The sequence below is a fragment of the Lactuca virosa genome, chromosome 3 (assembly GCF_052849685.1).
Source record: "Lactuca virosa cultivar CGN04683 chromosome 3, Lactuca_virosa_CGN04683_v6, whole genome shotgun sequence".
Classification (NCBI taxonomy): Eukaryota; Viridiplantae; Streptophyta; class Magnoliopsida; order Asterales; family Asteraceae; genus Lactuca; species Lactuca virosa.
Window position 1 is genome coordinate 73,701,338 of NC_136428.1, and position 72,089 is coordinate 73,773,426.

Consider the following 72,089-nt stretch of genomic DNA (forward strand, 5'->3'; position numbering starts at 1 on the left):
CCGTGTTCGTTGGCGATAGAGACTCGCAACGGACACTCTAGCACTCCTACTGGCAACCCGAACTCCCTACTGAATGACTGAGAAACAAACAACCGACTCGCCCCCGAGTCAAATAATACCAAAACAGGTAAGGAGTTCACTAAAAATATACCTAATCATAGGTACAAACATATAAGCATAAAAAAGATATAAGTAGTAAGATAAGGGATAGAAACATACCAGCAACCACATCCGGTGCTGCCATGGCCTCCTCTGCCGTAAGCGAGAAGGCGCGTCCCTGATCCCTTGGGGGCGCTGCTCTGCCCTGACTCCCGTCAGTAATCCTCAGTGTAGCCGGCGCTGGAGCCTGCGCCGGCTTGGCGGCTAGTAGGGGGCACTGGGCCTTCAGATGGCCCACCTGCTCACAATGGTAACAAAGTCTGACTCTGGGAGCAGGAGTCTGTTGCCTGCAATCCCTGGCAAGATGGACCTGCTTCCATATTTGTGGCACCCGCTCCCCGATTGGCAAACCCCTGAATGAGCCTTCCCGCACTTCTCACAAGTGCGGCCCGTCTGACCTCCAGACCTAGTATCAGCGGTCTTGGACCGCTTCTGTGCCGGTTGTGCCTGTTTCGGGGCCTGTCTCTACTCCCACAGTTGTAACTCAATCTCCATCTCACGCCGCCTAGCGGCCTCCTGTAACTCCAACAGTGTATCACATCGTTGGGTAGCAACAAACTGTCGGATATCAGTCTTGAGCATGCTCAGATAATGTGTCATCTGAGCCTACTCAGAAGCAAACTCCAGGCAAAACATCGTCATCTCAGTGAACATGCGGGTGATCTTCGTCACCGACTCTGTACCCTGCCTCAGATCCAAAAACTCCTGTAATAGCTGCTCGCGCTCGACCCGTGGAATATAGTGAGCACGGAACATCCCCCTGAACTGCTCCCAAGTAACTGCAGCTCTCTGATCATCCGTATACAACCCAATCATCAACCTCCACCAGTCCTTTGCCCCGGACCTCAGCAAGTTCAGGGCACATCTGACCTTTTGGTCAGTAGGACATGAGCACGTGAAGAAACATCCCTCCACGTCAGAAAGCCACCTCATGTCTATGATCGGATCCTGAGTCCCATCGAAAGTCGGGGGCTTCGTGTTATCGAAGTCCCGGTACTGAAAACCCCGACTGGCTCCTCCCCCTTCCGATGTTACAGCTCTCTGTAGCTGCTGCGACAGCCGTCTCAGCTAGGGATGCATATTTGTCATCGAAATACTCAATCAGGGCGGTCTTAATAGACCCAAACATCTCCGGAATCTGACCCCGGACAAGAATTAAAATTTGTTGGTATAACAACCCGATATTTCAAGTCAATGTAAATGATCTAAAGTCAAGTATTGTAACCTATTTTTGAAATAATAAAAATAGCGTCAAAAATGAAATGTTCAAGAATCTCAAATTGGGATGTATAAAATGATAGATATCGTGACAAGGTCTTCATAAATATAAAGAACACTAAAATCCGAGTTATAATGAAGAAGTTATAACCAATCAAAGATCCGTGACAAAACCGGTAAAACACTGTTAAGCGTAAAAAGCGAAATTTCAATAAAATACTTTTTAGCCTTGGGTATCTAAATGAAAGTCGTAGAATACGTTAAACCATAAACATACATAAAAAGAACGTCCAAATCTGACTTCGTATGAGGAAGTTATGATTTTTCTAAATTTCGGAATAGCAGTAGACAACTAAAAACTCAAAATCAAGATCGAGTGATTTTTAGCCGACGCAACCTAAATGAGAATCGAAGGTCTCGTCAATAGTAATACAACGTTAAAAAGACAGACGAAAACGGACGTCGGATGAAGTTATGAAATTTTAACGAACTTTTCATGTCCCGACCTACTAAAAATATAATATTAAAAATAAAATCAAAACCAGCCGACGGAGTCTAAATGAAAGTTGTAGAGCATAATCTCACCTACGTGTGGATATAAAGAGCGTCTAAAACGGAACTCGTATGCGAAAGATATGAATTTATGAAGTTCAGGGCGCAAACTTCAACATCTGTCAGAATTCACATCGTGAGAAGATGTTCACGACGTGAACTAGTGATTGACACTTTCCAGAGCCGGGCTGTCAGACGTCGAGTCTACGAACTGATCATGACTAAATTCACGACGTGAACAATTCCATGTTCACGACGTGAAACTCAAATATGCACCCTATAAATAGAAACCGAGGGCTCCGGTTCTAGTTGCTCAATTCTATCCTCTCTCCTATATTTACTCTGTTTTAAGCCCCTCGAGACTACCCCAACGCCCCGATGACGTATCCAAGTTCCAAAGAAAGCCTGATGCCCCGAAATTCTCGAAAAGCTAACCTCTTTCCAGTCGAAGTGTTGCCCGCGTAAAGCCTAGCTTTTCATCAGATCATCACTCTTACCAGGTGAGTTCATACCCCTACAACCACACTTTAAATGTTTTTTTTAAATACCTTTTAAATGCTTTTAGGGGGAATACAAGTAAACATACAGATAAATCATGTTAAAATATCAATCTTTTGCTATAATTTTCTTGTTGTTATTATAACTATTATATGAAAATATTAGCATGCAAAACATCTCATGATACCATTTTACCCTCTCGGGATAAAATAATGGTTATATATAAAAATATGATTTATTTTCATGCCTTTATAAACATCGTAAAAAGGGTAACCATTTCAGATATAACGATATTCATTTCGAAAATACGTAATCTCGTTAGGAATTTGTGAGTCACTCGTCTTCCTAGTACCTATTAAGGTATACAAGAAAGCCATGTTTTATAACCAGAGTCTTCGTCCGGAAAACGTGATAAGTGTGTATAGATCTATACGGGACTGATGATCCCGGGACTGATGATCCCGCACCCTGGTTGTTAGCTACAGCCCGACCGGCAGGTTATGGGTGACAAATGTCATAACATTTCGACGCCTGAAGAACGTCGCTACAGGCAAACCCATCTTAGTACGGTTATGAAAACTCACATGATAAACGACTTCTTACGGTGTTATGTCTAACGTAAACAGTAATAATACAATTATTTTTACGTGAACATACAAAGCTTCAGATAGTTTTATTTACTAATAAAACTATATTTTATCAGATTAAGTATGGCATATTTACTTACAATTTACGGTCTTGGAGCATTAAGACTACTTCTCAATTTTAGGAAAATATAGGATTTTCCGGGTTCAATACAACAACAAATCATAACCCATTTTGTAGAAAATATCGGATTTTCTGGAAACAAACGTGAACTTACGAATGGCATGCATTTATTCAAATAACTACTTATGAACTCACCAACTTAATTGTTGACACTTTTTCTTTAAAATAACTAGTATTCTCAGGGAATTGCTAAATCAGGTTATCAGCTACTTTTGAAGATTGTCGCTCAGGTGTTAAGAAAATCTTTTGGACATCATATTGTAATTGACTTTTGAAACATGTAATACTTACAATCATGTAAACTTTTCAATTATGTATATGATGGTTGTGTGTACTTTCTTTACTATTCAATTGTTATGATACTATACATGACGTCCTCCGCCCCCGAATGTTTCCGCCGTTCAAGTTTGGGGGTGTGACAGATTGGTATCAAAGCATTGTTTATAGTGAACTAAGTATATCAAACCATTTTTGATATACAACTATAAATACAAGTGGGCAAGAACACTCTGAGTAAGAGTTATACTTTTTTAAATATATATATATATATATATATATATATATATATATATATATATATAATTTTTATAAAGGTATACATGTATATATTATATAACAGTATCAATGTCGTGTACTGTAGACCTTTAGAAGGTCCAATTTTCCCAACATCGCGATGTATCCAATATATATATATATATATATATATATATATATATATATATATATATATATATATATATTAATGTATTTGCTTTGCATTATACTTCGTTACATATCACTCGAAATTCATAAGTTTATCTTTTATATAAGCTCTTATTATGAATTGAATGCAAATCACATTCTAAAGTCGAATCTTAATACATGAAAAATCCAAAATGGTTAACTTACTAACACTCGACTTCCAGTCATCAAGGACTTATTGACTTTCATTGTTAATTCTTTGGCAGAAAGATGCCTCCTCGTAGATCTGCTAGACGCGTCAACAATGCAACACCGACACCACCACCACCACCTCCACAATATGACCCCGTTATGGTACAAGCTGCTATAACTGCAGCAGTTGCAGCTGCTTTGATACAGATAAACTCTAATGGCGCAGGTGGAGCAGGAAGTAGTACTAACCACTTAACCCATGGCACTGGTCATGGTCATTCCAGAGAATGCGCATACAAGGATTTTACAAATTCGAAACCAAAAACTTTTAATGGAATCGGAGGAGCCATTGCACTTATGCAGTGGTTCGAGAAGACCGAAACGGTCTTCGAAATCTATGTATGTCCGGAAGCAACTAAAGTCAAGTTCGCTGCTTGTACTTTCTCTGATCGAGCCCTCACTTGGTGGAAGGGCCATGTGAAAGCCTTATCTATCCCGGTTGCTAATGCCATGAGCTGGGAGGATCTAAAAATCTTAATGATGGCGAAGTATTGCCCAAGGGGCGAAATTCAGAAGTTAGAGCAAGAGTTGTGGAATCTAAAGATGACTGGATCTGATCTTGCCACATACACGGCCAGGTTCAGTGATTTAGTTGCCTTGTGTCCAGGGATGGTGAGTCCGGAACAGAAGAAGGTAGAGAGGTATATATGGGGACTGTCGCCCCAGATCCAAGGGCATGTCCTAGCATCTAACCCGATCACGTTTGACAGCGCAAAGCGCTTGGCTCAACGACTGATTGACCATGGGGTTCGCCAGGGCACAATCGCAATTACTTCCGATCCACCAAAAGAGATTAAGAACCGAAGGAAACCCTAGAACAAAAGAAAGGGGCAAACAACACAGGAAAACCCAAAAAGACAACAAATAGTGGCAGCTCACACTGTCACTGTCCCTACCACCCCAGTACCAATAAAGTCGTACTCCGGAAACCTGCCGAAGTGCAATAGATGCAACTATCATCATCACGGACCCTGCCGTGAAATGCTATGCACGCGGTGCAATAAAAAGGGACACACTGTCTGTTTTTGCAAGGAACCCACCCAACCGGCCGCTCCAGTCACAAATGTCGGAGTGGGCCGTACTTGTTATGAATGCGGAGGAGCAGGGCACTTCAGAAGGGACTGCCCGAAAGCAAACAATAGGAATGCTGGTGGAGTAGGCAGAGTATTCGCAATGGGACAAGAGGAAGCCATTGCAGATCCTACGGTGGTTACGGGTACGTTTCTCCTCGATAACTCTTATGCATGCATTCTATTTGATAGTGGAGCGGAGAAAAGTTTCGTGAGTCACAAGTTTAAAAATCTACATAAACAAACACCCCAATCATTAAACGAAACATTCATAGTAGAAATGGCTAACGGAAAAACATAAGGCGCTAAAGAAATATACCTAAACTGTACTCTCGCGCTAAACAACAGTTCTTTTTCAATCGACCTCATGCCGGTGTCAATAAAAAGTTTTGACGTTATCATAGGCATGGATTGGTTGAGTTCTCATCTTTCGGACATTTTATGTTACGAAAAGGCCGTTCGCCTTAATCTTTCAAATGGCGAAACCCTCATTATTTATGGCGATAAACCTAGTACAAATCTTCGTATCATCTCTTGCGTCAAAGCTCATAAATATTTACGCGAGGAATGTCATGCGTTCTTGGCACACGTCGTGGGTGTAAAGCGAGAAGTAGAAGACATCAAGAGCGTTCTTGATGTCTGTAATTTTCCCGACGTATATCCCGAAGAACTTCTAGGAGTACCACCTACAAGACAAGTTGAATTCAGAATTGACTTAATTCCTGGAGCCACCTCCGTAGCCAAAGCACCGTATCGTTTAGCCCCAACAGAGATGCAAGAATTATCCAGTCAACTGAACGAAATGCTCAGCAAAGGATTCATCAGACCAAGCTTCTCACCTTCGGGAGCACCAGTCATGTTCGTAAAGAAGAAAGATGGATCATTCAGAATGTGCATCGACTACCGTGAGCTAAACAAACTCACCATTAAGAATCGATATCCTTTGCCGCGTATAGACGATCTGTTCGATCAACTCCAAGGAGCAAATTACTTTTCAAAGATCGATCTAAGATCCGGATACCACCAGCTACGAGTCCTGGAAAGTGATATTCCTAAGACGGCATTTCGAACTAGATACGGTCACTACGAATTTGTAGTGATGCCTTTCGGACTAACCAATGCACCCGCTGTGTTCATGGACTTAATGAATCAGGTATGTCGTTCTTTCCTGGACAAATTTGTGATCGTGTTCATAGATGATATACTCATTTATTCAAGGAGTAAAGAAGAACATGGTCAGCACCTTAGACAAGTCTTGGAGACACTACGAGCAGAAAAGCTATACGCAAAGTTCTCAAAGTGCGAGTTTTGGATTAGGAAAGTAGATTTCCTAGGTCACGTGGTCAGCAAAGAAGGAATTCACGTGGACCCTTCCAAAATCAAAGCAATCAAGAATTGGTCAGCACAAAAAACGCCAACCGAAATTCGCCAATTTTTAGGCCTTGCTGGCTATTACCGCAGGTTCATACAAAACTTTTCCAGTATCGTCAAACCCCTTACCACCCTGACTCAAAATGGGGTAACCTTCAACTGGGGAGAAAAACAAGATGTTGCATTTCAAACTCTAAAAGCAAACCCTGCGCAGCGCACCCATTTTGTCTCTTCCAGAAGGGACAGAAGACTTTGTAGTATACTGCGATGCATCCAGTCAAGGGCTGGGTTGTGTGTTGATGCAACGAGGAAATGTTATTGCTTACGCCTCACGAAAACTAAAAACACACGAGGTCAACTACACCACTCATGACCTGGAGCTTGGAGCAGTAGTGTTTGCTCTAAAAATTTGGAGGCACTACCTATATGGTACAAAGTGCACCATCTTCACGGACCACAAGAGCCTTCAACATATATTCGACCAGAAGGAGCTAAATTTGAGGCAACGACGTTGGGTTGAACTACTCAATGACTACGAATGCGAAATTCGTTATCATCCCGGAAAAGCCAATGTAGTGGCAGATGCCCTAAGTCGAAAGGAGTACTTTGGTCGAAAAGTGAAAGCGCTAACCATGACAATCTATTCACGCCTGTCAACACACATCAAGGAAGCTCAGTTAGAAGCCTTGAAACCGGAAAATTTGACAGGTGAGGCACTTAGAGGAATGGACAAAAACTTTGAAATCAAAAGTGACGGAGTTCGTTATCTCATGAATCGAATCTGGACACCGAAATTTGGTGGATTCAGAGAAGTGGTTATGAATGAAGCACACAAGACTCGATACTCCGTACATCCAGGTTCAGATAAGATGTATCTGGATCTCAAACAACTCTATTGGTGGCCAAACATGAAAGCAGAAATTGCTACCTACGTGAGTAAATGCCTAACTTGTGCCAAGATCAAAGTAGAACATCAAAAACCCTCACGTCTACTTCAACAGCCCGAAATACCTGAGTGGAAGTAGGAACAAATTACCATGGATTTCATAACCAAACTACCCAAGACGCAGGATGGTCACGATACCATATGGGTGATCGTTGACTGATTAACCAAGTCTACCCACTTCCTGCCAATCACGGAGACCGATAAGATGGAGAAACTAACAAGAACTTACATCCGGGAAATCGTGCGACTTCATGAAGTGCCGATATCTATTATCTCGGACAGAGATAACAGATTCACTTCACGGTTCTGGCAATCACTACAGAATTCATTGGGAACTAGGCTAGACATGAGTACAGCCTACCACCCTCAAACTGACGGACAGGGTGAGAGAACTATTCAAACCCTAGAAGACATGTTACGGGATTGTGTAATAGACTTTGGTAAAGCATGGGACACCCACTTACCATTAGTTGAATTCTCGTATAACAACAGTTATCACACTAGCATCAAGGCTGCTCCATTTGAAGCCCTCTACGGTCGTAAGTGCAGATCACCTCTGTGCTAGGCGGAAGTGGGTGACACGCAGTTGGCGAGAGGCCTAGTCCCTGATAGCACTCTCACTTGCCCGGAAATTATTAGGGAAACGACTGAGAAGATTGTTCAAATCCGTGAACGGCTGAAAGCCTCACGAGACAGGCAAAAGAGCTATGCAGACAAGAGACGAAAACCCTTGGAATTTCAGGTTGGTGACCGTGTCCTACTAAAGGTCTCACCCTGGAAGGGCATGATACGCTTTGGGAAGCGTGGAAAACTAAATCCAATGTACATTGGACCCTTTAAAGTTATTGCAAGGATTGGTCCAGTAGCTTATAGACTCCAACTACCACTCGAACTTAACAACGCACATCCTGTGTTTCACGTGTCTAATTTGAAAAAGTATCTATCTGATGAAACTCTTGTAATTCCACTCGAGGAGATCGAATTGAACAAAAATCTTAACTTTGTGGAAGAACCCGTCGAAATCATGGATAGGGAAGTCAAACGAACAAAGCAAAGTCGTATACCAATAGTGAAGGTTCGCTGGAATGCTAAGCGGGGACCTGAATTCACTTGGGAGTGAGAAGATCAGATGCAACAAAAGTACCCGCATCTCTTCCCTAGTCCATAAATACTTATTTTAGAAATAATTTCAGGACGAAATTCCCTCTAACGGGGGGATGATGTAACAACCCGATATTTCAAGTCAATGTAATGATCTAAAGTCAAGTATTGTAACCAATTTTTAAAATAATAAAAATAGCGTCAAAAATGAAATGTTCAAAAATCTCAAATTGGGATGTATAAATTGATAGATATCGTGACAAGGTCTTCAGAAATATAAAGAACACTAAAGTCCGAGTTATAACGAAGAAGTTATGACCAATCAAAGATCCACGACAAAACCGGTAAAACATTGTTAAGCGTAAAAAGCGAAATTTCAATAAAATACTTTTTAGCCTTGGGTATCTAAATGAAAGTCGTAGAATACGTTAAACCATAAACATACATAAAAATAACATCCAAATCTGACTTCGTATGAGGAAGTTATGATTTTTCTAAATTTCGGAATAGCAGTAGACAACTAAAAACTCAAAATCAAGATCGAGTGATTTTTAGCCGACGCAACCTAAATGAGAATCGAAGGTCTCGTCAATAGTAATACAACGTTAAAAAGACAGACGAAAACGGACGTCGGATGAAGTTATGAAATTTTAACGAACTTTTCCTGTCCCGACCTACTAAAAATATAATATGAAAAATAAAATCAAAACCAGCCGACGGAGTCTAAACGAAAGTTGTAGAGCATAATCTCACCTACGTGTGGATATAAAGAGCGTCAAAAACGGAACTCGTATGCGAAAGATATGAATTTATGAAGTTCGGGGCGCAAACTTCAACATCTGTCAGAATTCACGTCGTGAGAAGATGTTCACGATGTGAACTAGTGATTGACACCTTCCAGAGCCGGGCTGTCAGACTTCGAGTCTACGAACTGATCATGACTAAATTCATGACGTGAACAATTCCATGTTCACGACGTGAAACTCAAATATGCACCCTATAAATAGAAACCGAGGGCTCCGGTTCTAGTTGCTCAATTCTATCCTCTCTCCTATATTTACTCTGTTTTAAGCCCCTCGAGACTACCCCAACGCCCCGGTGACGTATCCAAGTTCCGCCGAAATCCCAAAGCCCCGAAATTCTCGAAAAGCTAACATCTTTCCAGTCGAAGTGCTGCCCGCGTAAAGCCTAGCTTTTCATCAGATCATCACTCTTACCAGGTGAGTTCATACCCCTACAACCACACTTTAAATGTTTTTTTTAATACCTTTTAAATGCTTTTAGAGGGGAATACAAGTAAACACACAGATAAATCATGCTAAAATATCAATCTTTTGCTATATATTTCTTGTTGTTATTATAACTATTATATGAAAATATTAGCATGCAAAACATCTCATGATACCATTTTACCCTCTCGGGATAAAATAATGTTTATATATAAAAATATGATTTATTTTCATGCCTTTATAAACATCGTAAAAAGGGTAACCATTTCAGATATAACGATATTCATTTCGAAAATACGTAATCTCGTTGGGAATTTGTGAGTCACTCGTCTTCCTAGTACCTATTAAGGTATACAAGAAAGCCATGTTTTATAACTAGAGTCTCCGTCCGGAGAACGTGATAAGTGTGTATAGATCTATACGGGACTGATGATCCCGCACCCTGGTTGTTAGCCAACCGGCAGGTTATGGTTGACAAATGTCATAACATTTCAACGCCTGAAGAACGTCGCTACAGGCAAACCCATCATAGTACGGTTATGAAAACTCACATGATAGACGACTTCTTACGGTATTATGTCTTACGTAAACACTAATAATACAATTATTTTTACGTGAACATACAAAGCTTCAGATAGTTTTATTTACTAATAAAACCATATTTTATCAGATTAAGTATGGCATATTTACTTACAATTTACGGTTTTGGAGCATTAAGACTACTTCTCAATTTTAGGAAAATATAGGATTTTCCGGGTTCAATACATCCATTTTATACAACAACAAATCATAACTCATTTAATAGAAAATATCGGATTTTCTGGAAACAAACGTGGACTTACAAATGGCATGCATTTATTCAAATAACTACTTATGAACTCACCAACTTAATTGTTGACATTTTTTCTTTAAAATAACTTGTATTCTCAGAGAATTGCTAAATCAGGTTATCAGCTACTTTTGAAGATTGAGGCTCAGGCGTTAAGAAAATCTTTTGGACATCATATTGTAATTGACTTTTGAAAAATGTAATACTTACAATCATGTAAACTTTTCAATTATGTATATGATGGTTGTGTGTACTTTCTTTACTATTCAATTGTTATGATACTGTACATGACGTCCTCCGCCCCCAAATGTTTCCGCCGTTCAAGTTTGGGGGTGTGACAGTTGGCACGCCACCTTTTGAGCTATTATTTGTGTAACATCCATAAAATTTATGCCAATTTAGAACTTTTTCAACCAATTAAAAACCATCAATTATTACACAGTGTCTTCAAAATATTTTCATGTCAGAGTATCCCAGAAATCAAAATCATAAAATGTGAGGAGCTGTACGATCACACCTTCGCCTTCCCGCGATCATCTGATGTACCTGAAACCAAAACCGAGTCTGTGAGCCCGAAGCTTAGTGAGTTCCCCCAAAATACTCATACACACAACAATATACATATAATTACAAATAGCATATTATGGGTCCAATCAACCATCGGGTTGGAATACCCCAGGCCCTCAACCATCAGGGTGGAATGCCAACATACTATGGGTCCAGTCATCATCGGGATGGAATACCCTAGGCCCACAACCATCGGGTTGGAATGTCCACATACTACGAGTCCAATCATCCTCGGGATGGAATACTCACGGCCCACAACCATCGGGTTGGAATGACTAGGTCTATTGGCTCTCGCACAAAGCAGATAAGCCTCAACCACCAAACAAACATGTGCACATATATCAGATAATCATATAACAGTCTATAGACAGGCAAATTGATCTAATAGATCGTACTAGCATAACATCATCCTATCTACCAGGATACTGATCTAACAGATCATAACAGCATGATAACATCCTATCTACCAGGATACTGATCTAACAGATCATACTAGCATAACATATCAGGATAGCAATCCAAAAGGGTCGGCCTTAGTGCCTTAGACCCTTGAGTATAGTGAGGAAAACTCACCTCACAACTGTCGAATCTGTAGTGATAAGATCAAACTCTTGGATCACAGCCACGAACTCCACCACCTATATCTACCATAGGACCACTCCCATAAATTCCCCAATTTACTAAAATACCCCCAGAAGTCAACCTGGTCAACCCTTGGTCAAAGTCAAAGTCAACGGTCAAGGTCAACAGTCCATGTTGACCCAACTCGTCGAGTGCAATTCACTGACTCGTCGAGTCCTTCCAGAACTCGAGAAGTCGTGAAAACCCTAGTTCACTCGTCGAGTTTCCAGACAACTCGTCGAGTCCATGCGTGTCCAAAAGTCGAGAAAACCCTAACTGACTCGTCGAGTCCTCTTACTGACTCACCGAGTCCATGCAGAAACTAAACAATAGGAAAACCCTTCCCAACTCGTTGAGTTGGCTTATCCGAATCATCGAGTTCATGCAGTCCATTTCTTGTCTAGATGATTTTAAGCTACTCCAAAGCTCCAATTGCTAGATCTAGCCTCCTAGGGCCTAGTTACCACGTAAAGTTGCAAACTTTACGTGCATGCAAGGTCTTAAGAGCCAAAACTAAGCTAAAGAAGAATTTTAAGGCAAGGAGAAGGCCATAGCTAGACAAAGACTAGAACTTTGTGACAATAAGGGGCTAAAGGAGTCCAGATCTGAAGTTACAACCTCAGATCTTGCTCTAAATCCAGAAATACCACAACAATACACTAGAAAGGGTTCAAAACCCATGTATGAAGAGATCTAGCTAAGGAAGAGCCAAGGTAACGACTTGTTACCTTCAAAATGATGCTAAGATGGAGTAGAATTCGGATCCACAACTTCTCCCTGCTCCAAGCTCCGTGGACTTCAACTCTTCTCACCAAAATCCACCTTCCAAGATTAATAACACACAAAAATGGAGAGTAATTACGATTTAGGGTTTCTGAGCTCAAGGGGGTTGTAAGGGAGGTTAAGGGAGGCTAATGACCCTTTAAATAAGGTGAAAAACCCTGGAAATTAGGGTTTCATCCTCCAGCTCCAACTCGTCGAGTTGTGTCCTCCAACTCGTCGAGTTGGTCACTTAAGACACGCGACCAAATTCGTTTCTACTCGACGAGTCAGTGCATCCAACTCGTCGAGTAAACCTTTCAAAATGAATATAAAGTTGTAACGTTTATACCTGAGAGTCGGGGTGTTACAATTTTCATCGAACTTCACTTGATACTTTTCTGGAGGAATCTTTGACTTAAATGCAGCAATACCGCGCTCACCTCTTTTTCTTGTTTGTACATTTTCCATTTTTATAAGCCTAACAACATTGAACAAATTAAAAATAATTTTATCCATGGATAACAGAAGACAGACATGACATAAGGACAAAAACTATAATCCAATACAATAGTATATTATATTAATACAAAACCAGAATCCAACATAATGCAATGAAAATGATCGATCCAATAAATTGGTAGACCCCATATATGTGGGGCCAAGTATTACATTTATTAAACTGGTGATAGTTACGTTTATATATTCTCAAGATTCTAAACTATAATGTAAAGTAATAACACTTTTTCACAATAACAAATCACCACTGTAAAGATTCTAAAGTATACGACATGATACAGTCACGTTCATATATATTCTAAAAGATTCGAAACACCTTTTCACACTAAAACTTTTTGATAACAAATCAATAAATATACACCTTAGTCGAGACAACAACAAATCAATAAATATACACTTTAGTCGAGACAACAACAAATCAATGTATATATACATTATACGACAGAGAAACTAAAAAATGACAATGTGATGCGGAGACTTGTGGAGTGAATTAGGAGTCGTGGACGGCGGAGTTAGTGAATCTTGTCCGATAAGTGTGAGTTTTAGCTTCGATTTAGCTGTCCGGGACCACTAAAAACGGGAATTTCCGTCGGCGTCGGTTACGAAGGTATTACAGAAGAAGGGTTTACGAATTCGGCTATGGAGGTTTCGAGACGAGAGCTATAGCACGCAACGAAAATATTAGAAAAGCAAACGACGAATGTGGAGCGGTTTAGGTATTTTTTAGGGCGATTAATGTGGGCGGAGATTGAAAATTGTAATTGATTTATTTTATGAGGTGGTTTACTTTCTTTTGATGCGGTTGTATTTTTTAAGGCGGTTTAGTACATTTTTTGAGGCGGTTTGGTCAATTTTATCAACAAAATCCAAAATCCAAAATCCAAAATCCAATCAAAGTATTCAACTATTAATATTTTTATAAAAAATTGAATGTAAAATTATAGCTTTAACTAACTTATACTTACATAAAAATATCCAAATTTTTTTTAGGCGGTTTAGTACATTTTTTGAGACGGTTTGGTCAATTTTTTTAGGTGGTTTTTAAATTTTTTGAGGCGGTTTGGTCAATTTTATCAACAAAATCCAAAATCCAAAAAAAGTATTCAACTATTAATATTTTTATAAAAAAAGTTGAATGTAAAATTATAGCTTTAACTAACTTATACTTACATAAAAAAAAAATCCAAATTTATAAAAGTAATAAAATAATTTTAAAAGGCTTAATTACAATTAGCTTACAATAAATAATATATAATCCAAAATTATAAAAATAATAAAAAAAAAACTTATGGAAATATATGTTTTAAATTTTAATAGTTCAATGACATGTTTATATTAATTATCTTACAATAAATAATTTATAAAAGCTTATAATCCTGACTGACTCTCCAATATCGAAATGATAAGAATAACAAAAGCATGTTGAATCTTATTTTCGTCCCTTCCACCGGTTGTCACACTATTAATGACATTAACATTTCTTCTTACATCTTATGCCCCAACTCAGTGTTGTAAAACTCGCCGAGTTGGCCGATTACTCGCCCGAGTACTCGCTACTCGGCCCCTTACCGAGGCGAGTTACAGAATCCGAGTACTCCTCAATCGACCACTTATTAAAGCGAGCAATGTTGTAAAACTCGGCCAACTTGGTGAGTAATATGTATAATATACTTAATGATTTGTTATTTAACACACACACTTTTGATTATTACTGTATATATATCTAAAATTTTTAGTAATTATTCATGAAGTGAGACCATTGTGTGTTTCTCAGTTTTTGTGAACTCACATATATCTAATTTTGTTATATATTTCAATAAAGTTTTGATTTTAACTTATGATTTTGACATATATAATTTCCTTAAAAATATTTCTACATGAATTATCGAATCCGAGTACTCCCCGAGTACTCGCTACTCGGTAGTCGGCCGAACACGTGCCGAGTAGCGAGTTCTACAACCATGCCCCAACTAGACTTGGAAAAAATAACGCCAGTCGTCGACGAACGCCATTTTCTACACATCCGGTTGTGCCATGCCATGCACAGAAAGCACTTCTAAGATCCTTTCGGATCTACCTAGGAGCTTCGCTGCCACCTTTACATTTTTTCTTTGCTTTTCAGACATACCGTGAGAACGTTTTTTTTATAAGTTCTGGAATGTTCGTCAAACATGCCACCAATATATCCGCAATCCTATCCAAAAGCAATGTTTCAACTGATAATTTTCTTGGGCAAAGCTGGGCGCTTAATGTAACCGCAACACGAAACATTACATTTGCAATAACGAGTTTCGGTGGAAGATCATCCTTCGGGACTCCATCAAAATCTTTGAGAATTCCATTCACAATGTTAAGTGCTTTGTCAACAAATATATTAATGATCTGCACCAGTTCCTTTCCTTCAAAAGCCTGTTTGTCGAGACTCATTCCAACCCACATACATCTACTGTCCACTTCTACCCATAATTTAGAAGCTGCTCTCCGGAGTTGTTGATACAGGTGACCAATGTTGCAGTTTTCTTCAACAACATTAGCATATTCCAGACCTTTTTTGACACATTTGAGCAAATTTTCAGTTTTGGCCGCATCAATTTCGGGGAGAACAATTGCTAACATTGCTAAAGTAACAATACTCAAACTCCAACCACAAGCAACATGAAAGTTGTCGATTTCTGGAAGTTGGTCTAAATTCGCTAATCCTTGGAACGTTGTGGAGAGTTGAAGAAACTGTATCAAATGGACATCTTGTTTGCTTCTACCTTTTTCGATCAAGCCCCTAACATCATAGAGACTAACTTTCAGTGTTTCCCAATGAATTGTCATTTTATTTTATATTGCTAACACTTCTTGCCCAAACTCTTCATCAACTTCAGAAGGATTAAGTGACATATATTTCTTAAACTGATATATTATGAATTTAAGAAACATAGCCACTAGAATACCCACTAGAAGCACCATTGTGGCTGCTAGTAGAATTATCTTTAGACAGAGAAGCATAATGTTTATAGTGAAATTTCTTGAATGATAGAGAGTAATTCTGAATCTGTGACTGTTTGGTTGAAAGAACAGAGGATTTTCCTTCCAGTCACTCAACAAATCTGTCCAATAATTCTCTACTTTAAAGGAGAATCTATTTTCCAGATTTTGATCATGTAGAATCCTTTTGCTAGTAGATTGATATTTCCTTTCAAAAAACTTCGTACACGATGGAATCTTAACCGTATAAGCACAAATAATCATCAACATCAACAAATACAGAACCAGAAATATCTTTGTTATGCTCTCGATCATGCCAATTTTATATTCTAGAAATGTATTGAACATGACGTTCCCAGTAAGAAAACCAAGACTAAGAAGATTTGCAAATGAATCTTTGGGGCCCTTTGCTCTTGCTCCCAAAGAAGGCATCAAATGTGCAGAAATTTGCACAAAAAAAAGCCATATTGGCATATTTTGCCGCTTCATCCAAAACATTATACATCATAGATGTTGTATCCAACAACATTATGGATGCCATAAGAATCAATATAAACAAAGTACTGTTCAACAGAAAAAATTTGGTAGGAAACCAATACCTATGTTGGCGGAAAGACCTCAATACATCAGCTGCTATAGGGAGCACGCAAATTAAGGATGTTGCCGCCATCATATATCCCACAAATACCGAAATCATAGAGATTGAGCATGGTTTCATTCAATCTCGTTAGATTTAGCCCACCAAAGATCTAAAAGATCCAATTATACACGAGCATAACAATTTGAAGCGGTGTTATTTGATAAACCCATTGGAGAGGGAGAGAGAGAGAGAGAGAGAGAGAGAGAGAGAGAGTACTTTGGGAGCTGAAAGGGTTGTGGAAAGTTATAGAAAATAAAAAGCTCTGTGATACATAGAAATTCTATGATGTGTGTTTCTAGATATACAATGAATGTGATATAGACATCGTAGCATCAACCTACTGAACATGGACTTATAGAAATAAAGTTTCTATGATGTCTGTTTCTATATATATATATATATATATATATATATATATATATATATATATATATATATTGCATCAAATAGTAAAAGTGGACAAAGACTGATTTCCTTTAAATTTCTATTCCCAATGACAATTAAAAATGATTAAGAATCAGCTTTTTATTTATACATTTCATCCTGTTACACTCCAAGCTATAAAATCAAAAAATTTTAAAATTTCAAGACTACTTAATGATTTATGTTTTTCTCTCTCCTCTGTAACAACTTTCTCTCTCCTATTGTAATAAATGTATATGATTTATATTTTTTTCTCCTTTATAACTATTTTATCTCTCTTGTTGTCATTTAATATATATTTTTCTCTCCTGACATTTTTTTTCTATTTGTTTTATTTTAACTTTTATTTATATTTTTACAAATAATATATTATATACTATATTTTATTTAATTAAAAGACCATAATTTTTTTATTACGGATGCATTAGCTGTTGGCAATATAATCAATGTGTACATTTTTTTTCTTTTTGTATCCATAATCTTTTTGACATGTATTTCTTTACACAAAAGTTGTTTAACTGTATAAATTTAAAAAAAAACGACCATGTAAGTTTGTGTGATGTTTAAATCCTTTTTCAACAAATGAAACATATTTCTAAAATAAATCGTACCAATAAATGGTCCAATCCTTATTAGTTTAAAAAACGTTACAAGGGGTGTTTGTAATTATTTATCTAGTAATTTCATTTTTATAATATATATATATATATATATATATATATATATATATATATATATATATATGATTTTTGAGGAATCATAACAATTTCTTTTAAATAGTTGTATTAACAAATGTAAAACACAATAAATTAAAAGACTAAAAAAATGTTACCGCAAAAAAAATATGACATAGAAAAAAGTCATATTTGTGACTATTTATTTATAAACTATTATTTAAATAATAATTAAGATTAATAAAAATTATTATTTAAAAGTAATAAATAATAATTGAAAAATAAAGTTAGTAAATGATTATATTGTAATAAGATAATAAATAAAAGTTACTCAAATGATTAGTAACATAATAACGTATATAGATTAAAATGTATTTGACTAGAGTGGAGTGTTTTAATTTCCAAAAAATCTTCTCTTTATTAATTTTTTTTAGATTAGATCCTAATCTCTTTTATTTAAAAAAATGTCGTACACACCATTTTTTGGCTGCCACAAAAACATTAATACATCATGTAGCTATGTGTAGGCAAGGTTAATACACCATTTTTTGGCTGCCACAAAAAAATGTCGTACACACATTGCCTACACAAACTTACATGCTCGTTTTTTTTTTTTTAATTTATAGAGTTAAACAGCTTTTGTGTAAAGAAATACATGTCAAAAAATTATGGATACAAAAAGAAAAAAAATGTACATATTGCTTATATTGCCAACAGGTAATGCATTCGTAATAAAAAAAATTATGGTCTTTTAATTAAATAAAATATAGTATATAATATATTATTTGTAAAAATATAAATAAAAGTTAGAATAAAACAAATAGAAAAAAATGTCAGGAGAGAAAAAATATATATTAAATGACAACATGAGAGAAAAAATAGTTATAAAGGAGAAAAAAATATAAATCATATACATTTATTACAATAGGAGAGAGAGAAAATTGTTACAAAGGAGAAAGAAAAACATTAATCATTAAGTAGTCTTGAAATTTTAAAAAATTTTGATTTTATACCTTGGAGTGTAACAGGATGGAATGTATAAATAAAAAGCCGATTCTTAATCCTTTTTAATTGTCATTGGGAATAGAAATTTAAAGTATATCAGTCTTTGTCCACTTTTACTATTTGATGCGATGTCTATATCACATATCTATATATATATATGATCAAATGAGAACACCAAAAAGGTTGGTTGAGAACGCGAGAACAGATCTGAGCTCTTCAAATATTTATATAATTTGTAAAAGTCATGAGATGAAATTGTAAATTTCTAAAAGTCATGGGATGAGAATGTATATTTTTAATAGTCTAAAGGGTAATATGGTCATTACATGTTAACCAATTTTTGTCAAGTTGTTGGAATCTCTCTCCCCCTTTCTCTCTCTCTTACTTACGTATCTTTCTTCCTCTCACTCTCAAATACAAATTTCAAACCTTTAAACCCTAATTGAGCCGTCACCACCATACACTTCCAAAACCATCATCACAACCTTCATCTTTTATCCTTTACTACATCTACAAAACCTGCAATTTGTTATCACGACTTGTAAATCGATCTCCTTCTGCTAGTTCTTTATATATATATATATATTAAAGTTATGAAAGATTTTAACAGTAAAGTGACACCTTTTTTGTCAATTTTGGTCCTCCAACTTACAACATTGACTCTTCATCTTTATGCTTTTGTTCACAAACAACTCTTTCACTTTGGTTTGAATTTTTAATAACTCTCGCCTTTTATTACATACACTTTGGTTTGAATTTTTCATAACCCTCGCATTTTATTACATATTATTAGTATTTAGTCTTTTGGCAGAAATGGTCCCTCATCATCATTATTATTATTGTTAGACAAAATTACACGATTGGTCCTAACAAAATTACACGATTGGTCCCTGTGGTTTACCAGATCTAAAATTCTCTTTTTGGTTTTAAATTAATGTTTTATTTATTAGAAAATACCCACCCAATACCATAAACCCACCCACCATCTGCCATCACCACCACCACCACCACCGCCAAAATTACATAAATGGTCCATATGGTTTACCCATGGTGACAAATTCAGTCTCTACTACCTGAAAAGACCAAATTACCCTCACATTAACGGACAAAAAGCAACCAACATGCTACTTTACTTTACAAAGCAATACCTTCCGACCCCGGTGTTCATAAATTTTATTTTGAGATTCCAGACTTGCAAATCGATTTTAATCAGAAAGGATTGTTCTCGATTTTTCTTAAATGTGCTACTTTGAAGGTCTCGATGAATAGAGAAGATCAAGAGGCTCGAGGGTTGAACCGATTTTCAGAGCCGAAGTGAGCACAATTTTTGTGTTTTCGTCGTTGCCTCATCTCCGCCCTGGTGCTCTTTTTCATCACAACCTACTTATGTTGCCTCATTCTTCTTCTTTCTTCGTGCGTGTGTGGATCAATTGGCAAAACAAAAAAGCTTCAAGAAAGATCAATCAACAAAATATCAACCTTTCGTGCCTCTTTACTCCCAGGTAACCAAAATCTGACTTTGAAACACCAATAAGGTTTGTCATTTTTTATTTTGGAAGTTAATTTTGAATGGCTAAGAAAAATTGGAACTTAGCCTACAGTAATCATCAATGGAGTTTATTTGTTAAAAGTCAAGTTTGTTACTTTGATTTAAAATTTACTTTTAAAATTGCTAAGCGATGACAAAATCATAAATGGAGTTTTTTACTTAAAGCAATATGGATTTTTTATGATTACATTAGCGACTTCGATCAAGTAAAAACTCAATTGATATTTACTCAATTTTTCAATATATGCTAAAACTTAATGTTCGAATATATGAGCACTACAATTTTGATTTGCAGGATTAACTTATTGATAGTTTATGCTTGTTTTGGAATTTTATATTCTGTAAAAGTATTTACTTTTTATAAGAGTTATTTTTTCATGTGATTTTAACATTATATATATTTTCTTTTTGAAAGTTTTGATGAAGAAAAGTTATAGGCTATATCCGTAGTTCTTTCTTTATGAATATAATGTATAGATGAAGCTAATAAAAATATATAAATCAAGTTATATGAATAAGACTTTAATCATATATGAATTGAACCATATGATTTTTTTCATTTATGATTATTATGTATTTTCATCTTTTCGTTGTATTTTATTCCTTTATGATTAAAATTGTACTAGATTTATGTTTCTATATTTGTACAGTGAAATCCAAGATCTTCTGGAATATAATGTTGGAATGGTAATGTTCAAGAAAACATTATAAAGTGATATGTTGATGACTTTATAATTACAAGTATAAGAATTCATATGTATTTTATTTTTTGTTCATGTCTCATATTAATTTATGATTATAAGTGTATTCATATGTGATATATTCATGTATGAATATAATTACAATTATAGGAATTCATATGTATTTTTTATTTTGTTCATGTCTCTTCATTTATAGTTTGACGTCATATGTGTTTTTCTAAATCCTTTTCATTTAATTGATTGTTAATTGTATTTATTTCTTTATTTGACAGTGTGTAGAGGAATCGAGATGCATCTACAAACGGGATGTTGGAGTGCTAATATACAACCAAACAATACAAAGTGGAAAAGATATCGCCTTATTCATTTATGATTATATAATAATAGTTAATTATTTTTATTCGAATTTTTGTTTATGTTGTATTCATATGTGATTATAGAAAAATAGATATGTATTACATTGTAACTTTTTGTGTTACTATTATTTATGAATAGATGTATAATCTAGATATATCCAATATGTTTTTATTTATTTATGATTATAGTTGTATTGTAAATTTTCTCTATAAATTGCGTTACATTCGTTTATTATTACAATTTAATTTATCTATTCATTCACGATTAAAGTGGATTCATATATGATTACAAATATGTTTTATTTTTTTTTTTATGATTACACATATTCGGTTGAAATGATAAATTCATTAATTTTTTGATATACTGGTAAAAAAATAAAAAAAACGTTTTTTAATTATGGTAAAAAAGTTTTTTTTTTTTATTAATCTATTTGATTAAAAATAGATTAAATTCATTTATAATATTTAGGTAAAAAATCAATTAATTAGACAACATCCTATGATTGTAGGAAATCATTAATTATCCATATTTAATTACATTGTAAAATTCCTTTTACGCCCTTATCGAATGATTGGTCTAAAATTGTTCTTGCGTTCTCAACCTTTTAGTGTTCTCATTTGATCCTCTCCCTATATATATATATATATATATATATGTATGATTTTTGTTTGAAGTTGAGTATTATTGTAAGACTTGTAAGCATTAGCTGCCATGGTCATTTCTTGAACAATATTAAGAATTTGATGTTCAGAGTTACCATCGATATTCCATTCGTAAACAGAAGTACCATCGTAAGCTGAACGATCATATTGAAAAGCTCTTTCTTCAATTTGAATATCAGGAAGAGAAGGTCTATTCCAATAATTTTTAATAGTTGGTTTTGGATTATTACCAAAATAATTAATCTTATTTAATCTTGAAAAATCATTTGTAAGCTGATTTATATCATCATTGTCATTTATGAATTGTAGAGTAAGATTGTCTAAATTTAATTCACTTTCATTATTACTTTCATCAGATTCGTCAAAAGAGTCATTATTTGTTCTTAACATATTTATAGATTATATATATATATATATATATATATATATATATATATATATATATATATATATATAATACCATTCCATAAATATCATTTTTAGAAAACAAATAGTTTTGTTTTTAAATAACGTATTTGTTTGTAACGAATTTTAATACTAGCTCTTATGAACTGTCTAACATCATGAATATGATTATTGTTTAAAATCATACCTAGATTAGTAGGTTCGTAAGAATCCATGAGATTTTGCTCAGAATTATTTATAGATTCTTGGATTCGTTGTATTCTTAAAAGAATATCTCTATTAAGAATACAATTTATCAAAATTTTGTTAGACATAAAATTCAAGCATGAATTTGATTAATTTGATTATTAAGAACGAGTACTATTTTAACAAAAATTTCAAATCTTGTAGAATTAATAGTTAGAATAACTCGAAATGAAACTATCATGGAGAAATAAATTTAATAACAACAATATAATAATTGAATAAAATATTTTAGATAGTACCTTCTTGTATTAGGCTTGAATTACAATCAATACATACATCTGGAGAAAGAATTATCTGAAAATCTAGAGACTTTGAACATCTACTAGTAGAAAGAGAGATTCTTGGAGATTTTTTAGACATGAGAAGAACATTTTTTAGAGAATGAATATTTTTTTGTTTGCCTCCTTCTACTGACATATGATGTCTATTTATATTCATCTTGAAGTCTTCAAAACCGTGAAATCTTGTAGTGAAATTTTGTCGTATGATTCAATGGCCAATCAATTATTTTTAAGTGGTTGTCACTTTCATCTTTTGAAGAAATTGTCGTTTGTAATCAATAAATATCACCTTTTGATAAAGCATGTCTCCATAGAGCATCTTCTAAAGTTTTTTGTCTTCATATTATCCATCATAGAGCATCTTGTAAAGTTTTTTGTCTTCATATTATTATTGACATATTATTATTGATGATGAGAACAAATAATTTTGATAATAAATTTGATAATATTTGTTTTATACATTATAAATACATATATTCACACAGTATATACACTCGTATTTGAAAATAATGAATTTGATAAATAGAAGAAACGAAATACCCTACATTGAAGGTATTACACCAAATTTAATGATAAGAATTTCTTATTCTTCATAAGGATCATCAAAAGGGTCTTGAGCGTCTTGAAATAAACCATTCTTTATAGATTTTGGAGAATCGTCAGAAACTGATGGAGTTTGACGAATTTCTTGAAGTAAGTTTTGAAGTTCTTCAGGAGAAGAGGTAGCAGCATCTTTAATTCTTAAAATTAGATCCACATCACTTTGAGGAAGACTTTTGATAAAAGTGGCTTCAACCTCTAGTTTTTGAATATATATTTCTTGATAATATTTAATTATTGCATGTTCACTGGCTTGAGAAATCTTCATTTTATCCCACCATTTTGAGCGAAATTGTCGATTAAGCCAGGGAGGAGAGGAATCCTTTGCTTCTTGATAATGAAAAGTCCAAGACATTATCCATGGAACTTTGAATATCATAGTGAATTGTAGCATATATTCAAATTCTGGAATTTGTTGAATAAACAATTCTTTAAATTTGAGATATCCATCGTAAATTTCTTTTGGTAAACAATTTGGAAGAATTCCCATATATTTGTACCAATTGATAAACCATCTTGGGTATTCACAATTGAAGTTCAAATCAAAGAAGATAAACCATGAGTGTGAATAATTCCGAATAAAGAACGCCTTAGTCCAGGCATCTTGATAATCATAGTAAGAAAATCTTGGATAAGCAGGATAACTTATAAGAGGTTTTTCAGAATGAAGGTTTGGAACCCAACTTTCTGGAGAAATGATTTTGATGATATGAGCTTTACTAAAATCAATGTTTCCCTCTTTTGAATTAGAACGATGAACAAAATTGACCGAACCAGATTCTTGCAAAATAGCTTGATAATATTCTCGAGTTTTATATGAATCAACATAAAAGGTTTTCCCTTGACCAAAGAGATGATTTGTGAGAATATGAAAACCTTGATGTAACTTATGGATTTGAAAATCTTCAAGAATTTGAACTCTTAAGAAATTTGGATTAAGAACATTACGAGTTTTTGTAGGAGGGCTAGGAGTCACAGAATTTTGAGTTTGAGGAGTGAAAGGTTTTACAAAAGGGCTTATCGTGTTTGTTGGAGTAACTTTTGGAGTAACAAGTTTTGACTGAAGGATATTAGAATAAAGTTATGAATTCTTAGAAGTAGGAGTTAAAGGAGAAAAACGATTTTGATTTTGAAATGGAACAAGCTTTTGAGAGAAGGGCTTCTTATCATCATGCTTGGAAGAGGACGACGAACTCATTTTCCCTGCAAAAATTCTCGAGAAAGAAAGTCAGGAAGCGAATTATTTTCTCCTTTTATAAATTCTATTTCGAAATCAAAGTTACCTAAGAGGGCTTGCCATCGAGCAAAAATTTGCTTGGAAATAATATTTTTCACATCTTTTTCTAGAATAGTTTTTGCAGATTGACAATCTATTCTTAATAAAAAACTTTTCATAAATAAATCATCTTCAAATTTTTTAATACATAAAACAATGCTTAAAATTTCCTTTTTAAAAGTTGAATAATTTTTTTTTTGTATCATTCCATGCACCAGAGTAATATCGAACCAATTGTTCCTCTTTTGAGTTGAACAAATTTTTGTTTTAGAATTCCTCCGAATCCAATATCACTAACATCGGTTTCAACTATGATATTGGCATTGGGATGAGGTAAATTTAAACATGGCAAAGTATGAACCTTTTGTTTTATATATTTAATTATATCTGTATGTTTTTGAGTCCATGGTTCAGGATTATCTTTTAGTCTATTATAAAGTGGTTTACATATAATCCCTAAGTCTTTGAAAAAATCATGGATATAATTTAAGCATCCTAAAAATCTTTGAAGTTGCCTTTTATCCTTAATTTCATCAGGAAATTTAGTAGAAAACTGCAAGCTTCTTGTAATAGGTCTAATACTGTTTTTGACAATATCATGTCCTAAAAAACGAATTTCATTTTTAAATAAATGCATTTTTGCTGCAGAGACAGCTAAACCATTTTGATAAATTAAATCATAAAATTGATTTAAATGTTTGAAATGTTGATCAATTGATTTTGAAAAAATTAGGACATCGTCAATATAAGCAATAGCAAAACTACTTATAGGAGTTACGATATCATTCATAATATTTTGAAATTCAGAAGGGGCATTTTTTAATCCAAAAGGCATTACATTCCATTCAAAATGCCCGAAGGGAACATTAAAACCAGTTTTATATTTATTTTCCTCATGAAGTTGAATTTGCCAAAATCCTGATTTCATATCAAACTTTGAAAATATTTTTGAATCATAAAGTTTTTTTTAGCAAATTTCGTTTATTAGGAATAGGATAACGAATCCATTCCAAAACTTTGTTTAAAGGTTTATAATTGATAACTAATCTTGGTGATCCTCTTTCTAATTCTGCGGCATTCATAACATAAAATGCTGAACAAGACCATGGTGATTTAGAAGGTCTTATGAGTTTTTTATTTATTAAATCTTGAATTTCATTTTTACAATGACTTTCTAGTTCACTATTCATGTGAATGGCTCTAGATTTTGAAGGAATATCCTTTTCATCAAAAAAATTTATATACGGTAATTTTACAATATGTTGTTTTCTATTCCAAAAGGCATTAGGAATATTAGAACAAATATTTTTTTTCAAATTTTAATTTTAAACCTATTATTTTATTTTGAATATTATTATCATTTAATTGATTAGTTATTCGAACACTATTTATTTCGTTAATAAGATATTTGGCTTGTTGTGTTTTATAATTAAGGACATTAATCGTTGAATATAGAGGAGGTTCACAAAATTTAAATATAATTTCTTTTCCAAAAACATTGGTTCTTATACCATCATCATGAACCATAAAAGGATATAGTTTTGTAATAAAAGGTGTTCCTAGAATTAAAGGAGAAGGTAGATCTTTTACTAAAATTAGGTGAGTTTTATAACAGTAATCTTGGTTATTACAAATATGAACATCGAAAACTTTATAATTTACAATTAATTTTGTACATCCGGCACCAGTAAGTCTAGATGCAGTTTTTTCATAGAATTGTGTAGGAAAAATTCCTTCTTGAATACAATTCATATCAGCACCACTATCAATTAAAGCAGTTAGGTTGATTTTAAAATTATTCTTGACTAAAGTAATTTGAGTGTTCCATTTTTGAGAAACTTGATTATTTATAATTTTACCAATAGTTATATTTTCAATTTTATTTTCTTCTTCTTTATTAATTTCTATATTTTTGTTTTTAAAAATAGAAGGTTTTTCTTTTTCTAAAATTAAATTTTTATTTTTTATTTCTTTTATCTCTTGTTTTACTATTTTTAATTCTTCTTGAAGTTCTTGCATAGAAATTGGCTTTGCTTCAGTAAATCTTTCATATATATTTTTTAAATTAAAATTTTCATTATTAACAGGAGTTATGTTATTAGTTTTATTAAGCATCTGCTTTATTAGTAATTCTTGGATATTTTTATATTTTATAGAATCAAGAGAGTTTAAAAGATCTTTATCATCTTATGAAAGAACGTTAATAGAACTATTAGTAATTACATTGATTAAATTTTTACAATGACATTTACCAATACATTCGCAAACATCAGAATCTTCTGAACTTGAAGTAGTATTTTCGAGAATATTTAAATCATTTGTTTGAAAATCAGAAATACTTTCATCAGAATCTGAATCAGTATTTAAAATAATTTTTCTTATTTGTTCTTTTAAATCATCAGAAACATTTAACTCATTTATTTTTGTCTTAGCATAACAATTATTAGCTGTATGACCATTACGCCCACATTTATGACAAATAATAATATCTTTTGATTTTCTTTTAGATTTTTTATAATTTGGTTTATAAGGTTTTTTAGATTTTGACGCATAATCTTGGCCTTTTTTATAATTTTCTGGAAGATTATAATTCTTTTTTCTGAAATATTTTGAAGATTTTTTCTTATATACTTTAGATTTTGAAGTAGACGGACCATTCAAGGGCTGATAACCATATTGTTGGCAAAAATTTCTCAATTCATTTTTACTGTTAATTCTATCTTTTTTGAGCTTCTCCTTAAACCTAAGATCAGCACAAACTGCTAATCCCTCTTTATTAATGTAGTTTATTAGATCTCCATAAGTTAAATTTTGATAAAGGATGGTATTATTAAAATTTTCTCTTAATTTTTGTCTTACTCTTTCTGCAAAGAGTTTTGGAAGGCCAGCAATAAAACGTTCTTTCCAATAAGACTCTTTACAATCAGGTCTCGAAAAAACTTTAACAAGATAATTATCTTTATACCATCTAAAATCAGTAAGTTTTCTGCAATGTAAATTCATTAAAATTTCTGAAGTTTTTTCTTGAAAAGTAGTAGGATCTCCTACAAAGTTTTTGATAATAGCAAAAATTAAAGTGTTAACCATATCATCTTCAAACGTTTGTATTTGTTGATTATTTTCTTGTTTTATAATAGTTTTCTTAGCAGATAAAATATAATCTTTTTCTTCTTGTGAAATAAAGAAATCTCACCATCCTTTAAGACTGCCAGTAAAACCAGAAGTAATAATATTAACAATTTGAAGTTGAGTATTATTATGAGCTTTATAAGCATTAGCAGCCATAGTCATTTCTTGTACAATATTCATAATTTGATGTTCATAATCGCCATCAACATTCCATTCATAAACAGAATTACCATCATATTGAGAACGATCAAATTGAAAAGTTCGTTCTTCTAGTTGAACATCTGGGAGAGAGGGCCTATTCCAATAATTTCTTATGGTTGGTTTTGGATTTTTTCCGAAAGTGCTTCGCTTTGATTGATGAATTTTATTAAGATTTGAAAAGTCATTAGTGAGTTGACTAATATCATCATTTGAATTAACAAATTGTTGAGCAAGAGTTTCAAAATTTGTTTCACTATTAATATCACTATTTTCAGATTCATCATTTGTAAGAGTATTAATATTGTTAGTGTTTGAAATATGAAGTTTTGAAAGTCTTTTTTCTAATTCGTTAATTAAATCCATATTTCCTAGATTAAAATTACCATCGATTTGACAAGGAACAAAACTTATATTACTAGCGCTTGCCATATCTTGCTTATTATCATTCTTGTCTTTGAAAAAATTTTCTTCAATTTTAACTAAATGCTCGGTAATACTAGATAAGGTTTCGTTTGCATAATTATTTTGGTAAATAATTTTTTGAAGACCCTTTTCAGTAGTTAATTGATTTGGGGCTTGAACTAAAAGAGTCGCAATAAACATATCGTTAATAATAATTTCTCCTTTTGGTGGAAAATTAGCAATAATTTCTTTATTAGAAATAATATCTTTATATTTTTTTCTCTAAAATGGGAGTGATAGAATCATTTTTAAATGGGTAATTTATTTTATGTTTAGGGGCATAAATTAACTCAAACCATTGAAAAAAAGGAGAATGAATTTTATTTGATAAAACATAATCTTCCCAAAGGCCTAAATGGAGAAATCTTAAGTAGTATGAGAAATTTTCTTCATGCCAAGCTCTTTTTTTATTATTGTAATCTTTGTAATACTCAATATTTTTTAAGTAATCAAAGTCAACTTGATATTCTAAATTCGAGAAATTCATTTTAACAGGTTGTTTTTGTTAGGATTGAAGAAATATGTTTTATTGATTCTAAATTATGAATTTGTGATTTTTCGTATTTTTTTATTCCTATCTTTAGCCTAGAAATTTTTTCTATTTGTTTATTATATTTATTAGTATATGGAGGTATTTTGTATAAATTATAATCTTCATGAGTTCTAGTTTCTTCTAAATGTTGAATGGTTTTGAATATATTAGAATTTATCTTCCAATGTCTTTTTAACATATTAGCCCAAAGCTTATTATTTTTTAACAATTAATTTGTACTTTAGAACTCATATTTATTGTTTAAAATTTTGAAGTTCATCAATAAAATCTGATTTAGTAGGACTAGGAAAACTATTTTCACTATTTTGATCATCTTGATATAATGGTTTGGGAATAGAATTAGTATAGTCAACAGTTTTTAGTTTTAAAGATCTTGACTTTGATAACGAAGATTTTGAAGAGCTTGTTTTTGGGATAAAAGAAGTTGATAATCTGGATGATGAAATTTTTAAGGAAGAAAAATTTATATCTACTGAACCATCATTATATTCTATAATATTTGAGATTTGTTTTGAAGAGTCTAGTGGTTTTGGATCGATAACATTTTGTAAATTACAATTACATGATTGAGTTATATCAGACCATTTTAACCTTTTTGGTGTGTGGACTTTGGTATGGTTAGTATTTGCTTCAAAAATAATTGTTTCATTTTTAGGACTTGATAAACGTGTTTTCGGTTCAAGTGTAGTTGTCATAGTTTTGTAACAGACACGATAAATTATTGCTAAAGGCTTTGTATCATCTTTAAATTCTAAATTTTTTGTTTCTACAGTTAACACTAAAGTATCTAAAATATTTTTATCAAATAACCCTACAGAAAAATTTGGATAACAATTGAAATAAATAGGTCCGTTAGCAATATTTGTTTCAGCCATAGCTAAAATAGAATTTTGAAAATCTTTATGTCTCTTGTCTCTTAAAATAAGGAGAATAGGGGCATCTATTCCAAGTCTGAATAGAGGCTTGATAGCAATTTGGACTAAACCGACATGTAAAAATTTATATTTCATTCTATGTTCTAGAATAGATCGTGATGATAATAAATGTAAATTTTGTTGGTTTTGACCAATAGACAAAGTTTGTTCTGTCATTTTAATAGAATAACCTTGAAAATAGTCAAAAGTTCCTATTCTATATATTGTATTAACATTAGTTTTAGGTATTGTCCAATCATTCAAACTTTGTTTTATGCCATTAACGGTTTCTTCAATAGAATTTATTTGATTATCATAATCTTGTTCATTGTCGATATTTTTACCAGGAATATATTTTTTGGATAGTATGCGTGAAAATTTACTCATATTCAATTAATTTTGCTTTAAAATTCTATAAGAAAACTTACTTGTTTTAATAACGATGAACAGAGGCGAATAGTCTCGACGATGATTATGGTCCGGCACCGCGACTTACGTCCTTATCTGCGCGTTTTACGCTAATCCAACCAATCACTGGTCTTGTCTCTGAATCATACTTATTAAAACTTGTAAATTTCTTAGAGAATATTAAACCCAAATTAAATAAATATGAAATAAATATATCATGCATAACCACCCCAAAAACTTTTCTTGGCTTTGATACCATTTAGAAGACATATATATATATATATATATATATATATATATATATATAAACAAACATCATAGAAACTTTATTTCTGTAAGTCCATGTTTAGTAGGTTGATGCTACGATGTCTATCACATTCATTGTATATCTAGAAACACACATCATAGAATTTCTATGTATCAGAGAGCTTTTTATTTTCTATAACTTTCCACAACCCTTTCAGCTCCCAAAGTACTCTCATATCTCTCTCTCTCTCTCTCTCTCTCTCTCTCTCTCTCTCTCTCTCTCCCCCCAATGGGTTTATCAAATCACACGAGTTTATCAAATAACACCGCTTCAAATTGTTATGCTCGTGTATAATTGGATCTTTTGGATCTTTTGGATCTTTGGTGGAACTAAATCTAACGAGATTGAATGAAACCGTGCTCAATCTCTATGATTTCTGTTATGATAAACGTGTTGCAGAAGATCAAGAGGAGATTGACAGATTCACGGTATTTGTGGGATATATGATGGCGGCAACATCCTTAATTTGCGTGCTCCCTATAGCAGTTGATGTATTGAGGTCTTTCCGCCAACATATGTATTGGTTTCCTACCAAATTTTTTCTGTTGAACAGTACTTCGTTTATATTGATTCTTATGGCATTCATAATGTTGTTGGATACAACATCTATGATGTATAATGTTTTGGATGAAGCGACAAAATATGCCAATATGGCTTTTTTTTGTGCCAATTTATGCACATTTGATGCCTTCTTTGGGAGCAAGAGCAAAGGGCCCCAAAGATTCATTTGCAAATCTTTTTAGTCTTGGTTTTCTTACTGGGAACATCATGTTCAATACATTTCTAGAATATAAAATTGGCATGATCGAGAGCATAACAAAGATATTTCTGGTTCTGTATTTGTTGATGTTGATTATTTGTGCTTATACAGTTAAGATTCCATCGTGTATGAAGTTTTTTGAAAGGAAATATCAATTTACTAGCAAAAGGCTTCTACATGATCAAAATCTGAAAAATAGATTCTCCTTTAAAGTAGAGAATTATTGGACAGATTTGTTGAGTGACTGGAAGAAAAATCCTCTGTTTTATCAACCAAATAGTCACAGTCACAGAGTCAGAATTACTCTCTATCATTCAAGAAATTTCACTATAAACATTATGCTTCTCTGTCTAAAGATAATTCTACTAGCAGCCACAATGGTGCTTCTAGTGGGTATTCTAGTGGCTATGTTTCTTAAATTCATAATATATCAGTTTAAGAAATATATGTCACTTAATCCTTCTGAAGTTGATGAAGAGTTTGGGCATGAAGTCTTAGCAATAGAAAATAAAATGGCAATTCATCGGGAAACATTGAAAGTTAGTCTCTATGATGTTAGGGGCTTGATCGAAAAAGGTAGAAGCAAACAAGACTTCCATTTGATACAGTTTCTTCAACGCCCCACAACGTTCCAAGGATTAGCGAATTTAGACCAACTTCCAGAAATCGACAACTTTCACGTTGCTAGTGGTTGGAGTTTGAGTATTGTTACTTTAACAACGTTAGCAATTGTTCTCCCCGAAATTGATGCAGCCAAAACTGAAAATTTGCTCAAATGTGTCAAAAAAGGTCTGGAATATGTTAATGTTGTTGAAGAAAACTGCAACATTGGTCACCCGTATCAACAACTCCGGAGAGCAGCCTCTAAATTATGGATAGAAGTGGACAGTAGATGTATGTGGGTTGGAATGAGTCTCGACAAACAGGCTTTTGAAGGAAAGGAACCGGTGCAGATCATTAATATATTTGTTGACAAAGCACTTAACATTGTTAATGGAATTCTCAAAGATTTTGATGGAGTCCCGAAGGATGATCTTCCACCGAAACTCGTTATTGCAAATGCAATGTTTCGTGTTGCGGTTACATTAAGCGCCCAGCTTGGCCCAAGAAAATTATCGGTTGAAACATTGCTTTTGGATAGGATTGCGGATATATTGGTGGCATGTTTGACGAACATTCCAGAACTTATAAAAAAAATGTTCTCACGGTATGTCTGAAACGCAAAGAAAAAATGTAAAGGTGGCAGCGAAGCTCCTAGGTAGATCCGAAAGGATCTTAGAAGTGCTTTCTGTGCATGGCATGCCACAACTGGATGTGAAGAAAATGACGTTCGTCGACGACTGGCGTTCTTTTTTCCAAGTCTAGATGGGGTATAAGATGTAAGAAGAAATGTTAATGTCATGAATAGTGTAACAACCGGTGGAAGGGCCGAAAATAAGATTCAGCATGCTTTTGTTATTCTTATCATTTCGATATTGGAGAGTCGGTCACGATTGTAAGTCTTTATAAATTATTTATTGTAAGATCATTAATATAAACATGTCATTGAACTATTAAAATTTAAAAGATATATTTCCATAAGTTTTTTTTTATTATTTTTATAATTTTGGATTATATATTATTTATTGTAAGCTAATTGTAATTAAGCCTTTATAAATTATTTTATTACTTTTATAATTTTGGATTTTTCTATGTAAGTATAAGTTAGTTAAAGCTATAAATTTACATTCAATTTTTTTTATAAAAATATTAATAGTTGAATACTTTGATTGGATTTTGGATTTTGTTGATAAAATTGACCAAACCGCCTCAAAAAATTTACAAACCACCTAAAAAAATTGACCAAACCGTCTTAAAAAATGTACTAAACCGCCTCAAAAAATTTTGGATATTTTTATGTAAGTATAAGTTAGTTAAAGCTATAATTTTACATTCAATTTTTTTTATAAAAATATTAATAGTTGAATACTTTGATTGGATTTTGGATTTTGGATTTTGGATTTTGTTGATAAAATTGACCAAACCGCCTCAAAAAATTTACAAACCACCTCAAAAAATTGACCAAACCGCCTCAAAAAATGTACTAAACCGCCTTAAAAAATACAACCGCATCAAAAGAAAGTAAACCACCTCATAAAATAAATCAATTACAATTTTCAATCTCCGTCCACATTAATCGCCCTAAAAAATACCTAAACCGCTCCACATTCGTCGTTTGCTTTTCTCTTTAAAACAAAAGACTTATTTATTTGGATTTTGACCCAAATCATGAAGCTTTTTTTGTCAAATATTCAAACCGGTTCTGATCGTAATTACCAAGGGTCAAGAATATTTTTATTTCAATTTTAAGCGGTAATGTTGCTCGAACCTACGCAAATGGAAATCAATGAAAAATCGGCGATACGAAGTGTAAACTATGTGAGTTAATCGATCCAAAAAGCCGAAATCAGAAAAATAACGGTTTAATAGACCTTCTTAGACACTGTTACATTCGCTGAAGTGTTGAGCTTTGACTCACCTTCCTTAGATTCAGTTTTTATTCACTTTCCTTTTCATAGTTGGAGTCTTTAGTAGTAGGGTTAGCTAGCACTACTATACTTATCCCAACTATTGGCAATGATACATCAACTAAGCTGGTGGAAAGCATTATTGTGTGTTTGTACTTCATATATAAGGTGGAAGAATGTTTGCTTTTGACCTCTCACCAAGGTTGTAGAACTCGTTATTCGGTACCTGTTCGACCGACTACCGAGTAGCGAGTACTCGGGAATATTCGGGGAGTACTCGGATTTGGTAATTCATGTAGAAATATTTTTAGGGATATTATATATGTCAAAATCATAAGTTGATTGAAATATATAACAAAATTAGATAAATGTGAATATTCAAAAACTGAAAAACACATAATGGTTTAACTTCGTGAATAATTACTAAAAATTTAAGATATATATGTAGTAATAATCATATGTGAGTGTGTTAAATAATAAATCATTAAGTATATTATACATATTAATCACCGAGTTGACCGAATTTTACAACATTGTTCAGTTCAATAAGGGGCCGATCAGGGAGTACTCGGGATTCTGTAACTCGCCTCGGTAAGGGACCGAGTAGCGAGTACTCGGAGGAGTAATCGGCCAACTCGGGGAGTTTTACAACATTGCCTCTCACTATGTACGGATCCAATAAACAGCTAAAACCGTTTATGGTAGAATCAAAAACTACAAAAGATGGCTACAATTTAGTCTTCAAAAATAGACTTTTCAAAATAAAACAACAACATAATTTTTTTATCGTTATCTCGATCAGATTAAGTGATATTAGTAGGTGCCAATAAGCTATCAAAGGGGTTGATGTGTTATTAGATTAACCTAAGTTTATAAATGTATTTAACCTAATAATGTAACTAAGGTGTTATATGTTTTTTAAAAGGTAAAAACGTGTGCAATCTACGGACCATATTTACAAAATAATAATAATAATAATAATAATACTTTACCAAGCATATGCAATCTGCAAGAAAAAATCTATTTATTTGTTAATTTCTGTAGAATGCTAAAATAAATAAAAAAAATTATAAATATACAAAAAAACTTCACAATTAGAATATGAAACCGACATAAAAAAAATAAAAAAAAAATTAATAATAAAAAAAAAAACTAAGGTTGTCTTTCTACCAAGTTATGTAATTAATTAATCAAAAAAATATAAAAGAAAAAAAAAGGAAAAGAAAGAGGTTGATTGAGTTTTTGAATTAAGAAAGATATGAACATTGTATTTTGGTGAAAAGTAGTCCCACATTCCCATTAACATGAAACAGACCGAACGTGGAAAAAGCAAAAAAAAAAAAAAAAACAAGACCCTTCAAAATTCAAAAATCAGTCAAATTTAACTAAATTTAATATATATATATATATATTGCAAAAAATGAATTGGGTTAGGTTGTGCAAAAAAACCCTATGACAAACCAAAAACTAAAAATCCTAACAACCGAACCATTTTCAAAAAACGCCAGTTTGCTTTTTTGTGTTTAAAAAGACCGATTTTTATGTTGGGTTTGGTTTTTGCATATGGTGATTATTGTTTCAGAAAGAGGAATTGATAAAGAGAGAAAAAGGAAGAAGGGGTAATTGATAAAGAAAAGATGGAAATGTTAGCAGTAATTAGAAATTAGAGCAGATGATTGGAATGGAACTGCAGGTGTCACATTTAAAAGAAAAGAGAGGTGACTCAGGCCTCTTGCTTCAGCATGAGGTGGGATAAATAGGAGATGAATGGTGAAGGCACTATTCATCCCGGTTCATAGTAGACTAAATTACATATGTTGTCTCTATGTTAAATTACACTTTCATACCATTTTTTTTTCTTTTTTTGTACAGACTTGCAAACCCATTTGTTCAATTATTACACTGTCTTTTTTTTCGGTTTTTTCTTCCATCTGTGATGTTTTCTGATTTTGTTCCCACCCATGACATTACTTTTTAGTAGACATAATATTCGTATACCTTTACAAAATTATTTTCAATATGTAAAACACGAATCACATATATTAATGTATGCCTATTAATGGTAATATATGTCTTTTAAAGCTATATGTGTACCATCTTCTTATTTACGTTGGTAAGTGGAAGAGTGCTCCCTGTAATTCACCATTAGGGTGTAATATTGCAATTTAAAAGAAATTTTGTGCATGTCAAAATTAATAAGTCATAAATTTTCTTTTGCTAATGGTTATTATCAACACTAATTACAACAAATTAACTAATTTTGCTCTTATTACCTGTAGCAGTGGCTGCTGTTATGGGTTTTTGCTATGTTATGTTCAATAGTGCAGGGGGTTGGTTTAATTTCGATTTAGTCTGTTAAATTTTTTGGTGCAGTAGTATTTTGCTTGGCAATTGGCATTAGTACCTTTAGAGATGAATTAGCTTTGCCTTATCTTGTTTTAGCTTAGCGATTTAGTTAGCTATATAGATCACCTTGAACATAATATATATATATATATATATATATATATATATATATATATATATATATATATATATCAATATGTTGGCATCATTCTCTAAGAACATTAGTAAATGGTGAAGATAAAAGGGTGTGTTACCTCAAACTCTTCTCCTTCATGATAAATATCACCTTGTAATGTGACTGTTGGTAAGTCTGATATTTGGAAAATGCATCATAGAGTACCTACACAATTAATTTTAAGATCCATGTCAAAGACTTTGAAGATAGTTCAAAGAGAATAAAGTACAAATACAGAAGTACTTTCAAGGAAACATATGATTGTCCCTCTCCATAAGGTCCTTAATATACTCCTCAAAAGTATCAATAGCCGGAAAGACCAACATCACATCCTCTATAAGCTTCTCAATACCATTAAGGTAGGGCTTCTGCTGATTTATTAACACACACAAAATAAGTTTTATATCTTCATATTAACAAGTTCAAAAACAATGACTGTAATGAGTGAGGCTATGCCAACAAACCTTGACAAATGGAATGCTAGTAAGCTTTTGCACCAAATTAAACACAATATTAAACTTTTGGCTATAAATGACTCCAAATGATGTCAATCAAGCCTTTCACAAAACACTAAAAATATAGAGGCATGTCTATTGAGTAACTTCACTTATCCAGAAATGACTTCACTACTTCAGTTTATTAAATAAATTTACTAACAGTTATAAGAGAGATAAGTTTTAAAGATTATTGCACTTAATCCTTGGATGAAAACAGAAAACCATAAAAGGGCTCTTCAAATGGATGTTTTTTTATGGATTTGCATCCAAGTTGGTGAAAAGTTAGCCTAAGATCAGATTCAAGGGAAATAGTAAACATAAAAATAAAGAGTATTCCAGTCACGTATGGAGATAAAGATGAACAAGTTATAAAAATAAAGAGGAAAACAACAAGAAACATCAAACACGTACTCGTTGATATACAGGGATATCACTTGACATGGGTGGAATTAGCTTCGAAAAAAGTTGTGGCGTTCATTACTTTCGTAGAACAGGTCATGGACGACTAAATTAACAACATCAACAGGTTCAGCCATAGTCGTTAACAAAGAGCTCCATCTCGCAAGAAAACAGAAGTTAAAGTTAGGTGAGTTTACAAGCCAAGCATGGGCTAAGGGAAGACACAAAATTGATTAGGAACTTAAACTTGATGTGCAAAAGAATTGATGATAATCGAACCTTGTAGTTGTTACACTGAATGAATAGAGCCAAATCAAGCCCTCTCTATTATGTCACGCCTCCTGTTCTTCTCCAATCTCCAATTTTTCAAAGTATTATGCCTTTTTCTTCTTGATGATACCAGTTCTTGGGACGAGGACCATACATAGCACAGCCATTATTCTTTTTTCACAGGAATGGTGATGGATTTACAGGTTGATAACCTTTGGTAAATTTCAAGAAAAGTGGCAATGGACGTAAGACACCAATAATAGTACTACAGGAAGCTTCACGGAAGCTCCCTCTCCTGCAAGTGATGCTGATTTTGCCATATTTAAGTTTTAACCAAGCACATCGCCTCTTCCAATATTTTAAAGGAAAGCACCAGTCGGCAATGCACCATAGACATGTCTCTGCAATATGCAATAAATATGAAAATGAAATTAGGAAAAAGACAACCAGGTGGGCTCCAAGATTTGCAGGTTTTATTGAACACTGGTATAGCAAAATTAGAACCAAAAATTTAGGAAACTCATACCTAAGAAACCAGAGCGTCTTCCAAACAAGTGTGTCGATCCAGAGCGTCGTTGTCCTTCAAACGTTGAGCGATATTTTCTTCTTCGAAACATATTAATGCGTTGTAGACAAAACACGAAAGGTGCTGAAAAAATGGAGTCCACTTGAGTTGCACAAAAGGTGTTTGATGAAATGCTTAAAAGAGATGTTTCCTGATGCCCAAAATTGCCGACATAGTTATCACCTGTAATTCATCTCTGTGCATAAACTGAGTCTTCAGATTAGCAAATTGAGTCCTTTAAATCTTTGTTTTTTTAATTTGCAGGTCTGTAAATTAAATCTTTTAATGATCTAATCGGTGGTTATGGGTTAAAATGTTTACTCACTTGAAACTAGTAATTTGGAGAGACAACAGTTGTTGTTCCACCGGAACAATCATCTCTGTTTTCTTTGGCTCTACATACCATGAATCGTCAGAGGCGGAGGGTTGCCAGGGAAAGAAGGATGTGATATGAGGATGTCATGTTAGAGCAGGAAAGAGATTGGGTGGGGATCAGTTTACCGATGCCGGGAGTATTATGGTGGTGAAGAGTTGCCGGCGGAGAAGAAAAGAAGATGAGGAAGATCTCGCGGGACGTAGTATTGGGGTTTTCACAGGGGGTATAGGAACGAGGTGAATATGTAAATAGGGTGGACCATAAATTTAATTATTATTTTTTTTAATAAATGAAAAAACTAAAAAATCCTTATAAGGGCAAAATAGTATTTTTAGACAGATAGGGACCAAGTGTGCAACAAAAATATAAAGTAGGGACGTTCCGAATTAAAAAAAATTGTTCGGGACGAAACACGCAGATTACCCTAAACCACAGAGACCATCCGTGTAATTTGCCCTATATATAAATAAAACTTATTAACATCATTTTCTTGTGTTAGCATACTTGTATATTGTATTTTATATAGTGCAATGTTTTATTAGTGTTTAGCTCATTATATCTAGTAGCCCATATGTATGTATGCAGCCCATGTATGTATTGTATATTGTATGTACTTATGCAGCCGATTATATCTACTCTTTAGCGTACTTGTACATTGTATGTATTTATATGTATGGAAAGGCATCTAGCCAAGTTATGGGAAAATATTGATCCAATCATGATATCTGAAACATCTTAAAATTACAGTCCAGAATTTTCATTTTTAAATCATTAATAAAACCATAATATCATTTATCATATAAAAATCATAAGTCATGTATCTCAAAATATCATAACATCAGTTGAATATATCAGAGTATAAACATCCCAGTCTAAATAAATAGTGTGTGCACAACAATCATCCTGAGCTCTTCCCCTTGCTACAGGAAGTACCTGAAACCAAAACTGAAAACTGTAAGCACGAAGCTTAGTGAGTCTCCCCAAACTACCATATATCATACATATAATCACATAATAGCGTACATTGGGCCTTGCCCACTACATCGGGCCCCGCCCGACATCGGGCGAATCTGGCATCGGGCCGAAGTCTGGTATACATATAACATATCACAAGCATATAACATAAACACATAATCATAAACATATAAACATTCTTCGGGCTTGCCCCGACATCAGACCGAATTCCGGAACACATAACACATAACATATAAGCTAACATTCCACGGGCTTGCCCCGACATCGAACCGAAGCCCGAAACATATAAACAAATCACGAAGACATCAAGCATACAAACATTCCCCGAGCTTGCCCCGACATCGGACCGAAGTCCGGAAATATATAATCTACATCGCTCTAGCCCCGACATCGGGCCGAAGTCCGGCATACACTAATATACATAAACAGGGCGGCATTGGTGCCTTAGACCCGTTCCTATAGGAGAAGACTCACCTCACAAGCTGAGTGCTGAATCTCTCGGTGAGGAAATCTCTATCGGCTGCTTCTGCGACTCTCCATCTATCATTACCACAATATCACATGGTCAATATCTAAAATCTTTCTTAGGGTAAAATGACCATTTTACCCCTGGTCAAGGTCAACATTCTGGTCAAAGTCAACGTTCGGGATTGACTTAACTTGCCGAGTTGGCCTATCAACTCGCCGAGTTCTATAACTCAAAAACTCTGAAATCGCAATCCAGCTCGCCGAGTCATCCCCCTGACTCGCCGAGTTCCCTGGCTATTCATAGTTGCGATTAAGCGAGTCAACTCGTCGAGTCATCCTCAGACCCATCGAGTTCTACCAAATCCAGAATCAGGACAACTTGTCTCAACTCGTCGAGTCGTCCTCAGACTCGTCGAGTTCCCCTGTCTATTTGGGCAATTATAACGGATTGAGCCCTTACACTTCAGATCTAAACTTCTTGCTTTTCATACCCACTGAAAATGTCCATTTAAGGATACACTTTCCAACTTTACCTGTTAATACCCTCATTTGACGGGTTTGGTTCAAACCCTAACTCTCTAGAACTTATATCTTGGTCTACAAGTCATCCACACTCCATATTAAGGCATACAAATAGAGATCTGGGCCTTAGACACCATTTGAACACGTAAAGCTTCTGCCTTTTTCTCCATGCATGCATGGCCTTTTGGGGCTTAAAAGGCCAAGATGACATCTTAGAGCTTGCATGGGGGCTCGAATGGCATAAAGTTTGCACCTTTATGCCATAACAACCCTTAATGATTCCAGATCTGAAGGTGTACTTGCTTGGGACATCCATATCCCAAGGATCAAGCTTCTTAGACCAAAAACCCAATAAAGTGAAAATAAGGAGATCTAAGAAACTACTAGGAAAGTTAGAGGTTTGATTACCAGAAAATGATGGGAATGGAAGGAAATCTCTGGATCTGCTATCTTCTCCTTGAATCCTTAGCTTCTTCTTCTTCCACGAGCTTCAAGAACACACCAAGATCACTCAAAAATGGCTCACAGGCTCACAAATGCGTTAGGGTTTTTGAAACTAGGGTTTGGGACTTGGAGGCTGGAAATGAGGCCAACAAGTGGGGATTAGGATGGTTAAATAGGGTGCAAAACTCTGAGATTAGGATTTCATCCTGGCAGCCCTACTCGTTGAGTCGAGGCTCTCAACTCATCGAGTAGGTGATGTAAAATCCCGCGTCCATTCTGGTTTCTACTCGACGAGTTTGGGGATCCCAACTCGTAGAGTATCTCTATAAAAGTGAATAAATTGTAATTAAATGCGTACCAGGAACCAGGCGTTACAATTCTCCCCCACTTGTCTTAGACTTCGTCCTCGAAGTCTGCTGCGCCGGGAAACAGCTCCGAGTAGTGCTCCCTCATCTCCTCCTCAGGCTCCTAAGTCCATTCTGAACCCTTGCGGTGCTGCCACTGCACCTTCACCAGCTTAACCCTCTTGTTCCTCAGCTCCTTCGTCTTCTTGTCGAGAATAGCTACTGGTCTCTTGATGTAATTCAGGCTGTCATCAACCTGAATATCCTCAATAGACACGATCACTGAGTCATCCACTAAGCACTTCTGCAGCTGAGAAACATGGAAAGTGATGTGGATCTGGCTGAGCTCTTCTGGAAGATCTAAACAGTAAGCAACCGGACCTACCCGAGCCAACACCCTGAACGGACCGATGTATCTGGGGCCCAGCTTGCCCTGCTTCCTAAACTGGATGACACCTTTCCAGGGTGACACCTTCAGGAGGACCATGTCGCCCACCTGAAACTCCAAGTCTGAACGGCGCTTGTCGGCATAGCTTTTCTGCCGACTCTTGGATGAACAAGTAGAGATTGGATAGTAACATTATTAATTATGAATTATTAATGTGATTAATCACATCAAGTTTTCTTTATGTTTCATAACTTTTAGATTGACTTGTTCGGTTGATCTATTATGAATATTGATTTCGGAATCGGATACTTTTTTTTTTAAATTCAGTCTCAAATTTGATTATCATTTTATCAATATCAATAAAATAGTAATAGCAATCTATTAATTTATATCCCCAAATATTTAGGTCACAATGTGGCTAATTTTTCTAACTATATATTTTTTTCTCTTATTTACATCTAATATTTTTATGCTAGGTTGGTAAACAGAGAGATGCCAATTTGAATCAAATTGCCCTGTTAGAAGGTAAAGTTGCATGTGGAAATAGAGATCAAATTTTAAACAGGGATATGTATATTGTTGGTCTACCTTTTGACTTTTTCAAAATGTTGTCTTTCTACTTCACCACAGTTGGTTACTATGTGTGCACAATGGTAACCTACTTTCCCAATTCCTTTTTCATTACAACTTTCAACAATCTTTCGTTCAACATTCCTGGTAATTTTTTCATAGAGTTGTTATTTTAACATTTTAAGCAAAACAACATTTTTAACATGCAAAATGTTTCTGCAGAAAAAGTGTTATATGAATAGAGACTTTTTTTTGCACCAATTGAATTGTGTGAATGAAAGTCAATGACAATTCTACCCTTTGTCTGCTATTAATTTTAAATGCAAATTACCATTTTACCCTTTCATATCAGTCAAACCTTGATATAAACATGGGGCAGTCATGACTCATGAGCATGCTTTTCCATCTCTCCCCCATGTCTCACAATCTTGAATTACATGATGGGACATCAAAATGAGCACATGTTTTACAATAACTTAACATCCCATCTCATTTTTTTAGGCAATGCTGAAGGCTACCCAAATCTCATTAAAAGGTGACATTAACCAAAGTTTTAATAGGGGCAGAATATGTTTTTAAATCTCATCTAAAGGCATCATAACACAAATCTTCAAGAAGTGTACGTAAATGTATCCTTGAAGATCAATCTAACGTTGAAGGGTTCCGTTTTATATTCAATACAGGGAAACGATGGACATTTTTGCACAGATAGAATTTCTTATTAACAATGTAATGGAGAGCGGAACATGACAGTAAATATAGGGTCAAACAGAATGTTGAAAGGAAAAGTATAAGAATTCTAACCTCTAGCGATTAGAAGTGAGGATGGGTGACTGAGTAGAAGATTGATCCAATCTGATGTGTAATTGTCGTTTTTAGAACAGGGGACATTTTTTGTTGTCTCTGTCTTGGTTTTATCATCGAATAGTTCCAATTTCAAGACCCTCTCTGCAATGAATCGAAGAAGCACAGATTTTTTAAGAATCCATCGTTGGCCAGTTTAACCTGGGCGAACCCTAACCCTTGTTTGAGTAACTGAAAATTAAACCGATTACTTAACTCTTCTTCTTGCATCAACGGTGATGAGAATCACGATTGCGAAGAACATGGTCAATGCATCCGCAGGAGCGTGTCAGCGTGCGAATGAGGAATCTCTACAAGTTCAAGCGGATATGGCAGAGTGGAATATAAGGCGTTGTGAATGAAATTTGTCCTTAGCGTCGTTCAGAAGATAGGTTACGTACGTGAAGTCGATACGACACATGAGAGTACAATGCAATTTGAATCGTCCTTGGATGTTCATGCCGTCGTTTAGAAATAGGGTACGCGGTAGGAGATAAAAAAAGGCTTTTATATATATATATATATATATATATATATATATATATATATATATATATATATATATATACACTAGGGGAATGCTCGCGCGTTGCGCAGAAACACCTATATAGTTGAAATCTTTACAAATATATATTTTATTTAATATAGCAATAACGTTGTTGTTAAATTTAATATAATAATTCGTATACTAAATTGATATAATGTATTGATTATTTTGAATTATATGATAATATATACATCTATTATAACTGCATAATCTCAATCGTTTGAATAATTTCTAACCCTGAGTTATACATGAATAAAATTAAATATAATATATGGTTTAATGTTATTTATAGTTGTTATTGTTAATTAGTTTTTTAAAATTTATTTGCTTAATGTTTTACTTTTTATCATTATAATCATTTAAAACATCAAACATTGTTTTTTGATTTCAAAGGTAACAATATAATCATTTATATATAGTTATTTTTAACTATTGTTATTGTAAGTTATTTTAAGCTACTTATTTGAAAACTTTTAACGATTATAAAAATATGTTTAGGAAATATTTTAGTTAAATTGATATTACAATTTAGTTTTTTTGCATTTATCACTAAAATATATCATTTTTAACTATTTACAAAATATTCTTTCGTTTTTTAAGTGGAACTGAAATTTATATTTAAGTTGACATTGTAATGTTATATTTAAAATAACAATTTAAGTATTTTGTCCAAACCGTTCAAAAGTTGTAGCTTTAAACTGATAATGGTTTACATACAACAACATATTAAATTTAATAAATTATGTATAATATGTTAAAAGTTAAAGACATAACTTTATAAGTAGAAGTAAGGATATTATTTTAAAATTGAAATTTAGTATATTTATAATTACACTTTAGGTTTGATATTTATTTAACCTTATTAACCAACTTATAATCATTATTATAAAAGGACTACAATTAATCACTTTTAACTATTTACAAAATATTCTTTGAGTTGTTTAAGTTAAACTAAAATTTATATTTAAGTTGACCCTGGAATATTATATTCAAATTAATACTTTAAGTATTTTATACAAATTGTTCCAAAATTATATCTTTAAAATGATAATGGTTTACATCCAACAATATATTAAAACTAATAAATTAAGTATAATATGTTAAAAGTTAAAAAAAATCACTTAATAAGTAGAAGTAAATATATTATTTTAATATTGAATTTTAGTTTATATGTGATTACACTTTAGGTTTGATATTTATTTAACCTTATTAACCAACTTATAATAATTATTAGAAAGAAATTGAAAAGTCATGGGAGTTTCAAATTAATGTGGTGAAAGGAAAAATATATGGGAGTTTCAAATGAATGTGGTGAAAGGAAAAATGCTTCATTTATAATAGAGTATGATATGATATGATTTTTGATAAAAAAATTCAAAAAAAAAGTTTTGTAATGTCTAGGTATTTTTTTTATGCATTTTTAGGGTTTTTTTGTTTTCCAAATAACCCTTCCCTATATATATATATATATATATATATATATATATATATATATATATATATATATATATATATATATATATATATATATATATATATATATATATATATATAGGGAAGGGTTATTTGGAAAACAAAAAAACCCTAAAAATGCATAAAAAAAATACCTAGACATTACAAAACTTTTTTTTTGAATTTTTTTATCAAAAAATCGCAGCCTTTTTGACAATTTCGCTGAAAAAAATAAAAAATCAATTTTTTTTTTTTGTAAAAAAAAATTTCAAAAAAATTTTCAACGATTTTATGTTAAAAGCTGTGATTTTTTGATAAAAAATTCAAAAAAAAGTTTTGTGATCTCTAAGTATTTTTTTTATGCATTTTTATGATTTTTAGGGTTTTTTTGTTTTCCATAAAACCTAAACCTATATATATATATATATATATATATATATATATATATATATATATATATATATATATATATATATATATATATATATATATATATATATATATATATATATATATATCAGCCAACCGGTTTGTTAAACGATGTCATAACATTCTCGGAACTGGTTCAGTGTTAGTTCCGAGCATCCAATTTCTATATTTTAGAAACTCATTGAGAAATATATAGATTGATCGTTACACAATTAATAAAAAAATCATATAAATAATAAATAAACAAACCATGAAAATTAACCATTACAAACAATAAAAATTAACAACTATAAACCATTAAAATTTAACATTACATTTTAAAAACCATATAAATGAAGCCTTAAAAGTTAATTAAAAAGTTGGTCACATTTTTTTTTTGCCAAATAGTCATATATAAAGTTAGCAATATTTTTAAGTAAAATTAGTTCAAGAAAAACCCCGAAGTTTTGTTCCTAAATTATGATTTGTTTGTAATTTATATGTAATAAACAGAATGTCGTATCAAGTCAAAATGATTTATATAACAAAATTAAGATGAACTAAAAGATAATGAATTCTCAATTATTTATCATTTTATAGTTTAGCTTGATAAATGTTTAGATGTTAGGGGTCGTTTGATAGTTATTAACTGAGTTAGGGTTGATTGGGTTAGAAACTGACTGAGTTAGAAGTTCTGAATGACTTAAACTTCCTACTGAAACTTGCTATTTGATTTTGCATCTAACTGCGTATCCAAAATGACTATATTACCTTCAAACAACATTTTTTTTATAAAAACATTCAACTTACAGTTAAAAAATAAAGAAATTAAAGGTTTATAACTTTTGTTTGGAAAAAAACCACTCAAACAACATTTTTTTTATAAAAAACATTCCACCATCCTTATTTCTCCAAAAGTTAAACATATCTTTTAAAACATAACAAAGCATACAAACAAATATACACACAAACCATTCATCTGTTTTCATGTGGAAATAGCAAATATATTTTTTTGAGAGATTCATAACATATAAAACTCATTCTTCTTTGTTTCTGTATTCCGTTTTTACACAAACATACATACTTTTCGCATAAACAAAAATATATAGCCTAAAATTCAATGAAAATCTTCTTCATTATCACCGATCGAAGCTGAAACTTTCACCTGTTATCCAACAATCAGCAAAGAACAAACATCAAGAAAACAACCAAACACATAATGGTTAAACAAAAATCAAGAAAAAAACAAACAAACACAAACATACCAGAAGTCCAAACAAAAATCGATACCATCTATAAACAAAGACAAGCATCTAAACAATCGATTTGGAAATTGATTGTGACTCAGAATCGTTTTTGCAGAGATAGAGAGGAGATGAGATAAGAAACTAACAATGAAGGGGGGCACATGAACAACAAAATGAACAAAAGAAGGACAACGAAGTAGGAAAATACAGGAAAACAAATCAAAATTTTCAGTAAGGATCGAGCAAAAAAATGAGAAAAAGGCAAGGAAAACTAACTTGGTCAGCAGGTGCTTCGTCTCCATTTGAGTGGTCGGAGGAAGAAAGCAGTCGGCGAGTAGCAAATCGGGATTGGGAGGAACGACGTTGCTGTCTTTTTTTCTGTGGAGGTTGTCACAAAGCGTAGGGCAAAATCGAAAATGGCAAGGCAACTCACATTTTTGTCCTAGTCCATCGATTGAAAGTGAAGGACCGAATCAACCCTTTTTCTTGGACCGAGTCCACAGTATGGACCGAGTCCTTGATTTTAAAACGAAATCAAACATGTTGATTGATCTTTTTCGGACCGGGTCCTCTATAGGACCCGGTTAGAAGCAATATCAAACGACCCTCAGTCATGTTTTTGTTAACGTTATTAGGAGTTTAAGTTGTTTTATTTTAATTTATTCTAATCATAAATCTGATTACTATCTACTACTTTGTAAAAAGTTATATTTGAACTTACTAATTTTTAACATTTCCAATTTTAATGTTTAACTTTTATAGTTTATAATATGTATTTTCTATGATTCATTTGTCTATATTTTAATATTTAAAATATTAAATTAATAATGAGATTAGTGAATAAAAAAATAAAAAGACTGATGATATGGACATTGCAATTCCGGAACCATGAAATTTAACAAATAATTGAATGTATATTGACGAATAGTTAAATGCAAATAAGTCTAAGAAGATAATAATATTAGTCTTCGCGTGTCTTTTTTTTAATGAATTCATTTTGTTTTATGTTTTTTAGTTTTATATAAGGCATTTCTTTCATCTCTCGAATAGCCAAGAAAAAATTCTAGAGATCCCCTCGGCAGAATCATGCTCCCCAGATAAATTCATCTTCATCGGCTTCTAGGTTGGTTGAAGTGATAGTTCGGACCGCAATCTAGTTTTACACATAAGTAAGTTTACGCATAAGCATGTTGACTTTATTCCTAGTTATTATAGCTTCCTTTAATGTTAAAAATCAAACCAAAGTCAGAGTTTTTTACCTGAGGATAAGTGGGCACGTAGACCATCTGTCGAGGTTGATCAAGAAGCATTGATTGCCCATATTTAATTAGTTGCCATGTAAGTTTATGAAAGATAGAAGATAAAAGTTAAAAGTCGGTGGATTGCATTCCAAAAATTCTAAAAGATATGTATGAGTAATAGTTTTATGCTTAAAATTGAACATATTTTTATCTAAAAGGAAGATTTATGTTCAAAAATATCACTGAGTCTGAGATAACTAAACTTACAACTTACTAACCATGTAATATGCGCTCATGAGTTCACATACATATCTAGCTCAAGAGTACTTATATACCTAAAATAGAGATAGAAAAGTGAAGTCATAATGCATGTCTAATGAAAAAAATAATAATAACTTTAAGATCTAATGGCAATTACTCACTACTACCAACATTTTGGGGCTAATATGATTTAAGTTGTTCCATATTTTTTGTGATTTTTTTGACGATAACTTTTAGCCTCATGGTATTCATCGTCTTTTTTTCTTTGTTATGTTTCTTGTGGGATTTGACTATTTTTAGGATGGTCAATGTTAGCATCTGAAATAAAAGTCTACCATATGTTTGACATAAAGAAGCTTTGTACATCAAGTAGATCTTTTAGTTGTCCTGTAGCTATAGAACCTGTATCTATCTTCTGTATCTATCTTCTGTTGCAAAACTTAGAAAAAGTAGAAGGATAATACATTTGAATTAGAATAAAAACAGAGAAATTAGATACATAGTTCAAAAAGTTCATAATCTTCAACTTTCCATTTTTCCCATAGATTCAGATCTAGTAGCTTATGCATCTGATACTCAATCCTTTATCCCTCTTTTCTCAAGATGTACCTGTTGGCCAAAATGCCAATAAACACCACACTAAAAAATTATTAGTAAAAATTCAACAAAAGCTTTAAAACACCCAATATGGGTACAACTCGTTTGTAGGTTTTGAAGAGGAGGACCACTCAACACTAAAAAAAGTGTTGATTGTATGGATGGACAAAGAAACATCTGATGTGAATCCAACATCTCAACTGTTGACGAGGGAACAAATAAGGTAACTAAGGGTATACCTTCGGGATACCTGGACTACATTACATTCATGACCACAACATTGATTAGATGAATTATAAATAGAGTAAATTACTGAAATCGTCCCTATGGTTTAGTCAAAATTGCACGTTTGGTCCCTAACTTTTATTTTGCACTCGGATCATCCCTGTGGTTTGATTTTGTTGCGTTTTTGGTCCCTCCCACACATAGAAAGACTAAATTACCCTTATATTTTCTTTATTAGTTTTTTAATTACATTATTAACTAATTATAAAATTTAATTAAATAATTTATGAGACAAGTGGGACCCACTCTCACTCTCACCACTACAAACACTGCCACCACCTGCCATCGGAAATCACCACTACCACCACCAGTCATTGGAAATTACCATTACCAGCAACCATCATCGGAGACCACCACTACCACCAACAGTCACCGTCAATCACCACCATCCACCACTGAAACCTAAAATCATATTCGGAAAGCCCCTCAGGCAAACCACAAATGAAATCCTCCACCACACAAACTTGAGAATCTAAAATAATCCACCACAACACCCACAAGCAGATCTAGAAAGGGTAGAAATAAGAAAAAAAAGATCCGGATACAGAAAATAGACTGTTCGTTTGTCTCATCCTCCAGCGACAACTGATGGTGTTCGATGGTTGCAATGATGTTTGTTTCCGGTGAGAGAGACGAAGTAGAGAGAAGTAACAGAAAAGAGAGATGACGAAAAAGAGACTAATAGGAAAAGTGTTTCAGGTGAAGACAACCCCAAGAGAGATGGAAAGAAGAGAGATCTGGATCAAGTTCTTGTTTTAGGACAACAATCATGTAGGATAGAAAGATTGGGCAGATCTAGATCTTGAGGTTGAATCACCACCACTCCGCCAGTTATGGATCTTGAGGTTGAATCGCCACCATAGCTCCTCTGCCAGTTCTGGATCTTGAGGTTGCATCATCACGGTGGTCCAGTGGGTTTTCTGTAAAGAAAACGGATTTTCTGGTGGCCGACTGAGAAAGAGATCGATCAGATCTTAAGCTTGAATCGCCAACACCACTCTTCATCCAATTCTGGATATTGAGGTTGAATCATCACGGTGGTCCGATGGGTATTCTATGAAGAAAACAAGTTCTCCGGTGAGAAGGGGAGAAGGGGTGGTGTCCGACTATGTGGTTAAGGAAATGATAAGGGTGGAGGTGAGGGTCACGGAGGAAGAGTTAAGAAATGTGGTGGGCCACTTATTTCTTATTTTATTTGCTAAATGTAAAATATTTATATAAATAATTAAAAACAATATAAATAATTTCTCAAATAAATAGATAAGGGTAATATAGTCTTTTTATGTTCGTGAGGGACGAAAAACGCAAGAAAATCAAACAACGGGGATGATCCGAGTGCAAAATAAAAGTTAGGGACCAAACGTGTAATTTTGACCAAACCATAGGGACAATTTCAGTAATTTACTCTTATAAATATTACAAAAAGCTTTACTTTATTCCTAAAAAACTAAGTTCATATAGAGTTATACTTATGACCCTTCAAAGATATGTCCAACACATTAAAATACAAAAAAAACGACTTATAATACCTGCAGAAACTAACTGAATTGGTTGCGTATTTTCAAGTTTATGCAGAGCATATCGTAGCTAACAACATAGTTATGCAACACAAATTAGGTTACCAAATGGTGGGTACAATAAAGTTATTCACTATGACTTCATACCTGTGAAAAGAAGAAATTCGCACATTCCCTTTCAGCAATAACTAACACCTGTATGGTGAAATTACCTAATTATGTTACCAAGAGAGGTAATGTCTATGGCGATGAGACAAATCAGCCATGGTTGTGGTAATATCTATGGCGATGAGACAAAGCAGTTCTGGTGGTGGTAATGTCAATGTTATTCAACACCAGTTTTTTCAGATCTATTGCCACATACTGTCGTGGTGAGACAAAGCAACAACAACGATATTGGTGGCAGAGAGGAAGAGCAGCGAAGCATGTGGTGGTGGTTAGGCAAAGCAACGACGACAACTTTGTTGGTGGATAGGAAAAGCAGTGACGGTCGTCGTGGTGGTGGTGGCGGCGGCCATATAGGTGTGCAGGGGCATAGCAACAAATCGAGAACATTTCTTATCGCGAGAACATTTGAAAACAAATTTTGACAACACAATTTTTTAAATTAAAATCATCAAATAATATTAATATAAATAAAAAACAAAGTAAAAAAATTAAAAAAACTCACTAACCAACACCACTCACCACCCAAACAATACCATCCACCACCACCACCACCCACCAACACCTGTCACCACCACCCACCTCCACCTACCACCCACGAAAACCACCACTCACCACCGCCAACCATGACCATCACCACCACCCGTCACCACCAACCCCACCCACCAAAACAATGATGACTAAAACATAATATTCTTGGGTTTTAACCCACCAAAACAGTGATGACTAAAAATATGACCACTTTTACTAGAACAACTATTTTTAGCAAAAAGAATTACCAAAACTTGTAGTTTTTCAACTCATATTTTCTTGTTGATACGTGTATCACATAATGAGTTTTATTTTTGTACATCAACTTATATACACAATTTTTGTGTAGATAAAATAATGTTAACCATATCTTATGCAAATATTATTTCACATTCAAATAATAAAGATGAAACTAGCAAATATCCATAAGATAAACATGTTTTGACTTGTATCCCCCCCCCCCCTAAAAGCATGAAAAACTAGAAAAATTGGGGTATGAAGCTCACTGTGGGTTGCTTTTGTAGATGGTTTGAAGTGAGAAGGTGAAGAATTTCGAGCTAGCTTCTTGAGTGAAGTACATGAGTTCTTTGGTAATGTGGTTATCCTAATGAAGTTAACACATAATAAAGTGTGTAAAGATGATGAAATTAACTTAAAGATGCTTAGAATCACTAGAGATACACGAAAATGCGTACCAAATACTCTAGGACCACTTAGATGATGATGATTTTTGAAGAGAACCTAGCTTGTTCTTGAGAGAATTTCTTGTGGAGAATAAAGATAAAAAGAGGTAAGATAGTGAAAGGAAATGATGAAGAAAATGCCTTCTGGAAGTGGTTTAAATGGAAGGAATGGGTATGGATATTTGATAGATATTAGAGTGTTGTGCATGGTATGTACTGGGTAAAATCATGTAAAGCTGAAGTATCATCTTTTGAGGTCAATATCCTATTATTTTAAGTAGTCACTGGAAAGGAACTTGCTGGAAACTCTTCTAGGTGACCGAAATCACCCTATCCTTGGTGATTTCGGTCCTAATGGGCTTATCCATGGGTTTTCGATTTTGGTGTGGGCTTGAATCTTTGTGTTTTTGGTTATATGTTATCGTAGGTAGGAGATTTCGGTCCGAGTGTGGTCCTTCACAAAGGGTTTACGGTCATGAGGTTCTTATGGCCGAAAACCGTAAAGCAATATTCCAATTTTGATCATGTGTTAACTATTTGCTCTATTTTGACTTTTAGTTATTTGTTACGAACATGGTTCTCAAGGTATGCTTATATATGTATTCATACAAACAATGTCATTTATGATTTACCAGATCATTTGCAATAAGGTTACATCATGAATTTATTTGTACATGGTTACAATCTAGACTCTTCTTGACTCTAAATTTTCTAGTTGTCACATCATCCCCCCGTTAAAGGGAATTTCGTCTCGAAATTCATTCTAGAGCGGCCTTCAAGAACTAGGGAAGAGATGTGGATACATCATTCCCCCAGGTGAACTCGGGTCCTCATTTGGCACTCCACCGGACCTTCACAATGGGGATGCGAACTCTGTTTCATTCGTTTCACTTCCTTATCCATTATTTCTATGGGTTCCTCGTCGATATGAAGGTTTTCATTTACCTCAATCTCATTAAGCGGGACAACAAGAGTTTCGTCTGATAGGCATTTCTTTAGGTTGGACACATGAAAGACAGGGTGTACATTGCTGAGCTCTGGTGGTAACTGTAGCTTGTAAGCCACCGGACCGATCCTGGCAAAGATCTCGAACGGTCCGATGTATCTTGGATTCAATTTTCCCCGCTTTCCAAAGCGTATCATCCCTTTCCAGGGAGAGACCTTTAGCAACACACGATCACTGACTTGAAATTCCAAGGACTTCCGTCGTTGATCCGCGTAGCTCTTTTGTCGGTCTCTAGACGCCTTTAGTCGTTCCCTAATCTAAACGATCTTCTCGGTTGTCTCCCTGATAATCTCGGGCCCAGTGAGAGTGCTGTTTGGTACTTTCCCTTTTGCCAGTTGTGTATCTCTCACCTCAGCCCAACAGAGAGGGGATCTGCATTTACGCCCATACAGAGCTTCAAATGGAGCGACCTTGATGCTTGTATGATAGCTATTGTTGTATAAGAATTCAATCAGTGGCAAATGGGTATCCCATGCCTTGCCAAAGTCTATCACACAGGCTCTTAGCATATCCTCTAGTGTCTGGATGGTCCGCTCACTCTGGCCGTCTGTTTGGGGATGGTAAGTTGTGCTCATATCAAGCTTGGTTCCCAAGGACTTCTGAAGTGACTGCCAAAACTGTGAGGTAAATCTACTATCTCTATTGGAGATAATAGATATTGGCACGCCGTGTAATCTCACGATTTCTTTTATGTAGGTCCTGGTCAGCTTTTCCATCTTGTACGTCTCCTTGATTGGCAGGAAATGGGCGGATTTAGTTAAAATGTCGACAATTACCTAGATAGAGTCTAGCCCATCCGCCGTCTTGGGCTATTTGGTTATGAAATCCATTGTTATCCGTTCCCATTTCTACTCGGGTATCTTTGGTTGTTGTAGTAGACCTGAGGGCTTCTGATACTCCACCTTAACTTTGGCGCAAGTCAGGCACTTGCCCACGTAGCTAGCGATTTCAGATTAAATAATGTTGCTTGAGATCCAGGTACATTTTCTCCGAACCCGGATGGACGGAGTACTTTGTTCTGTGGGCTTCAGTCATGAACACGTCTCTGAATCCACTGAACTTCGGTGTCCAGATCCGATCCATGAGGTAGTAGGCTCCGTCATCCTTGATTGTAAGGTTCTTGTCCATCCCACGCAAGGCTTCGTTTGTGATGTTTTCTGGTTTCAAGGCTTCCTGTTGAGCCTCCTTTATTTGCGAAGACAAGTGGGAATGGATGGTCATTGTTAGTGACTTGAATTGGTGACCCGAGTATTCTTTCCGGATTAGGGCATCGTCCACTACGTTGGCTTTACCCGGATGGTATCGGATCTCGCACTCGTAATCGTTCAGTAGCTCAACACATCACCGCTGCCTCATATTGAGTTCTTTCTGATTCAGGATGTGCTAGAGGCTCTTGTGATCCGTGAAAATGGTGCACTTTGTACCGTATAGGTAGTGCCTCCAAATTTTTAGAGCGAATACAACTGCCCCCAGCTCAAGATCGTGTGTGGTATAGTTCACTTCGTGGGTCTTTAGTTGTCTTGACGCATAGGCTATGACTTTTCCTCGCTGCATAAGTACACAACCTAACCCTTGATTGGAAGCTTCACACTACACCACGAAGTCTTACGTCCCTTCTGGGAGAGACAATATCGGGGCGCTGCATAAGGCTTGTTTCAAAGTTTGAAATTCAACCTCTTGTTTTCTCTCCCAGGTGAAAGTCACACCCTTCTGAGTTAGAGCGGTTAGTGGCTTGGCGATCTTGGAGAAATTCTGTATGAACCTCCTATAGTAACCAGCGAGGCCTAAGAATTTCCTGATCTCCATTGGGGTTCTTGGGGTTTCCCAGCCTTCGATTGCTTTGATTTTGGAGGGGTCCACATGTATCCCTTCTTCATTGACTACATGACCTAAGAATTCCACCCTTCGGATCCAGAACTCGCATTTGGAGAATTTCGCATACAGTTTCTCTGCCCTTAATGTTTCTAGAACTTGCCGCAGATGTTGGTTGTGTTCCTCTTTACTTCGTGAATAGACTAGTATATCATCGATAAATACTGTCACAAAGTTGTCAAGATAGGGTCGGCAGACTCGGTTCATCAGGTCCATAAATGTCGCGGGCGCATTTGTTAGACCGAAGGGCATTATTATGAATTCATAATAACCGTAGCGAGTTCGGAAGGTGGTCTTGGGAATATATTCTTCTCGGACTCGTAGCTGGTGGTACCCGGACCTTAAATCTATCTTTGAAAAGTAACTTGCTCCTTGTAGTTGGTCGAATAGATCGTCGATCCGGGGAAGAGGGTATCGATTTTTGATTGTAAGCTTGTTCAATTCTTGGTGATCGATGCACATGCGAAACGACATGTCCTTCTTCTTTACAAATAAGACCGAAGCTCCCCAGGGTGAGAAGCTTGGCCGTATGAATCCTTTGTCTAGTAATTCGCTCAATTGACTGGAGAGTTCTTGCATTTCAGCAGGGGCTAATCTATATGGCGACTTGGCGATTGGCGTGGCTCCGGGTATCAAGTCATTTCTAAATTCGACTTGACGTTCGAGGGGTACTCCTGGGAGGTCTTCGATAAACAAGTCGGGGAAATTGTATACCTTCGGGATGTCTTTAATATTATTTTCTTCCCTCTTTTTGTCGACCACGTGGGCTAAAAAGGCATAGTTCTTCTTGTGCAAAAACTTTTGTGCCTTGATACAAGAGATGAGGCGAAGGTTCATACCGGGTTTGTCACCGTATATAACCAAGGTTTCGTTGTTTGGTAGGTGAAGGCGAACGACCTTCGCGTAGCACATAATGTCGACACGGTGGGGGCTTAACCAGTCCATGCCGATGATCACATCAAAACTCCTTATGGTAACCGGCATTAAGTCGATTTAAAAGGAGTGGTTATTTAAAGTTAGCGTGCACCCTATGAATATATCGTTTGTTGTTTCAGTTTTTCCATTAGCCATTTCCACAGTAAATGTTTCATTCAGTGTTTGAGGATTTTTTTTGAGTAAGTGCTTAAATTTATGACTCACAAAGCTTTTTTCCGCTCTGCTATCAAATAGAATGCATGCATAAAAGTTGTTGAGGAGGAACGTACCAGTGACCACTGCAGGATCCTTCATTGCCTCTTCATGTCCTATTGTTAGGACTCTTCCCGTTCCCCTAGTGTTTTAGTTGTTGGCCTTTGGACAGTTCCTCTTGTAGTGGCCTGTTTCTCCACAACCATAACACGCTTGACTCACCCCAACATTAGTGGGTTGGGTGGCCTGTTGTGTCGGTGCTTTGCAGTATCGGGTGGTGTGCCCTTTCTTGTTGCAGGTTGTACATTGCATTTCTCGGCATGCCCCGTGGTGGTGAAAGGGCACTCTTTGGAAGATTACCGGCATATTGCTTGGTGGTTGCTGGTGCGGCAGGAGTAGTAGCAGCGTGAACTGCCACGATCTGTTGCTTCTTGGAGGGTTATTGGGTTGGTTGGCCCTTCTTTTTGCTCCCAAACTTCCTTTTGTTATCATTTCCATTTTTTTGTTCCGTGGCAGGAGTCATTATGCCCTTCTGTACCCCATGGTCAATAAGCTTTTGAGCAAGGCGCTTGGCGCTGTCGAACGTTGTTGGGTTTGCAGCAATCACATTCCCTTGTACCAAGGGGGATAGTCCCCAAATGAAACGTTCTACTTTCTTGATTTCAGTAGTGATCATTCCAGGACATAGGATCTCCAGGTCGCTAAATCTAGCGGTGTAGGCTTCCATGTCAGAGCTTTCCATAGTGAGATTCCAAAGCTCTTTTTCTAGCTTCTGCACCTCGCCCCTTGGCCAGTACTTATCGAGCATCAAAACCTTGAGGTCCTCCCAACTCATTGAGTTCGCCACTGGGAGAGTTAGGGCCTTGACATGGCCATTCCACCACGTAAGGGCCCTATCTGCAAAAGTGTAGGCTGCAAATTTTACTTTTCTCTCCTCGGGGCAGCCGCATATTTCAAACACTGATTCAGTCTTCTCAAACCACCGTGATAGATTAATAACTCCCCCGCTTCCATTGAAGGGCTTGGGCTTGCAGTTGGTAAAATCTTTATAAGTACATTCCTTTGGGTGACCTTGGTTGCCCCCCTGGTTGGAGCTGCTTGTACCATTCTCACTTCCGTTTCCATTGGCGCCGTTGTTGCTTATTTACGCCATAGCAGCAGTCACTGCGGCTGTTACTGCCGCTTGAAACATAGCCGAATCCATTTGCGGTGGAGGCGGTGGTGGTGGTGGTGCTATCATATTGTTCTTGTGCTTGTTGTACCTTCGGGGCGGCATTTTCTGCCATAAAGTGGAAATGACGATGAGTTTTTGATAAGATTACGGCTCAGACGTTATTGTAATAGAACTCCTTTGTTTCTAGTTGTTATGGTGATTCGTTTGTACTTATAAGTGAGATTTTATTATGTCAAATAATAATGAAAAGAGAAAGCATAGCAGGTAACAACATCCAATAAATGAAACACATATTCATTTCATTAATGATAAAGTACTAGTACATAAGTTTGAGAAAATTGACCTCTAAAAGGTCTATAGTACATCAAAGATACAATGCTAAGAAAAGTTTGGCAGCATAACGACCCTCCGAATAGTGTAATCACTTAGACGTAGGGTCGGTCCTACATACAGAAAATAGAAAAGGAGGTAGCACCAACGCATACTCATGAACCTAGTCTATGACAAGTGGTGAGTAGTTTCTAAAGAGGGAAAAATCCATAACCTCTCATATTCTCTCGGTGGAAAGAAAATTAAGTGGGCAAATTTTTAGTTAGGGCAGAGTTTCTAAAGAGGGAAAAATCCACAACCTCTCTTTCTAATTTTTCCATCATCAACCTGTTCTTTCGTCGGCGTTGCTACGCCCTCATCTTCCTTGGTTCGAGATCAAGGTACAATTCACAAGCTACAATTCGTAGGGTAGATCATAATTTCCAAGGTTGAATGCTCTTCTGATTTGATTTTTGAACCAAGTCCTAAGGAGGAGGCTCAGATCTAGATTGGACAAGCATCTCATAATAATAGCAATGGTGACAGATAATGAGCATATCTCCTCTCCTTTTGATGAACCAATACCATACTTCTCTCTAATGGTCGCGTCAAAAAGCGAGTCTCATGTTCCTGTTGATGAACCATCCACCTCCCCTGTGGCTACTCCACTTGCTTTTTTGTAAAAAATCAGGCTCTACGAGAGTCGATTGGTACTCTCTCAACCACTTGTGTTCCATTTTTTCTTTGATCTACTAATGTGCCCTTTTGAATTGTTTCAGAAGTCAAACCATTCTTTTAGCTTTACTTACTCATGTGTTCTCATCCTCATGATAATGTTTGACGTGAATGATGTGCATTCCTGTTTTAATAAGAAATCAGCCTTGTATTCTTTTATGGACTTCCTATAATACTGATGGCACTTTAATAGTATTTTAGTTGCCCATTAGCAAATCTATATGCCTTAGTCTTCATTGTTGGCATGTCACATATCTTTGTTATCACTATGAATATACATTTATCAAGAAAGAAGCATTGTTTAATTTGAATTGAGAAATCTAGAACAAAAATGCTAGTGTATTGAACAAGTATTTGTGGTTGGAAATTGAGTTAGAAAATCATGTAACACACGACCTGAACAGACAACTAAACAACACTTACCTTTTATTGTAATTAGATATGAAAATGTTTGTCATGCGTGTTGTAGTAAATTCTGGCCTGGTATGTCTTCGGTAATTCCTAATATATTCTTCATTTTTAGTTTAATTATAATATATTATATGTATCTTCATTTTCACACCTATGATTGCATACATAGTGCCTATGCTTCTTGGATTACAAGTATCTTAGTTTACATGATAAATATGGAAATAGGACAGATTTATATATTTCTATATTCCTACTCGCCCATGTATGTCTTTATCTTAACAATTTTCCTCTTTTACCATCATTTGGGTTAGAAATATTACATGGTAGGAAGAGATAAGAGTCACATATACTCGATTGCATTGAAATGTAGAAGTTGAGTAGTCAAAAACTTCTTTGAACCCTAGTCATCAAGATCATATCTTTGAAAATTTTCTCAAAATTCTCTTGCAAGCGTATGAATATATAAATATTATATAACTCATCAGTTGAAGAGATAAGAACAATCATGTAGTATGTATCGGTACAAGTCCAGTGCATGCCAAACATAGTACAAATGTTCTCTCCTACATAACAAACACTACAAGCATGACAGATGGCATAAACAAATAGATGCATCTTTTTTATTTGATGTGATCCTTTAAATAGGATCACAACATTATTCAAGGCTCAAATTTTCCTATAATTACATGTTTGATTTTGATGAAGCATGTTGATGTTAGTAGTGATGATAACCCATATTTCTTTAAGTTTTAACTATTGACTTCAACTCATTTATTTCAGAAATTATGAAGGTTTCTGGTATGTTACAAAACCAAGGGTATAATGAGCTTGACAGATTGCAACATAGAAGCCCAAGCCCCATGGCTTCTTCAGATATTATGTCACATATTCCAGGTGGTTGGAATGGACTTCCACAAGAGGTAATTAATAATTTTACTTATTCAACTCTAGAACTTCTTATTTCTCTAATAAATATTTGAGGTTATATATCATATGTTATGTCAGAGGTTAAGTGGAATGACAATGGATCAACAAGGAACTCCAGTAAGCCCTAGTTCATACACACTTAAGCGAATTTTGCGGTTGGAAATTCCCGTTGATACCTTCCCAAATGTAAGCTTTCTTAATTATAGAAATCTTGATTTTTTTCGATAAAAATGTCACACCCCCAAACCGGAACGGCGGAAACGTTCGGGGGCGGAGGACGTCATGTACAGTATCACAACAGTTGTATAATAGTAATCAAAGCAACAACAACCAATGTATTAATAATATATAATTTACATTGTGTTCAAAACATTTTATGATTTACATTAAAACTATAGCAAAAGTTAAGACGTAAAGCTCCGTCTTCACAACACCTAAGACGGTACCTGTCTACTAACGTTCCTGAGAATACAAGTGGTTTGAAAAAGTGTCAACATTAAAGTTGGTGAGTTCATAAGCGTTTTGTTTTAGAAAACAAATTCTTTGTTCTTTGTAAAACATGATTTGTTTCTCTAGAAAATCCTATATTTCCTAATGTGATGAATGATAAGTAAAATGACTCTTACTAGTTCCTTCTACGAGTACTTAATGTATACAAGTTATATACAATCCAGATCGAACAGACAATCGATTGTGCGGTTCTGCCCCAAGCCCACAACTAAACAAGGAACAGGAAATGAGGCGGAAATCACACATCCCATTGTTTGTCGGATCTTTATTGTATATAACCCTGACGTATTCACTAGGTACTTATAGAGTTAACTGTAATAGTCCTTTGAGATATGATGAAAGTTTCCTTAAGAAAATCCTATATTTTCTTAATAAGAATTATGACTAAACCAATTCCTTCTATAACCACTTAATTTATACTAGTTATATATAAACTAATAAGAATTATGACTAAACCAGTTCCTATATTTTCTTAATAAGAATGAGTTTTGTTAGTCATTTAATACATAAGTACTAAATTATTCTTCAAAATGTAAAACATAATAGACAACACAATGATTATTGTAATATATGCTTCATATTATTACCAGCGGTTACATCAATTTATTTAGGCTTATAAGAGAAAAGTTTCTATAAACATTGCAAAATCTGCAAGGTTTTCAACATCCTTGGTATAAACTTTACTCTTCTTGCTTTAACCAGTCTGATTTTCTATATTTACACAACCACTAGTTCTAGTTTATCTACCAGAAACCTAAGTGATGACCTAGCACGTCAGTGACATTAACCACTTGCTCCTCCAGTGCTTGAGTTCTCTGCTCAAGACCTCCTGTGCGCTCCTCGTTTCTCGAGGTTTGATTATAAAGCTCTAACTCTGCAATCCTTACATCGTGAGTAATCATGTCGTTATAAGCGAAATTTATACGATGATGGACATCCATCACTGATTCCTGATCTCGCGTCCTTTGTCCTTCTAGCCTTCGTACTCTTCCGGAGAGATGAGTAGCCCTTCCTTCAACAATTTCCATCTTATCTTCAATTTTCACACTTTTCTCAAACAATTGGGATAAAGTGTTAACTTCAGAAGAATGTGGGGGATGTTGTCGAGATGATTGACTAGTCTCATACATCTTAGCAGCTCTTTCTTCTGCCACCCACCTATCAACGGTTTGTGCTATCCGTGCAGGTTCATCTTGAACTTTATGACTTCCTGAAGATGTCACCTTCTGATTCTTCTTAATCCTTTTCCTTATTGGTATGGATTTACGTGTCGTGCGTTTCATCTTCGCTCCTCGTGGAACTTGACGGTAAAGAGTGTTCATTGGTGGTAAAGATGATGCCATCGATTCTGTCTCCTCCATTGGTTCGCTCTCTTCCATTGGTTCACTCTCTTCCCATTCGTTGGAAGGTAAAGGTGCTCCATCGTCAGAAGGTATTGGATGAAAGGTGGTTGGATTTATAGGGTAGTAAGGATTGCCTATCATCATGGGGAATGAAACTTCCTCTTCTTCATCCGTATCCTCGATGATTATCCATTCTCGTGAATGTGCCATGTCGAATTCCTATACATTTCGGATAACCAAGAGTTTAGTCTATCAAATATTACTCCCAAATTAAATAGTTCATATGATCTGATCATAATAAAATGTAGTTGCGCACCTACACCTAGTTGTGATAGGATATATGCACATATAAACTTTAGTTGAAATATTTGATCTAAATCCTTGAGATCAAAAACATTCCGGGTATTTAAGGTGCATTCTCATCGCGGGTCTGAGTCTTTATATATGACTCTATATTCTTATTTATTGTATTCACGCTTTAATTATTGTTTGTTACTTCAGGTCTATCTGATAAGGCTCCGGCCAGTCAGGACAGTCGAAAGGGCAGGATCATTTTAGCATATAGCCGTTCTGGAATCCAAGAACCCAAATCGACATGTCTATCCTGTCACCGCTCCCGTAAGTAGTCCTTTAGTAGAATAATTAATAATACTTTTTATTGTAGGCTAAGGGATATACATAAACCTAATAGAGTAAGCCCTAAACTATAGACATGCTTTCCTAAGAAAGTACTAGTTCACTATAGTTAATAGCTCTAATACCAATCTGTCACACCCCGGCCGTCGGCGGAAACACCGAGTGGTGTAACGTCATTCTTCGTATCACAGTTATATAACATACATTGAACAGTACTAAAGAAAATACAAACCTTTATTGATGATTGAAAGTTACATTATTGTGTTCCTAGTACTTATTACATAATATCCGACTATGGCATACTTCTTAATGAACAGAAAGGTAATAGTAAAACTTCTCCTGTTCGAATACATACCAGCTTTTCAAGTCCCTGAAAACACATGCATTTTAAAATACGTCAACATAAAGTTGGTGAGTCCATAGGTTTTGACTCCATATGAAAATAATACTTTTTCTAAGTTAAAAAGTTTAGTTTTGAAAGTATCATTTTGAAGCTCCAACATTTAGTATATATATTAGGTATAATAGTCTACTTATCAATTAAGTGTTATACCTAAACATTCCTTGAACCTAAGGTATAAGTAGGGGGAAACTTATACTTAACATTAATACTTGTATACGACAAAGTATAATGTTTCTAACAATTTGCTACCATGAGCCTGTAACCGCTGCTATGACATAATACCTCTGATAAAACCCACTCATGATTTCCATGAGGACAACCCACTCATGATTTCCATGAGGACAACACCGTACGCTTCATCGACGCCGGAACAATAACAAGTAAAAGGATAGTTCGTCACTCGCTTATGGTTGACTGTAGTTAACAATCACAAGTGGGGTGGTCAACCCGTATACTAATTATACACGACTTCCTCGCTCACACGGGATTAACGGTTACAGTTAAGAGGATTTCCGCTAAGATCCCTAATCTTAGTTGATGAATAAAATTACTCATGTAGACTGCGACGGCTTCCTATAGCTCTAACAACAAAAGCATTTTCGTGTCTAAAACCCTAAGTTATTAGACTATGCTTTTAAACATTACTCCTAACTTCATAACATTTAGGCAGTATAACAGCTATAACTTGAAGTAAAACCAGGTTTTATCTTGACATAAAACCAATAACAACAACAACATATAACATACCAAGTTTTATCTTGTCATAAAACTAACAATAACAACATATAGCATACCAAGTTTTATCTTGACATAAAACCAATAATAGCAACATACTTTATAAATTATCATATAGAACTTCCGAATATAACTTCGGAACTATATCGCACACAACATATATATAGAATCCTAAGTATAACTCAAGATCTACATTAGTATAATAACATGCTAACAAGTTGATAATAGTTGTATATATTCAAAATATTATATTTAGAATAACTATATCCCGGTTAATATAACTATCTACGTTGATACTAATATACCATCATATAGACATAATAGTAACGTATATACAATATTTAGCATGCGTTTCCCCCCGAAAATATTAGAAAGTGGGGCCGTGAAACTCACCCTAGTAGCGTGATTTTATGTAATCTAAGCAGAAACGGTCAGTGGTACGAGGTCGTCGGGGCTCGGGATGCAAGATGGCTTCAACAAAGGAGAAAGAAGTTTAGGTGTAAGAATGGTTGGGGTCGAACTTGCTATTTATAGTAAGATTTTTGGCCTCTCACATCGTGAGCCATATAGTCTCACGTCGTGAGCCATGGCTGGTCACCCCGTAGACTTGCCATTTGCGTCCCTAGCTTCGGAAGGTGGCCATGTGACTCCTCACGTCGTGAGATATCCTTGCTCACGTCGTGAGCTTAGAACTTATCCCTTCGTAGCCTCGTCACACACCTTCTAGATCCGAAATGTGGCAAAATGACTCCTCACGTCGTGAGTTTCTATGCTCACGTCATGAGCTCAGTCGGATTAGGGTTTCTGGCAGCTGTATCTTCGGAAGGTCGTAACTTTCACATACGAACTCCGTTTTTGACGTTCTTTATATGCACGCGTAGGTATTTACGAGTACTACAACTTTCTTTTAGACTCCAATAGCTAATTCTAAGTCTATTTTAAATTCGTCTTATTATAGAGATTTATAGTGTTCGGTTTATCATAACTTCTTCATGCGAAGTTAGATTCAGACGTTCTCTATATTTTTGGAATCGTATGGACGTATACTTTGATTTGTATCATAAAGAAAGTTCATATTTTTATTAGAATTTATCCTGAAATACATAGCACGTTTATCACATTACTAGTTTAACAAAATCACATTACATGATTGGCATAATCACATGTGATTGTCTATTGGCCTATTTTGACTGGTGTTACACCTTGGCCGTGAACACCATTAATTCTTAAGCTTCAAACCGTGAACCCCTTTGATTTGATACCCTAGACCGTGAACTACTTGAGGCTTAAATCTTTGGACCGTGAACACCTTCTTGATTCATTTTAAAACAGTGAACACTTAAAGGAATTAATTCTAAACCGTGAACTATAATGATCTTGAAGCTTTAAGGCCGTGAACTAAAAGATCCTTGGATCTTTGGACCGTGAACACCTTTGGTTCACTTTATTGGACCGTAAACACCTTTGGTTCTTCGTACTAAGGCCGTAAACTCCATGTTCTAGAAGTCTAGGGCCGTAAACTCCATTGTGGTGGGGTATTTTGTGATTTACACTTTCATACCTTGACTTATGTCAACATATATTAGCTTAGGTTTAAATCCATGCTTAGCTATAACCTTATAAACATGCTTTCATAGTGATTAGATAACATAATGCATTAAAGTTCCAATGTGGTTTCACTTGTACTAGGTTAGGGTTTAGACCTTGTTGGCTCTAAAATTTTCGGATTGTGACACAAAATATATATATAAATGGGCACTTGAATGACATGTTATTCTGTGGATTATAGTTTAACTTTGTTGCGGACTTTTGGGACTTAAAGGAAATTCACTAAAACATGTAGATGCTATAACAGGGTGTGTGTGTATATAAGAGGAAAAGGGTCTGTTTGGTTGTCAAACCAACAAATAATGGGATAAAAATAATAACAATAAAATTCAAGTCACTGTTACTTCATACACTAGAGATAGTATAGAGTAAGCAGGGTCGGTCCACAGGAATACGGGACTTCTTATTTAGCCATATTCTCACACATCATACAAACAAAAATTAAAATGGGGGGTTGTGTTTGAACTCGAATTAAACTTCATAAATAAGCAAGATTGATAACAAAAAGCAGTAAAAGAAGTACATTTCCGATTCTGATTCCTATACATGTATTATGTTGAAAGATGTAATATGATTATAACTCATGTTAAATCTAGGTTGGTAATTTAGATATTAATAAACTCTAATATCCAAGTTGACAAAAGTATTTTATTCAAAACAAGTTCTTCAAATAAAACTTCATTTAATTGATTCAATCCAAACAAGCTCTTGGATCAAATCATTAAATGACATTAAGTTCTTGTAACAATTACCAACAATGTTCAACATTCCTCATAAGCTTGGGATATGAACATTTAATCTTTGATTACACTGATTTTGATCTAATTACAACCAATCAAGTGCATGTTACTAACATCAAATCATAAAACATATACGAATTTCACAATTTGATTAACTAGATTGATAAGAACCCTAATTCATTGATCAAGTGAAAAGAGAACCAATCAAACATGTAATTAAGTCGAAATCAAAGATTACTAGATAATAAACATAAAGTCAAGTGCAAATTACAACTTAACAACAAACACTTAGGAATCCAGAATCAGAAATGATTGAGAAATTAGCCACACATGTCTAAGTTAACTACAAATCTAACAAGTATGATCTTCAAATCAACTTACAAAAAGCAAATTAAAGTGTTTCCAAAGTGTTAGATGATGATATGATACACCAAAATCGCCCCCCTACAGTTCCAAGTCGAAGTTCTGTTTGAATATGCCAGAAGAACATCATAAACCGGAAGTTAAGAATTTGAATTTCAATCAGATCACGTTACACGGCCCGTGTAACACATGCCTTGCCATTACACGGCCGTGTAATGACTCTGATGTGTTGAAAAGCTTCCAAAACACGGCCGCGTAACGTATGTCTTGCCAAAGCGCGGGCCGTGTAATGACTCTGTAAGATAGTCAATCTCCAATTTTCTTCATTTCTTCAATTTAGCTCCGAAAGTTCCGAAATTTCACCGAGAGCTTCCCTTGACCATCCTAAGCATGCTCCAAACTTCAAATCACCATGAAACATCCACAAAAAATGGTGAAATATCGATAGATCCTCGATAATGTCCTTTAATGCAAAATATTATACTAAAAATGCAATGCAATGCTATAAATAAACATGAAATTAGCTTATGAAAAGGTGCAATTTATGCACCTAACAAATCTCCCCAGGCTTGAACCTTTTCTTGTCCTCAAGAAAACAAAATAAAAATTAACCTTGGAAGAGATGAATGCAAATGCAAATGAAGAAATGCAAACATAGAAATAAAAAGAAAGAATGCCTCAAGTTATTTATCCCGACAACATAATCATGATTAAAGAGTTGTCAACCTATACCCCAAACAAATACGAATGTACTGCATTCCAAATCGGGACAGTAGAAGACTTGGAACACAAAGATTTGCCAACCACTTGGATTAATTGCATAGAACCATAGTATAAGGCATCTCCTAGTAACTTTTACTGTCAAGGTAGGTGCATCTCAATCTATAGGGCGTGCTCACTGAAGCACTCAACTCGTGTATGCACTTATTTCACAAGATGTGTGAACTCACTCCTATCAAAGAATTTACACTCGTTATTTAAGGTGGAGGGCACTCGGCGTCGGTAAGGCATATCCCATTCTTCTTAGTTTTCTCCCCATGCTCTTCAATAGCTTGTGGTTGCACAATCTTCATATCTTCTTCCAAAATCCGTGTCAACTCTCGGTAATCCACAATAGGAGATAAATCCATAACCATATCAGGAGCGCAAAAGAAATATACAACAACAAATATACAAAATAGAACCATATAATCATAATTATTGGCTTCAAAATAAACTTCTAATGCTAAACAAGCCAACAAAATCAAACACAAACGAATTTCCTATAAAATATCATCATGAAAATTTTGAAAAGGCTTGGTTCGGTTCTTTTTTTTTTACTAGAAAGCAGCATGGATATGTACAAAGACTCAACTTAAATATTACAAAAGAAATGAAAAACAAACATAAACTAATTCTTTTTTTTTTTGATAACTTGATAAATTGACTTTTGAAGAACTCTTTATAAATGACAAATACTTGTTGAGATTTGACTTTGAAATTCGTCATTTTGATGATCTCGCGGTTTTTGACTTTGGAAAACAAATTGGCTTAAAATAACGATAAACTTCTAATATTTACAACTAGAAAACTAGAATGAAAATAATAAACAACTTTAACAACTATTCTTTGGACACATTGATTTGACTTTAAAATGCAAAAAGACTAATGTCGAAAAAGCTGCATAAATCCTATTATTATTATTATTATTATTATTTATTTTTTTTAACCAAGCGAAGATCATGTATAATCCAACAAAAAATCAATTTGTCTAAACTACATATTACAAAACAAAATAAAACAAGCATATATACAAACGATTAACAAAATAAACTAAAAACAAAACTAGACAACCAAATGAACTTTTGTGCCTCCTTATGCCTTACCGATTCACACAATAACGTACTCACGGGTATTTAAAAAAAACGCCCTACATTTGATTATCACCTGCTGTGACCCGAATTATTTAAGAGGAGCTGCTTGTCATAATATACCTCAATGCACCGCCACTAAATGAATATCAAATAAGTGTGTTCTCAATAGTTCTAAAGTTTCACAAATTAGTGACACCACATGTATAAGGGGTATAAGCAGACAAAACTTTGAACTTGACTATGTATTGCGACAAAAAGTTAAAGGCATTCTAAAGATGAGAAGAAAGAGGAGAGAAAAATTCATGAAATGATCCTAAAAACCTAAATGAAAAAGAAAAAATATTTTTGTATTTTTTTTATTTTTTTTTATTTTATTATTATTTTTTTTTGTATTTTTTTTACTTTTTTTTAATCATGCAATGAATGAATTTGCTATTTTTTTTATATTATACACCTTTCCCCAAGCTTAAAAAGATGCATCGTCCTCGATGCTTGGGAAGATAGCGGGACAAATTATTGAGGAGGATCTTGAGGTGGGAATGGAGGAGGATATTGATGTGGAAATTGTGGATTGTATGGTGGGGGGTAATGTGGATATTGAGGGTAATAAGGTGGTCGTGTAGGTTGACCACCTAAACATAGTACCCTATGCATGTCGGTCACAAGGGAATCCACATGTTGGTTACGGGCTTGTTGATTGTCTCTAAAGGTATAAAACTCTTCCCTAAACTCCACCATCTCAGTATTTATCTCACAAACACTATCATAAAGTTCAGAATAGTCACGATGCAAACGCCGATTGTCTTCATGCAACCTACGAAATTCTTACATATACATGTCATGATGGGGATGCATGACAAGTTCTTGCTGTACTGGAGCAGCAGCATCAGGAATGGGCTCATCCTCATCAGAATCAGGATCAGGCTCGGGCATCGAAACACCTAAATTGGACCTAAGGCGCCACACAGTGTTGTGGATGGGATTGGACAATCGAAGAAGCTGAGAATTATGATGATCGATGCTAAGGTAATCACGACTATCAACAGCCCAATAAATGGCTTCTGTTTTATAACTGGTATGGAACAAATGCATGTTTTGAAAGATGTTTGTCGTGAGGCGAGTTTCTCCTTCAATAACATCGAGACCGGGTGGAAAGCGAATGGCAAGAGCTGGGTGTTTGAGGATAATTGTGATTATACCCCCACAAAGTAATTTACCACTGGTGCTGCGGGATATTTTCAACAATTTGAAAATGATCCATAATCCAAAATCAGGAAGTTGATTTGGGTTATGAATCATACACCACATAAGCTCTAATTCTTTTTGGCCAGCCTTGATTATCTCATTTTGTGGAAATACAATAGAAGCAAGGATACGATGAGTGGCCTTAAGAACAGGATGAATGATACTTGATGCTTTGGCAGCACTTGGAAAGTATGTCAATCCTGAAATTCTCTCCCAAAAAGCTTTAGCATCCTCTTGAAATGGAAAATTCAATATGTGAAATGGACCGTAAGTGTTAACAATTGGAGCACCAATGAGTTCACATAATTGATTTTTATGCAACTGATAATTACGACTAAAAGCACGGAATGAGAGATACTCGGTTCTTTGATTGAAAGAAACAGATGACAGAAATTCAAGAGTTGGTTGGACATACCCAACATCATGCAATGACAACAAACCTTCCCATCCAATATTTCTGAACAAAACACGAACTTGGTCATGAATATGGAGGGATTCAAGAGTGTGCATGTCCGCGAATTTCTGTGTTGCACGCCTACGACCAAGAAAGTTGTGATACCTAGCTTCTTGTTGAGAGTCTAAGAATGTCAATGCACCCGAATTTTGGCGTGGAGGGTTTGGGTGACGTTGACTATCACTAGAGTCAACGACTCTAGAACGCTTGGAATTACCCTTTTTAGCACTCCCACGAGATGATGAAGCCATGAGAAAAACAAATTAAGCACAAAAATTTGACTCTTAAGCACAATGCACAACCACTTAATATGACCAACACACAATCAACACTCAATATGACAGATTAAGCACAAAAATTAAAGCTTTTTTTTTACTAATAATGCAAAGTCAAAGAATTGGAAAGAGAATACCCGATTTAGAGCTTGAAACACGAAATTGATGCTTGAAATCACTTGTAATCTCTTCCACAATGCTTCCCCAAGCTTATCCTACAAACAATTTGAAGAAGTTAAAACAAAATTTTCGGACCCCAATTTCTAGGGTTCTTCCAAAAATCCGAAAATCACCATGAAAATGGCGTTTTGAAGCTTCTTGAGTGTAAGGAAGAAGAAAGGGGAATGAAAAATCATACCTTGCATGCTTAATTCCATGTAAGATCGAAGCTTGAGGTGTATGTGTGTGTTTTCGGTGTAAGGGGACGAGAAGAAGAGAGGGTCGCGACTGGATGAAGAAAGAAAGAAAGAAGCTGCGTTTTTTTTATTTTAATGTACAGGCCTCGTTAAACGGCCCGTGTAATGGAAAGAGTAATGTTACACGGCCGTGTAACTCCAAACGTTCTGAATCAAGCTTCATTACACGGCTGTGTTTTGCAAAGGCATGCATTACACGGCCCGTGTAATGTTCTGAGAGACGCACCTTGATTTTTCTTATTTCCGCACCCGCTCACTTCCAATCTTCATAAAAATTATTTTTAGACTCTCCTAATTATTCTAAGAACCTTGGAACACAAAAACTTAAAAGAAAATGTCCATACGAAAATTTTACAAAAATGACCAAAATACCCCCGAGTTGCCTCTCGGGTAGCTGCCCTTTTTTAAAGTCGGTGGCTCGACATGGACCCCAATTATTTGTCAATCTTGATACTTTGGATCCGCTACTTCCTCCACTTCCTCGTTTTAACCTCAAATCCTTCATAATAAGGCATTAAACGATGACCGTTCACTTTAAATATCTTCCCGGTTTTCTCACTTGTGATCTCTATTGCACCATGCTCAAAAACATTAGTGACAACAAATGGTCCCACCCAACGGGACCTTAATTTACCTGGAATTAATTTAAAACGAGAATGGTAAAGTAATACCTTTTGACCTGTTTGAAATACTTTGCGTGAAATCATCTTGTCATGGTATGCTTTCGTCTTTTCCTTGTAAAGAACTTCATTCTCGTATGCTTCATTGCGAATTTCCTCAAGCTCTTGTATGTCAAGCTTCCTCTTTTTTCCTGATTCATTTAAATCCATATTGAATTGTTTGACTGCCCAATAAGCTCTATGCTCCAACTCAACGGGTAATCGACATGGCTTCCCAAAAACAATGCGATATGGAGACATCCCAATTGGAGTTTTGTATGCAGTGCGGTACGCCCACAAAGCATCATTAAGACATGTACTCCAATCTTAACAGTTTTCTCCAAGATGCCCTTGATTTGTCGATTGCTCACTTCAGCTTGACCGTTTGTCTGTGGATGGTATGCTGTGGAAACTTTATGAGTAACACCATATTTCTTCAAAACACCCCCGAGCATACGATTGCAAAAATGTGTACCACGATCACTGATTAAGGCCTTTGGAACACCAAATCTGGAAAAGATGTTAGCCTTCAAAAAATCTATCACAACTTTTGAATCGTTAGTACGGGTAGCTTTTGCTTCCACCCATTTGGAAACATAATCCACAGCCAAAAGGATATAAGTAAAACCCGAAGATGATGGAAAAGGTCCCATGAAATCAATGCCCCAAACATCAAAACTTTCACAAACTAAAATGGGATTTAGGGGCATTTGATTCTTTGAATTTAAAGAACCCATCTTTTGACACTTATCACAGCTTGCACAAAAAACATAAGAGTCATGGAAAATAATTGGCCAGTAAAATTCACTCTCTAATACTTTTCTTGCAGTTCGTTGAGGACCAAAATGCCCTCCACAAGCATAAGAGTGACAAAATGCTAAGATAGAAGATACCTCATGTTGTTGCACACATCGTCTAATCATTTGATCAGCACAATATTTCCACAGATATGGCTCATCCCATACATACCTCTTGGCTTCTTTCTTGATTTTATC

At 34.7% G+C, this 72,089-nt stretch overlaps 1 protein-coding gene and 1 long non-coding RNA gene across 17 annotated transcripts; both read right to left on the bottom strand.

The window, feature by feature from the left end:
* Positions 1 to 10,928: 10,928 nt before the first annotated feature.
* LOC145165961 (uncharacterized) lies at positions 10,929 to 39,035 on the bottom strand. 16 transcript variants are annotated; one of them, XR_013740245.1, is made up of 9 exons: positions 38,754 to 39,035; positions 38,390 to 38,635; positions 37,606 to 38,264; positions 36,941 to 37,065; positions 36,777 to 36,862; positions 30,623 to 30,740; positions 12,974 to 13,102; positions 12,591 to 12,684; positions 10,961 to 11,220 (listed from the first exon to the last, which is right to left on the bottom strand). XR_013740245.1 is itself a non-coding variant. In XM_079084882.1 (8 exons), the coding sequence occupies exons 5-8, from the start codon at positions 36,794 to 36,796 to the stop codon at positions 11,161 to 11,163; spliced, it is 303 nt and encodes a 100-aa protein (XP_078941008.1). In that variant the 5' UTR covers positions 36,797 to 36,862; positions 36,941 to 37,065; positions 37,606 to 38,264; positions 38,390 to 38,635; positions 38,754 to 39,035; the 3' UTR covers positions 10,929 to 11,160. The 16 variants fall into 16 exon arrangements, 3 of the variants coding, with proteins under 3 accessions (XP_078941008.1, XP_078941007.1, XP_078941006.1); XM_079084882.1 differs by lacking the exon at positions 30,623 to 30,740 and having other exon boundaries at positions 10,929 to 11,220; XM_079084881.1 differs by lacking the exons at positions 30,623 to 30,740; positions 36,941 to 37,065 and adding an exon at positions 11,815 to 11,885 and having other exon boundaries at positions 10,948 to 11,220.
* Positions 39,036 to 39,582: 547 nt separating this feature from the next.
* LOC145162391 (uncharacterized) lies at positions 39,583 to 43,797 on the bottom strand. The gene is made up of 3 exons (XR_013739073.1): positions 43,576 to 43,797; positions 43,320 to 43,463; positions 39,583 to 39,737 (listed from the first exon to the last, which is right to left on the bottom strand). It is a non-coding gene; the product is annotated as an uncharacterized LOC145162391 (long non-coding RNA).
* Between the last annotated feature and the right edge of the window lie 28,292 nt (positions 43,798 to 72,089).

What these genes read in the sequence shown, in the direction of transcription:
- LOC145165961 (XM_079084880.1), bottom strand. Translation starts at nt 37,635, where the DNA reads ATGTCAAGTGATATCCCTGTATATCAACGA. An exon ending in ATGAAGGAGAAGAGTTTGAG is followed by an intron (nt 13,103 to 36,776) that starts GTAACACACCCT and finishes CAATGTTGTTAG; the next exon opens with GCTTATAAAAATGGAAAATG. An exon ending in TGTAACACCCCGACTCTCAG is followed by an intron (nt 12,685 to 12,973) that starts GTATAAACGTTA and finishes TAATCTTGGAAG; the next exon opens with GTGGATTTTGGTGAGAAGAG.